Source organism: Ranitomeya variabilis, chromosome 5 (assembly GCF_051348905.1).
Source record: "Ranitomeya variabilis isolate aRanVar5 chromosome 5, aRanVar5.hap1, whole genome shotgun sequence".
Lineage (NCBI taxonomy): Eukaryota > Metazoa > Chordata > Amphibia > Anura > Dendrobatidae > Ranitomeya > Ranitomeya variabilis.
The window spans coordinates 652,896,908-652,957,855 of NC_135236.1; the positions used below are offsets into that span (position 1 = coordinate 652,896,908).

The 60,948-nt window shown below is 45.2% G+C and overlaps 1 protein-coding gene across 7 annotated transcripts; it reads left to right on the forward strand.

Annotated features, from left to right (window-relative positions):
- The first annotated feature begins 18,327 nt into the window (after nucleotides 1-18,327).
- LARP1 (La ribonucleoprotein 1, translational regulator) lies at nucleotides 18,328-60,054 on the forward strand. 7 transcript variants are annotated; one of them, XM_077266403.1, is made up of 19 exons: nucleotides 18,328-18,722; nucleotides 40,236-40,297; nucleotides 41,743-41,808; nucleotides 45,618-45,777; nucleotides 46,019-46,150; nucleotides 47,735-47,887; nucleotides 48,041-48,203; nucleotides 48,698-48,842; nucleotides 49,435-49,609; nucleotides 49,839-50,011; nucleotides 50,540-50,929; nucleotides 52,616-52,739; nucleotides 52,990-53,186; nucleotides 53,899-54,005; nucleotides 54,104-54,261; nucleotides 54,961-55,105; nucleotides 55,195-55,304; nucleotides 55,408-55,535; nucleotides 56,564-60,054. In XM_077266403.1, exons 1-19 carry the CDS (start codon nucleotides 18,524-18,526, stop codon nucleotides 56,759-56,761), a joined length of 2,985 nt encoding a protein of 994 aa, XP_077122518.1. In that variant the 5' UTR covers nucleotides 18,328-18,523; the 3' UTR covers nucleotides 56,762-60,054. The 7 variants fall into 7 exon arrangements, with proteins under 7 accessions (XP_077122518.1, XP_077122517.1, XP_077122519.1 ...); XM_077266402.1 differs by having other exon boundaries at nucleotides 50,543-50,929; nucleotides 52,981-53,186; XM_077266404.1 differs by having other exon boundaries at nucleotides 49,839-49,897; nucleotides 52,981-53,186.
- Nucleotides 60,055-60,948: the final 894 nt, after the last annotated feature.

Below are 60,948 nucleotides of genomic sequence, written 5' to 3' on the forward strand. Positions count from 1 at the left end.
GGGAGATCATATGGGGCAGGATGGATACTCGTTAGGGCAGGATGGGAGAACATATGGCTGACGCCAGGAATGAGACACACGGGGGCTAGGATGGCGAATATTATTACCATAGGGGCTAATTAAGGGATATTATTACTGCAGTGATGTATTTATTTTATTTTTTGAGTACACTGTTTTAAATGGAGGAGCGGTCCTATTACTGTGTAGAGTGACACTATGTCGCCTTCTTCATGTGGTGTAATGTAGAAGTTGGGAAAATTAAGTAATGTGTTCTACAAGTGGAACTCGAGATAACTGTGTTATTTTCTGCAGAAACGAGCCCTGGCTGGATGAAGTGATGGCGGTCTGTGCGGGATGAAAGATGAAGGACTTCACCTAGAGACGTCACTGGTGAGTCAGTGTGTTACCTATACACTGACACTATGCACTGTATACTATATACAGAGGTCCTGTGTATAATGTCACCGGTGATCACTGGATTACCTATACACTATATACAGAGCTCCTGTGTATAATATCACTGGTGATCACTGTATTACCTGTACACAGACACTGCATACTAAGTACAGATCTCCTGTGAATAATGGCACTTATGGTGATAGTATTGTGGTTTTTTTTTATTATTGATCAGTATTGTAGTATTCAGTCACTATGTGGTGGTAATATGTGGTCTGGTCATGATGTTGTGGTATTTGTTCCTTGTATTTGATATTATTCGATCACTGTGGTGGTAATATGTCATCTGGTCATGGTGTGGCGGTATTTGTGCCTTGTAGATAGTATTATAGGTCACTGTGGTGATAATATGGTGTCTGGTCATGGTGCTGTGGTATTTGCTCCTTGTATGTGGTATTATAGGTCATTTTAAAAATTGAAAAATAAATAAAAATATACCTAAATTGTATTGCATATTTTAACAAATATTTAATAGGTTACAGTAGAGTAGGGCCCGGCCAAAAGTGTCTACCTTGTCATTTTGGTGGCTTAAAAAATCTTTTGGCCAAAACAAAAGCTGCCGGCTATATGTGTGATCTGGTGATGGGAACTGTCAATGTGTGATAGGTGATAAGTGGAGATTTTCCAAGAGAGAGCTGTGGGACTGTGGACAGTTTGAGGGGTGGGGCGTGGAGGCGGGGCTGGGGTGGAGCCTGGGCGGAGTCTCAAGGGGGCCCCGGAAATTTTGTAAGTATGGGGCCCCGAAATTTCTAGTGGCAGCCCTGCATAGGGGCCTGTGTGTGGGTGCTCATATGGTATATAGGGGTGTCAGCATAATTAGATATACTCAATATTACGTGATGCAATTAATAATAATATAAAATAATAATTAGAATCAATATTAGTATTAATATTGAGCAGAACTGATTTCTGTCTATTGGTTCGACCCTCCACAGCAATCACGGTGTCTCATGTGGCCCCTAGAGAAAATGAATTGTCCACCGCTGGGCTACAACAAAAATACAGGAAGTACAAATCTAACCTCCTATATTCTGCTGTATTAGTGGAGGCTCCTCCTTCCTGTAGATGATGTAAACTATGTCCAACCAATCGTCATTTCGGCTCCTTCCTGCAGTGGGCTGTAGTTTGTGCACTGCCCGTGACATACGTGGCGCTGCACAGGCTCAGTCTGCAGCATCTCTTATGCATCTTCAAATTATTATTTTTTTAAACCATAGGTTTTCTTTATCAATTGCTTTTAATTTTTTATTTTTATACTAAATGTATTTAAATTAAAGTTGATCCTCCGGCCATGATCAAGCAGCCACATCAGTGATCTACAGCTTCTCAATGGGAGTGTTGAGGACCACCTCTTAACACTCAGAATCCGCGACTCTTCTTTCGATTGGCTGGCCTAGGGTAATGTCACAGATGCATCACGCCATAAGGATGACTTTGTGCCAGGCCGGCTAATCAAAAGAAGAATAACGGATGCTGGGAGGTAGGAGGATGTTCTCAGGGCTTCTGTCCAACAGCCAGAGATTACTGACATGGCCACAGGCCTGGGCCCTACGATTCAGTTGTTCACACCTCTAATTACAATCATGGATAAATACTGTACAGATTTGAGCAATACAAGCATCAGTTAATTATGACTGTGATAAATCTTGTAACGTCCTAAGAACATAAAAGTGACTGAGACATAAGGATTGTTCCCGGTCCTGAGATAAAAAGGGGATGATATCCTTAAAAGGAATCTGAGAGTAAAATCAGCCTTCCTAAGCCATCTACATGGGCATGTAGGTCATGGAAAATGGAATAAAATGATTTCATGATATCTACGATCCGATGTTCTGTTCCAGAGAAATCCATGTTTTTCTTAATATGTAAATGAGCTGGTGCGATCTATGGGCCGGACATAGATCTCCCCGAAAATCTGCCTCCAGAGATTATTCTAAATAAAAAGGGGAGTTACCAGCGTGACACATGTAGTTCAGGAGAGCAGTCATTACATGTCTCACACTGGTAACTCCCCTTTTTATTTACAATAATCTCTGGAGGCAGATTCTCGGGGAGATCTATGTCCGGCCCATAGATCTTAACAGCTAATTTACACATTAAGAAAAACCCAGATTTCTCTGGAATAAGACATCGGATCGCAGATCTCAAGGTATCATTTTATTTAACTTTTTATGACCTATATGTTCTTATAGAAGGCTTAGGTGGGTTGATCCTACTGTCAGATTCCCTTTAATATTAAAGGTGAAGAGTAAAGGCACATTAAGACAAGTAGAGTATTGAAATAAGCGACTAAAGCATAAATAAAATGTACTTAATTATCATTAAAAAAAAAAGCACCTGAAAACACAAATGGGTGTGTGCCGGTCTCAGACTGCTCTGTTATTGAGCTTCACAACGCACAGTATTCTCAGTGAGGGTCTGGTAGGTCAATAGGTGGACCGCCGCCCAGGTCGTGTTCAAAATACCACATTGTATGTTGGAAGTTTTCCTGGAGTTTACTTTGAATTCAGGTCGGTAACATAGTTATGAAACTTTCCTACGCTTGAAGAAATTCATGAACTTTCATCTCCTCTTAGTTAATCGTCTCTAACCAATGCACCTTAAAGGGGTTGTCCACTTTCAGGAAATATTAGTTCTCAAACGCAGTTTGCTATAAAAAGAAATAAACCTAGCTGTACTCACCGTCCTTGGGTCCAGTGCTCAGTTTCCTCCACTGTTCCCATTGAAAACACGGCATCTGATCAGTGAGTTCAGCGGTTCTGCCGGAGTAGACAGAAGGCCCTGCTCAGTCACGGAGATCACTGATTGGCTGCCATTGTCGAGGTGACTTTAGCGCCACAGTCAATGCCAGACACAGGGAGCAGAAGCATCAACAACTCAACACTGGACCCGGGGAAGGCGAGTAAAGTCAGGGTTTTTTTTAATGCCAAACTGCACCCAGGAATGAATATTTCTTAAGCAAGGAAAAACAATTTAAAGGGAATCTGACTGCAGGTTTTTAAATGTAGGGCCTCAGACTCTGATTCCAGAGATGTATCACTTGCTGGGCTACTGGTTGCCATTTTAATACAATCGCAGTGTTTTCTGCTGCAGATCTATCAGAGCTCGATTGCTGAGCTGTGCATAACCCCGCCCAAACCACTGATTGGCTGCTTTCTATGTACACTGTATATTTACAGAAAGCTGCCAATCAGTGGTGGAGGTGTGGCTCCACAGAACAGTTGACTAGGAGGCACTGGGCAGCTAGTCCTGTAGTGAAAATCTCCCGTTGACAAAACACTAATTTTATTGCAACAGCAACACACAGCCTAGTAAGTGACACATCGCTGGAATCAGGCTCTATGCCACTATATCATGCTACTCTCAGATTACATAGCAAAATTTTGGTGATAGATTCCCCTTAAATAAGAAGGAAAGCTTTCCAAGGAATAATCTGTGTTATATTTTCAGATTTCTTAACCCCATAACTGTGGATCTCCACTTTACTGCTGACAACTAGATCTACCGTATATAACTATACGTTTTTGATAAATGTGATCTGGCCACACTTACCTATGTGATTCCTGGGCAATGGATATGTGGATACCGAAGTTACTGACTATAGAGAAAGATTTTAGCAACCAAGAAGGTGGAATAAATCTCTTTTCTATAATCTTTAAAGAGGCGGTCCACTACACTGTGTAATGCGACCATCGATTTACACCTTTTAAATAAGTATTTTTGTAAATACATACTTTTGCCATATGCGGGTCTGCGTGCGATTGGATTATGCCTGGGTGAATCACGGAAGTCAGGAAGTTGATATGACATCAGCGGATGTCAGCGGGGGCTGCAGCCGGGGTCACATATTGTGGACTGAGCGAGCAGCGATAGCGCCGCTCACAGACGCATATCACAGAGTCACTGGTGAAGTGATGGAGGGGAGATACGTGTCACTGTGCATGATGGCGCCAGTGATGTGAAACCAGAGTAGTTTCCTCCAGCACACTACGTGTTGAGAGGATTAAATGAGAGTTATGCTATGGGCTGGTTTTTGTGGGCCTCCATAGAGCAGGTGGGAGGGGGTCCACCATATCTCCACCTGCAGTGTCCTGACAGGACCTATGTGATGTCGAGATCATGTGATCCATCACATGATGGAAGAGTCTGACTGCCAGAGCTTCCAGTGTTGAGTGGTTGCCTGGAGAGAGAGCACTCCAGGAAGTTGTGTGCTCAATCTGAACCGTGGACTTTGCTGCCTGTGAGCGGGCTGATCCCGGCTAGGAACAGGACTGTGGTTTTTTTTTTTTTGTTGTTTTGCTGTTTTGCCCAGAGGGCCATGTTTACTTTCCCAGTTTGGTTTATGCTGCTACAATAAACCAAGCCTTTTCTTAAAGAGACAGTGTTCCAGTTATACCTCTGGGTCCAGCTGAGTGAGCCGCTCTACCACAGTATTTACAAAAATACTTATTTAAAAGGTGTAAATCGATGGGGAATTATAAAATGTAGTAGACCGCTGCTTTAAAGTGGCTGTCTTGGACTTTAACATTGATAGCCTATCCTGCCAATCAGCTAGGCCGGAAATGATCAATTACGGATTTGCACAACTTCGTTGTCGGAATATGTTTTGCATAGACAAAGGTAACATGAAAGAGAACAGGAGAATTTCCATAACAATACAAGTAAAATTCCAGTACAAAAGAAAACAAAAGGCAATTGGAGGTGGCATGGGACCTGACATCTTGTAACAAAAGCTCCTAAGGAGACCTTGGTTTGAAGGAGGTCCCATTGAGCAGAACAGAATAAAACAAGCAAGGAAAGAAAGGTCAAAAGTAGGGAGGAAGAGAAGGGAAGGTGAGAGGATGAGGTCCACCAGACAGGGAGAAACTCAAACAGACAATTGCAGATATGAGATCCAACAAGATCAATATCCTGACATTTATCCTGTAGGTCTAGAAGACTGGGCGTAAGTTTTTCAATGATAATATTCCAAGAGAGTCGTCTTTTGACTGCTGCAAAATGGAAGACATTGTTCCTCCAACCATGAGCAATTCTCTGCTTAACTGCCGAGAAAACATAGGAAATGACTACAGATGAGTGAATCTCACGAAATTCTAATGGTGTGGATTTTATGGGAAATTCGAAGTTACGGTATTCCTATTATGCTCTGGAGATTCCAAAGCATAATAAATGTAAGAAGTAAAAACAAAGAAGAAAAAAAAATTGTACTCAGCTCACTGCTCACCTCTCCGACTGCCCATGCGGCTCCTTGCCCGCTGTCTGGTCCTCCACACCACAGTCTCACAGCAACCCCAGCCCGGTGTTCACTCTAGGCCATAAGCAGGGTCTAAAGATTTCTATGTATGAACAGTGATCTCTGGTGCCTGTTTGTAGGAAGCCCCCGGTCTAGAGTGAACACTTGTATGGCGGAGGAACACACAGCGGGCAGGGAGAAGCAGGAGTGGCTACCACCTAGTTAAGACTTTGAGGTTAGTTTCAATCTTTAAAGTATTGAGAATGCCTTTGGTGGAGGGTGTCCAATCTGGAACCATTGATCTTCAGTTAGGTCCTAAGTCTGATTATCACTTGGAAACGTAAATGAAGTGTGTACAGAAGGTTACTTTGTGACTCAAAATAAAAATTAGACCTGGGGAGTGATCAAGGACCTACATCTTTGTTCAATCATTGCTAAAGTAAGAGGTTTAGGGGCGGAAGCAATCAAGGATGAAACTAAGTATTTTAGCAGAAGATGATGGAAAATGTTCGATTGGGGAAGGGCATAGTTTAATATCCTCCATAGAAAGAAGTTGACCAACTTTAATTCCACCTACAAGGGACTATGTTCAAAACGTCGAAACATCATAATATCTCAGCAGAAATGGCAGATTACCAAAAAGGTGGTCCTAAGAAAGGAAGAGAGAAGTCCATAAAAATAAGTCGCACACTCTAAGGCCGACCATACACATTAGATGGCTGTTGGTCGAACAATGCTTTGTCCAATACTTGGACCGACAGCCGTCTCAGCCGACTTCCCTATACATTGTACGGCTCGTTCGGCCGAGCACTCCTACGTTCTCTATGAGATATCCACCAACTGACACATCAGATGGTGGCTTATCTCAATGAGAACAATTAGATCAGCAGTCTGAAATCGAACATGCGCCCTCGACATCTCTCCCAACCATCAGTGGGCCTGCTCCATCATACACATTAGACTGGTGGTTGAACCCATTGATATCGGTGGATACAGCCAACCTTAGTCTAATATGTATCTCCATACATATGCAAATGGACTAAAATCGGGTTATGAGTTGGATCCAAATGAGGTTATACAAAATTAAGGGATGGCATTCCGGGGCATCTATGAAGTGCCAAAGAGAAGAATTTGAGGAGGCATGATACAAGGCTAGTTGACAAATCTGAGCTGCTTAGTAATATTTAAATGGGTATTCTCAAGTTTGGAAGTTATCACATATCCATGCTAGGTTCCCCAATGATCTCAAACACCAGAGCTCTGAAGAGTCCCGTGTAAATGGAGCGGTGGTCTATCATGATCACTGTTGCTCCATTCGTTCTTAATGGGATCCCCAGAGATAGTCGAGTGGAGTGCTCAGCTGGTCATTGGCACTCCAATAAGAATGATTGGAGCGGCAGTAAGCATGATCAACCACCGCTTCATGGGGTTTTTCAGAGCAACGGTTTTCAGCATTTGTTGGTTTCTCAACGGTAGGACCTCCAGTATCGGGTAGTTATCCCCTATACAGTTGATAAGGGAGAACTTCAGAATTTGAGATTACTTCTTCTGAGGGATCTGTAGGCTTCCTTTAGATTTCCATCTAAATAGAGCAAATCTATTGACTCTAGGGATTGATCTTTGTCAAACAAAATTCACTGTCAAACGATGACTTGTTTGTAAATTGTCAGAGGGAACAGGGACCATCAGGACCCTAAAAAATACTAGTTCAGCTACATAGGAAACCATGAGAGCTTGGATTCTACCTAGCCATGATATATAGTATGTCCTCCCTCCCTTCAACAACCCGGGCAAATGTCTAAGAAGGGAGGAACTGTTTGCTTCTAAAAGAGAGGAATGAAAAGGAGTGAGCTTAATACTCAAATAATACAAATGGGCTGAAGCTTAAGCAAAGGAAAAAAGAAGGTGGAAGGAGGTTGAAGGAGGTCTACCATTGAGGGTGTTCAGGGCACCTTAACCTTGGGATTTAGATTGGTTAATGACCAACCAGAGATAGAAATGAAGGCAGGCAGAACCTTAAAGTAAATTGTATTTTTGCAATTTTTCAAATTAATCCTATTAAAAATATTGTATGATTATAAAGATATTTACTGTATGTTTTTACTATAAGGATGGTGCCCTATAGAATCAGTAATAATGCCTGACATTTGGCTCTTTGCATGTAAATGTTCTCAGGTGGCCGAATAAAGATGTTACTGCGCATGCTCGGCCACCTAAGAACAATTGCAAAGAGCCAGGAGACAGGCATTAATGCTAACTGCATAGAGCACCGTCTTTATAATAAAACACAAATATCTTTAGAACCGAACAATATTTTTAATAAAAATAAATTGATAAAAAAGTGACAAATTCAATTTTCTTCACAAATATAAATATGATGGTGGTGGTACATCCCCTTATCTCCTGTAAAGTCAGAGACGTCAATCAAGGAAGTGGTCGGCGGAGGATAGAAAACAACTAGATAAGAAGCTGCACTAAACTGCTGGGGCAAACCGAGGGTGCACGGAGCCTGGAGAGAGGCAGGTCCTTCACTCTGGAGGACTCATCACATTGCTTCATTTCACAGACAGGACAATTGATTTTGATGGCCACTGTGTAATATTTCTCCAGTTGGTGGCACCGTAAAGGAATTGAATACCCACACCTCTCTCACAGAGCATGCCCACGACACACTTCCACAGAGCATGCCCACAACACGCTGCCACAGAGCATGCCCACAACGCTCTCCCACACAGCATGCCCACAACACTCTCACAGAGTATGCCCACAACACTCTCCCATAAAGCATGCCCACAATACGCTCCCACAGAGCATGCGCACAACACTCTTCCACACAGCATGCCCACAACACTCTCTCACAGAGCATGCCCACGACACGCTCTCACAGAGCATGCCCACAACACTCTCCCACAGAGCGTGCCCACGACACTTTCCCACAGAGCATGCCCAGGACACTTTCCCACAGAGCATGCCCACGACACTCTTCCACAGAGCATGACCACAACACTCTCCCACAAAGCATGTCCACAACACTCTCCCACAGAGCATGACCACGACACTCTTCCACAGAGCATGACCACAACATTCTCCCGTAAAGCATGCCCACCATACTCTCCCACAGAGCATGCCCACGACACTCTCATAGAGCATGCAAATGACACTCCCACAGAGCATGCCCATGACACTCTCCCACAGAGCATGTCCACAACACTCTCCCACAGACCATGCCCATGTCACTTTTCCACAGAGCATGCCCATGACACTCTCCCACAAAGCATGCCCAAAACACTCTCCCAGAGAGCATGCCTACGACACTCTCCCACACAGGATGCCCACGACACTCTCCCAAAAAGCATGCCCACAACACTATCCCAGAGAGCATGCCCACAACACTCTCCCACAGAGTATGCCCACAACACTCTCCCACAGTGTATGCCCACAAGTCTCCCATAAAACATGCCCACAACACTCTCACAGAGCATGCCCACAACACTCTCCCACATGCTCTGTGGGAGAATGTTGTGGGCATGCTCTCTGGGTGAGTGTCATGGGCATATGACTCTCCCAGAGAGCATGCCCACAACATTCTCCCACAGGGGATGCCCACAACACTCTTCCACAGAGTATGCCCATGACACTCTTCCACAGAGTATGCCCATGACACTCTCCCAGAGAGCATGCCCACAACATTCTCTCATAGAGCAGAGCATGCCCGCGACACTCTCCCACAGAGTATGCCCACGATACTTTCGCACAAAGCATAAGCATAACATTCTCCCACATAGCATATCCACAACATTCTCCCACAGAGCATGCTCGCGACACTCTTTAGCAGGGCATTCCCACATGGGGACTGTGTAATACTTCATTTCTCCTGTTGGTGGTGCTGTAGAGGAACCAAATACTTCCTGACAGCTTCCCCAACAGAGGATGGATTTGATATTGCTTTTGAAAAACTGAGATTTTACACAAGTGGACCACCCCTAAAGAAATATATAGGTTAATTGAAGTGCGCCTGGCAATACATAAAAGCATGAGAAGGAAAGGTACAGCTGCATCTAGTGCTTATAGGATAAAGTTTGAAAAAAGAAAGTTGTAACCATGTGTATCCAGTGCTATGTAATATGGGACATGAAGAGATCCAAAACCCGTGTTCTACACCGCCCCCTTCTGAAAACACTGGCCTGGTGGGACCCATGCTGTGCAGGCATGCTATGGTCACACAGATCCTTTAATCCCAGTCCTGTGTTCCCTGTAGCTTGTACAATAGCTGCCTGGGGTCTGATGCTAGCATTGCATTTTCCTTGATAGTCGAGTCTTTTTTTTTTTTACACTCTGATTCGCTGACCAGTTGCTGACATTGTACTATGGGTGCTCTAGATACATTGCAATGCAACGGCAGGCGAGGGCAAGCGGGCGGGTGGGCGACCTGGGTACCTAGCGCCCATCCTACTGTATGCTGTGAGTCATTTAAAAGTTTACATCATATATAGCGGCCGGTCAGTAGTCTGGATCACAGGTGACTTGTCAGTGTGTAACCCAGTTTATTACTTGGGGAACATGTCATCAGAATCCAAATCACTTTATATATACAGTATATACATACATATATATATATATACCGTATATATCAAGTAAAATAAGTATTGAACACGTCACCAATTTTCAATCTTCTAAGTGAATCTATTTCTAAAGGTGCTATTAACATGAAATTCTCACCAGATGTCAGTAACAACCCATCCAATCCACACAGGCAAAGAAATTACCATAGATGTCCATAAATTAAAGGGAACCTGTCGCCCCCAAAATGGAAGATGAGCTAAGCCCACCGGCATCAGGGGCTTATCTACAGCATTCTGTAATGCTGTAGATAAGCCCCCGATGTATCCTGAAAGATGAGAAAAAGAGGTCAGATTATACTCACCCAGGGGCGGTCCCGCTGTGGTCCGGTCCGATGGGCGTCGCGGTCCGGGGCCTCCCATCTTCTTACGATGACGTCCTCTTCTTGCCTTCACGCTGCGGCTCCGGCGCAGGCGTACTTTGTCTGCCCTGTTGAGGGCAAAGCAAAGTACTGCAGTGCGCAGGCGCCAGGAAAGGTCAGAGAGGCCCAGTGCCTGCGCACTGCAGTACTTTGTTCTGCCCTCAACAGGGCAGACAAAGTACGCCTGCGCAGGAGCCGCAGCGTAAAAACAAGAAGAGGACGTCATCGTAAGAAGATGGGAGGCGCTGGACCTGGACCGCGACGCCCATTTGACCGGACCGCAGCGGGACCGCCCCTGGGTGAGTATAATCTAACCTCTTTTTCTCATCTTTCAGGATACATCGGGGGCTTATCTACAGCATTCCAGAATGCTGTAGATAAGCCCCTGATGCCGGTGGGCTTAGCTCATCTTCCATTTTGGGGGTGACAGGTTCCCTTTAAGTTATGAGTAACAATGAAAAATGACACAGGAAAAAAGTTTTGAACATGCTTTTTGACGTCTCCTGTATGGAAAAACTAGTCGCAGGCATTGCTCAAGTGTGATATTGGCCCATTCTTCCACACAAACACTCTTCAGATCCTGAAGATTCCGTGGGCGCCTTCTGTGAACTCTGAGCTTTAGTTCCTTCCGTAAATTTTCTAATGGATTCAGGTCCGGTGATTGGCTCGGCCATTCTAGCAGATATATTTTCTCTCTCTGTGAAGTAAATTGAGAGTTTCCTCGGCTGAGTGTTTGAAATCATTGTCTTCCTGAAAGGTCCACCCTCGTTTCATCTTCATCATCCTGGTTGATGGCAGCATATTTTAATCTAGAATGTCTCGGTACATTCATCCTTCTTTCAATCACATGATGTTTGCCAGTGCCGCATGCTGAAAAACAGCTCCACACCATGATGTTCCCACCACCAAACATAACTGTTGGTATGGTGTTTTTGGGGTGATATTCAGTGCCTTTTGGCCTCCAAACATGATATGCATTATGGCATCCAAAGACTTCAATTTTAGACTTGAAATATTGATCTATTAAATTGACTGAAGGTCATTGACCATGACTGAACACACACCTCACTGTGAAAAAAACAAACCGGTAGTACTGCTCGTAAGGAGGATTACTTTACCAATGCTGCAGCATAGAGGAAAGTACAGATGACTCATGTAGTGTGTCTAGTGTATATATCATAAATCAGCTCCCGACGGCACAAGGAGCGGGAGAGATTCATTGTCTCATTGACGTGTGGTATAAACACCAAGCACCGCCACTCTGCGACATGAAATAAAACATATACAGTAGCTTTACGTTGAATTGACAAAAGTAGGGCCCGTACGTACTGTCCTCCTCAATCCATGATATCAGTGTAAGGGCTTGTGATCATGACCGTATTATCAGTCCGAGTGACGCAGCAGAGTGCCAGATGCTGCTCTCTGTCAGGCTGCCAGTCCGTGCTGTCTGCTGATGCTGCGGAATGGCGTATGCAGATTTGTATATGCTATATTGTAGCAGACATGTATACAGCCAAAGCAAAGAAAAGCAGGGACTGGCACTGTGGACTGGCACTCACAGACTGGTGTGTCGTATCAGCAGGAAAAGAGATAAAAATGGAGCAGGGTGTTGTAGACTTTCGCACGTGGTTGACCGGATTGGCACTCCTAAGTGATAGGAACATACAAATATAGCAGACAACCTGCGAGGCCAAGAGCTAAAGCTGCCAATGAAGGGGGCTGGATGACTTCTCATTTGAATATATTAGTCAGCCCCCTTCTATGAGAAGCATTAATATAATCAGAAAGATACAAGCCAAACAGAAAAAACAAACCCCTTGATGAAGCATTTATTTGCGAAACGTGCATTGGAACAAAGGATCCCTGCTTGGTATTAATTTGGTTATCTGACATTATCAGGTGTTTTGACCACATCTAGCAGTGGAGTACTACAATACAGCTGCGTTTAATACGTATTCCATAGATTGTTTATACTTTTTATCAGTGACTTATTGATCTGTCCCACGCCATACTTCCCATAATTATTGACACTTTTTGCTCTACTTTGACTTTATCTCTAATTTGGATTTTATATGCTAGCATGCATTCTTAATTATTATTTATTGGCATATCCTTTGGGTATGCAACGAACATTCAGGATATCTAATTTATTTGTAAGGATTGTGCAGGGCACTCACTTACTTTTTTTCCCAGGTGTCCACACTTTTAGCCTCCCTTGGGCTGAGTCTCAATACTAACATGTTACCTAGATTTTATGACTTAAAGGGCTTGTCCGGGACTATTATATTGTTTTTAGTATAGGCCTAAAAACTAACAGGCAGATAGTTATTAACAGAGGCAACTAACTGCCTGCTCTGCCTGGTGCCGGCTCAAAGTGGTCACCGACCGCTCCTGCTGGCGATTCAGCTGCTCCATGTCAACAGAACAGTTTTACTTCTTTCGGGCTACTCTGTCAATGGGGCGTGACTACTGACGTCATGCTGATTATCAGTTGGCTCCCCACAGTAAGGCAGCGGGGAGCCGGCTGTCAATCAGCATGACGTCAGCGCTCACGCCCTGTCAACAGAGCAGAAGAGATGCTGCTGCTCTATCGACGTGATGTCAGCAGAAGCTGCTGCTCTATCGACGTGATGTCAGCAGAAGCTGCTGTTCTATTGACGTGATGTCAGCAGAAGCTGCTGAATCGTCGACAGGAGCAGTCCGAGACCGCTCTATGCCGGAAGAGATGAGGTATTTAGCAATTAGCTATCTTGTTTTTTCCTCCCTTTCTTTTTTTTTTTTTTTACTCTTCCATCTAAATAGTCGTACGAGGTCTTGTTTTTTTTACAAGACGACTTTTAGTTTTGAATTTTATGTTTAGATTGCACAACAAGAAACTGAAAAAAAAAAAGAGTTGGCAAATAATCTCTGAGCGCCAAGTTCTTTCTCAACAGTAGTTTTGAATGACAACATTTATTTTACCCTATAATAAACTGATAAATGGTAATAAAAAAATTCAAAGTGGGTTGAAATGATGAAAAAAAAGCAATTCTGCCAATGTTTTGGGGGTTTTGTTTTCACAGCATTCATTGTGCTGTAAAAAATTACCTGGCAACGTGATTCTCCGGGTCAGCGCGAAAAACGGCGATACCAAACTTAAAAGGCTTTTTTAAAAATATTTAAATATTTTAAAAAATTTCTGTACATTGCAAAGAAAAAAAATTTGGGTTGCTATGTTAAAAGGGTTTTCTAAAACCTAGAAGTTATTCCCTATTAATGGGATAAGGGATATCTTCCTGATCGCTGGGGTCGGACCCTGATCGCTGGGGGTCAGGCGGTGGGACTGCGACCAATCCTGAAAATTTGAATGGAGCAGTTGTCCATCATGCGCGCTGCCGAATTTAGAGCAATGGCCGAATTTTGGGCTGCAACATTAGGGCAGGTTCAGACGGCCGTAGATTTTCTCAACCGAAAGAATCGGGCCGATTATGGAACTGAAACTCTAATCAGAGTGTGATATAATCCTCTCGGATAATAAGACGGAGAAATAAATGTCTCCATCTTCTCCATTGTGACAGTGCGCCGAAATTGAACTGCACTCAGATGTCACCCGAGTGCAGTCCAATGTTTCTCATTCATTGACTTGCATGGACGAGTGCGATACGAATATGGATCAAACTCGGACATGCAATTTTTTTCATCGGAGAGACTTTGAGGAAAAAAATCAGACATGTGCGCTACTCAATAGAATAACATTGGTCCGAGTGCGATCTGATGTGTTGTCGGATCGCCTTTGGATTGAAAACACGCTTTGTATGAATGATCCCTTAGCCACAATGTGCGTCTGCATCCTACAACAATCTGCTCTGATTATTGTATTTTTTTAAAGGGGATCTGTCAGTAGGATCACCCCTCTTAAGACGTCTATATGGGCAATCTGAAACAAATGAAACCTTGATAGCTGTGATCTAGTGTCTTAAAATCCATGTTATTCTATGGGGCTGTGCTTATGTCCGTTTTTTTTCCTCGGACTAAGCGTAAAACAAATTGCAGCATGTACGATTTGCCTCCGAAAATCGTAAAGTAACTCGCCCATTCATGTCTATGGGTCCTTGAAAAAAATCGGATGACATCCGACTGCGATTTGAATTTTACCGAATGACATAATGGAGAAGGCGAGGAAACGTTTTTTTTCCACCTCTGAGAAAATCAGATCACACTTTGATCAGAGAGACTTTCTCTGCCGGAAAGAAAACGGTTGTCTGCTTGTAACATGACACATCTCCAGGTGTCTCTCAATGCCTCAGCTTCCGTCTCACAGGCAGACAGGGCCGCCATATTGTGGCTGTACAGCAGAGCTGTGAGAGTTGTGAACAACCCCTTTAATTTTCCTTATGTCGATTAGGACTTAATGGCAACTAGTTACTAGCTGCCTGTTGTGCTGTGTGACGATCTCCCCCAGCTCAGAGTGGTCACTGACCGCGTAATCATGGTTGCAGAGGTTGTTACCATGACCGGGCCCATGTGGGAAGAGGGCTCGCCGACGCCAGAGCATATTTCAGCTGGATGTGCGTCCGAGTATGCACATTCAGCTGAAATGCATTGCGGTGCAGAGACCAGTCAGGTCCCTTCACCGCAATACAAGCTGCGGACAATCAGAGCTGATGTCGGCGTGCAAGTCACTGCCCATCGCTTGGGCCCAGGATGCCGAGACATATATACCAGGATGGGCCCAGGATGCGAGACATATATACCAGGATGGGCCCAGGATGCGAGACATATATACCAGGATGGGTCCAGGATGCGAGACATATATACCAGGATGGGCCCAGGATATGAGACATATACACCAGGATGGGCCCAGGATGAGAGACATACAGTATGTACCAGGATGGGCCCAGGATGTGAGACATATACACCAGGATGCGAGACATATATACCAAGATGGGCCCAGGATACGAGACATATATACCAGGATGGGTCCAGGATGAGAGACATATATAACAGGATGGGTCCAAGATGTGAGACATATATACCAGGATGGGCCCAGGATGCGAGACATATATACCAGGATGGGCCCAGGATGCGAGACATATTTACCAGGATGGGCCCAGGATGCGAGACATATATACCAGGATGGGCCCAGGATGCGAGACATATATACCAGGATGGGCCCAGGATGCGAGACATATATACCAGGAAGGGCCCAGGATGTGAGACATATATACCAGGATGGGCCCAGGATGCAAGACATATATACCAGGATGGGTCCAGGATATGAGACATATATACCAGGATGGGTCCAGGATACGAGACATATATACCAGGATGGGGACAGGATATGAGACATATATACCAAGATGAGCCTAGGATATGAGACTTATATAACAGGATGGGCCCAAAATGCGAGACATATATAACAGGATTGGCCCAGGATACGAGACATATATAACAGGATGGGTCCAGGATACGATACATATATACCAGGATGGGTCCAAGATATGAGACATATATAACAGGATGGATCCAGGATACGATACACATATACCAGGATGGGTCCAAGATATGAGACATATACACCAGGATTGGCCCAGGATGTGAGACATATATACCAGGATGGGCCCAGGTTGTGAGACATATATACCAGGATGGGCCCAGGATACGAGCCATATACACCAGGATTGGCCCAGGATGTGAGACATATATACCAGGATGGGCCCAGGATACGAGACATATATACCAGGATGGGCCCAGGATATGAGACATATATACCAGGATTTCAAAAAAACTGACCGTCACATCCAAACATAAACTAAGGGTGAACAGGTGCTTACCTACAGTCACCACGTCATATACAATCAAACAAATAAAGCAGCACACTGTAGCGCCATAGCATGCAAATATGAAAATTGAATTGCATTACTACACTAGAAATATGTGGGCCAAAGATGCGAGACATATATACCAGGATGGGCCCAGGATACAAGACATATATACCAGGATGGGCCCAGGATGGGAGACATTTATACCAGGATGGGCCCAGGATGTGACACATATACACCAGGATGGGCCCAGGATGAGAGACATATATACTAGGATGGGCCCAGGATGCGAGACATATATACCAGGATGGGCCCAGGATGAGGGACATATATACCAGGATAGGGCCAGGATGCGAGACACATATACCAGGATGGGCCCAGGATATGAGACATATATACCAGGATGGGCCCAGGATGAGGGACATATATACCAGGATAGGACCAGGATGCGAGACACATATACCAGGATGGGCCCAGGATATGAGACATATATACCAGGATGGGCCCAGGATGAGGGACATATATACCAGGATAGGACCAGGATGCGAGACACATATACCAGGATGGGGCCAGGATGAGGGACATATATACCAGGATGGGCCCAGGATGTGAGACATATATACCAGGATGGGCCCAGAATGAGAGACATATATACCAGGATGGGCCCAGGATGCGAGACATATATACCAGGATGGGCCCAGGATGTGAGACATATATGCCAGGATGGGCCCAGGATGCGAGACATATATACCAGGATGGGCCCAGGATGCGAGACATATATGCCAGGATGGGCCCAGGATGCGAGACATATATACCAGGATGGGCCCAGGATGTGAGACATATATACCAGGATGGGCCCAGGATGCGAGACATATATACCAGGATGGGCCCAGGATGCGAGACATATATACCAGGATGGGCCCAGGATGCGAGACATATATACCAGGATGGGCCCAGGATGTGAGACATATATACCAGGATGGGCCCAGGATGCGAGACATATATACCAGGATGGGCCCAGGATGCGAGACATATATACCAGGATGGGCCCAGGATGTGAGACATATATGCCAGGATGGGCCCAGGATGCGAGACATATATACCAGGATGGGCCCAGGATGCGAGACATATATACCAGGATGGACCCAGGATGTCAGACATATATACCAGGATGGGCCCAGGATGCGAGACATATATACCAGGATGGGCCCAGGATGTGAGACATATATACCAGGATGGGCCCAGGATGTGAGACATATATACCAGGATGGGCCCAGGATGCGAGACATATATACCAGGATGGGCCCAGGATGCGAGACATATATACCAGGATGGGCCCAGGATGAGTTTTTTCTGCGTTTTTCACGGATCACACTCGTACCTGCGATAGTTTATGGGGACATTCATATCGATTAGTTTCCTCGGACCAAGTGGGCCACGGAAAATATCAGAGACTTGTCCGATTTTGATGCGAGGGTCGGATCGCACTCGGCCATGGGTCCGTTAAAAAAAATCGGATGACACACGCACTACCAGAAGGAGAAGGTGGAGGTGTTTTATTTTTTTTGTTCCACATAGGAGATAATCGGACCCCAGATCCGTATTTGACACGTGAATAGTTCACACTGAATATTCACTACTTTTTGCTGACAAGTCACGCTGGGAGTTGTAGTTTCGCAACAGCACACATTAATGGCCACAGCTTCAGGATTTCTATTAGTAGAACTACAAGTGGCAGCATTTTGCAGAGGAAGGAGCGTGTGCAGCATGACTGGGGCTCCAGCTGACCCTCAGCCCAGATCCCCGCCCCCCGCTCTCCTCCTCCCCCCCAGGACCGCCGGGGGCGCGCACGTCGGCGTGTCTCAGAGCGCGGCCCCGCACAGCCCATCGCGTGGTCTGCCTTGGCTTCCATATTGCAGCGGTAACCTCGGGATTCCGCCCGGTGATCAGGCGCCCGGTGTGCGGCCGTCTCCTCCACACGTGCCCGGTGCAGAGCGGTCTCCCCGGCTGGTCCGATCTCCGCCCGGGTGGTGGTGGTAGGGGGCACGGGACATGGCGACTCAGGTGGAAGCTCCGCTCATGCCACCGCCGCCCCTGCAGCAGCCGCCGGACACCGAGGTGGAGGGGGGCAAACCGGAGCAGGACGGCGAGGATGGACCGGGGCGCAGGGAGTTTGTGGAGGCTCCTCCGCCCAAGGTGAACCCCTGGATCAAAGGCGGCGGGGGCCCGGTGAATGGCCAGCTCTCCGCAGGTGGGTGCCGCTGTGTGTGCTGGGGGTCCCGCCATGTGCCGGTCAGTGTTTCCGGGGGGCTGCTCACTTTCTGCATTGATTATTGAGGTGCTCATAAGGTCACCTGCTCGTCCCCCCCTTGTGACACGGGAGATGTGGGGGGCGGTGACTCTGGTGGGGGGAGGAGGTGGGGTGTCCATTACACCCTGTGATGACACTGCAGTCTGGCCTGGGTGGAGGATCGCTGCCGGCTCGGTCCCAGCGCCCGCACATGGCGATGAGCAGGGGATCGTGCCGCCGATCGCCCCGTGCCGGACGATCCTTCACCTTCTCCATTCAGAGCGCTCAGAGTCCAACGTTCCATTTTAGAACGTTCACGGTCCAACGTTCCAAAGGCCCCGCCCACCGCCGCTACCCAGCATTCCACTGCAGACAGGCAACGTGGGTCTCTCCCTAGGCCTGAGCGCCTGTCCGCACCGTGCGCACGGCCCCGGGCGCGGATTCCCCGCAGGCTCGGGCTTTCCTGGCCGTGTGGGGGCGCTGGCCCCGGGCAGGCCTGGGATTGGCCCCGTAGGCCGCCTCTCTGCTATTTGGGGCTCATGGCTGACTGTGCTTCGCTGGCACTCTGCAGTGCGCTGGTATAAATAGCCCAGGCTATAAGTGGCAATTAGTGGGCATAAGTCTCCGGCCCCACGAGGGGCTTATTATGGCACCTCCTTGTCCCAGCTTAGACCTGCGGGACATGGCACCTCACACATACAAAAGTGGTAATTTCACTCCATTCTGGAAATATAATGTCCATCCATTAGAGTCAGAGCTGAAGGATCCACCATTGTAGCGTCTGCATTCATTAAAGGGGTTGTCTGGGACTTCTAGCCTTAGGATAGATCAGTGGGGTCCCCCAGCCGTATAGCCCAGACAGGGTCACAATGCTTCGACTGTCCGGTTGCTCTCCCGGCTCGAGCGTGACAGCTGCATAGAAATACTTGCTGTTATGCTCGAGGCGGGAGAGCGGCCGTCACTCTCTATTTTGTTGCCATCCCCATCCAAGTTATACTGCTGCTTGACTCTTCCCTAAGGATAGGCCATCAATGTTAGGGTCTTGGAAACCCCTTTAAAGGTGATCTGTTGCTAAATTATCCCCTGATGAGCAGATGTGCCGGGTGTTGCACCCCCACTGATCAGACATTGATGACCTAGCCTAAGCAAAGAGTCAGGCAGCCTTATAACCCAGACGGGGGTCACAATACTTCAACTGACCGGTGGCTCTCCCGGCTCGAGCATAGAAATACTTGCTGTTATGCTCGAGGTGGGAGAGCTGCCGGCCAGTCTGACCATTTCATTGTCATTCCCTTCCAGGGTATACTTCTGTCTGACTCTTCCCTAAGGATAGGTCGTCACTGTTAGTCTCGCACAACCCCTTTAACTTTAATCTGTCGGTAGAATTAACCCCTGATCTGCAGATGTAACGGTTGTCGCACCCCCAGCGATCAGACATTGATGACCTATCCTAAGCGAAGAGTCAGGCAGCCGTATAACCCAGACGGGGGTCACAATACTTCGACTGGCCGGCCGCTCTCCCAACTCGAGTGTGACAGCTGCATAGAAATACTTGCTGTTATGCTCGAGGCGGGAGAGCGGCCGGCCAGTCTGACCATTTCGTTGCCATCCCCGTCCAAGTTATACTTCTGCCTGACTCTTCCCTAAGGATAGGCCAACAATGTTAAAGTATCAGACAACCCCTTTAAAAGTCATCTGTCAGTAAGGCTAAGCCGTCTATATGGGCATGTAGGTCATAGGCAGCTGAATAAAATGATACCTTGATCTCTGCGATCTGATGTTTCATTCCTGAAGAAATCCACGTTTTTCTTATATGCAAACGAGCTGTTGGGATCTATAGGCCGGACGTAGATCTCTTGGAATCTGCCTCCAGAGCTTGCTTTTAAAGGGGTCCCCCGTGCTGTCCAAACCAAGAGGCTGTGTATATAAATACCAAGCCGCACTACTATTTTTAAGTTTCATTTTCAATATGCAAATAAGTTTGACTAGTCGATGGGGTGTAGGTTTCCCCAAACTTGTCCTCCCACTCATGAGGGTATCGAGCGCCTGTGGGCGTGCTAGCATGATTTGCAAGAGTTGTCGTCGTCTCTCTGGCAAATCATGGTCTTTCAAATCAATTGGAAGCTGGAGATGTCCGGTATAATCACACACAGCTCTGCAGGAGAGCAGCCACTGTCTCTGGAGGTAGATTCTCAGGGAGATCTATGTCCCGCCCATAGATCTTTACAGCTCATTTGCATATTAAGAAAAACATTGATTTCTCTGTGATAAGACATCGGATCGCAGATATCAAGGTATCATTTTGTTCAGCTTCCTATAGACTTCAGGACGGTTGATCCTACGGACAGATTGCAAGCATAGCCATTTTGGTTGTCACTTTTGAGTTTTGATTTGTTGCCACTTTGTTATTGAAAGAATGTGACAAATTGTGAGTTTTTGACAAGTGAAACAGAAAGTGACTACTGGACGGCTGCCCTTTTTTTTTTTTTTTTTCTTGCAAACATGGCCGCCCACAAACACTGAAAAACACTGCGATTTCTAGGAAAATGGGCTCTGTTACAGGAAAAATTTTAAGGGGTCGTCCACTACTCGGACAACTCCTTTCTCGGTCTGTTTTCGCCTTGAAAAATAACACCAATACTGGCCTCCGGGGTCGGACTTTTTCCAACTGTGTCGGGGAATCCTGTGACATTATGTCACGCAATCCCTGAGGCTCATCAGCGCTGGCTTCACTCAACAGCAGCAGCTCTCACTTCCTTCATATGTGTGTGATTTGGTGCTGATTGGCCGCAGGGATCACATGATATTATGTCACACAATCTCTGAGGCACATCGGCGCTGGCTTCACTCTCCAGCAGCAGCTCTCACTTCCTTCATACATGTGATTTGGTGCTGATTTGCTGCAGGGATCACATGACATTATGTCGCACAATCCCTGAGGCTCATCAGCGCTGGCTTCACTCCAGCAGCAGCTCTCACTTCCTTCATATGTGTGTGATTTGGTGCTGTTTGGCCGCAGGGATCACATGACATTATGTCACACAATCTCTGAGGCTCATCAGCAGCAGCTCTCACTTCCTTCATATGTGTGTGATTTGGTGCTGTTTGGCTGCAGGGATCACATGACATTATGTCACACAATCTCTGAGGCTCATCAGCGCTGGCTTCACTCTCCAGCAGCAGCTCTCACTTCCTTCATATGTGTGTGATTTGGTGCTGATTGGCTGCAGGGATCACATGACATTGTCACACAAACCCTGAGGCTCATCAGCGCTGGCTTCACTCTCCAGCAGCAGCTCTCACTTCCTTCATATGTGTGTGATTTGGTGCTGTTTGGCCGCAGGGATCACATGACATTGTTACGCAATCCCCTAGGATACCAGTGCCAACACTGCTGGAACAGCAGCGGAGGTGGGCATTAATGGTGTTAATTTACAAGGCAGAAACATGGATTGAGAAGGGGTTGTCTGAGTTTTGGACAACCCCTTTAAAGGTAGTCATAAAGAGGATAACAATTTATGCCACCATATAGTGCATTTGTATGGCTTGTTCACACGTAGCTTTTATTTTGGTTTTTTTTTTCTGCATGAAAAATGCAGCTTGTGGCTGGAAAACTACAACAGAATTTGCACGTCAGGCTTGGTTTTTTGGCGCTGAGCTTTTGCGATCTCATTAAAAGCTGGCGAAAATGCAACTTTTAAGGTTAATTGTAAGGGCCTGTTCGCACCTTGCAGATTTGTCGCATTTTTTTCTGCTCCGACTTGTTACAAAACTTCGTAATAATGAGTGGGGAAATAATCTGCACTTAAAAACGCACGTTTTTACCGCTGCATTTTTTTTTTCGCCTGACTATAGAATATAACAGTATTATGGATGCCTATGTAAAAACATTGCCTTCTAGGTTTTATAAATCAGAGCTGTATTCATAATTCTGCTGGTCATTGCTGGAAACATAAAATACATTTGCAAGAGCTGAGTTCCCACATTACCGGAACTTTATAATTTTTACAATGGAACTTTTACTGTCCTGGCTCCTTGAAGGCAACATCCCAGAATGCAAGTCAGCCATCAAGTCAGCAAGGAGACCTAGGAGATTTCCTGCTGAATTATAAATGCAGCTGTAAGGCTACGTTCACATTTGCGTTGTGCGCCGCAGCGTCGGCGCCGCAGCGCACAACGCAAACAAAAACGCGGCAAAACGCACGCTAAAACGCTGCGTTTTGCGCCGCATGCGTCCTTTTTGGCCGAAAGTTGGACGCAAAAAAAATGCAACTTGAAGCGTTTCTTGCGTCCAACGCTTGCGGCCATGCGGCGCAAAACGCAGCACAACGCATGTCCATGCGCCCCCATGTTAAATATAGGGGCGCATGACGCATGCGGCGCCCGACGCTGCGGCGCTGACCGCAAATGTGAACGTAGCCTAAGACAAGCAGTTAGTCAGGACTAGTACTGAATACATGCACTGACTTCATTGGCACAATAGTGAGTGCAGCTCTGGAGTATAATACAGGATGTAACTCAGGATCAGTAATGTAATGTATGTACACAGTGACTGCACCAGCAGAATAGGGAGTGCAGCTCTGGGGTATAATGCAGGATGTAACTCAGGATCAGTAATGTATGTACACAGTGACTGCACCAGCAGAATAGTGAGTGCAGCTCTGGGGTATAATGCAGTATGTAAGTCAGGATTAGAAATGTATGTACACAGTGATTGCAGTAGCACAATAGTGAGTGCAGCTCTGGGGTATGATACAGAATGTAACTCAGGATCAGTAATGTATGTACACAGTGACTGCACCAGCAGAATAGTGAGTGCAGCTCTGGGGTATAATGCAGTATGTAAGTTAGGATTAGTAATGTATGTACACAGTGACTCCAGCAGAATAGTGAGTGCAGCTCTGGAGAATAATACAGGATATAATGCAGAATCAATAGAGTGAGTAACTTAATGTATATACACAGTGATTGCACCAGCAGAATAGTGAGTGCAGCTCTGGAGTATAATGCAGGATTTAACTCAGGATCAGTACAGGATCTGTAATGTATATACACAATGACTCCACCAGCAGAATAGTGAGTGCAGGCGACTTGATGCAGGAAGCACAATCTTGTGTAAGCCTAGACAGGTCCACCAGGGTCTTCTCCACCCTTATCTTGATAGTATCCTGCCATCCGGTTGCTGCTCTTCCTCTTTGCCTGGATCCTTCTATCCTTGTGACCATGGTGAAGTATATTACAGGATCAGTAGATAAGTAATGGATGTACTCAGTGAGCACAGCTCTGGAGTATCATGTAGGAATGTAACCCAGAATAAGTAAAGTAATGTAATATATTTGCTATATTTTAGGATTGTCTGAGCTTAGAATGAGGATTCCCCCGCTCCCAGGAACATTACGTGCAAGCACTATTTGGCGCCTTGGATTTAGGGCAGTCCTCTCATTTGCTGCCTCTGGAGATGAGCCGCTCCTTCTCCCTATGGGGCCTTCACTTTTATTGTAATGTGGGTAGGGCGATTCTTATCTCCCTCAGCTTTGGGCCCTTAAGCCTCAGGCAATAATCCTCACTTGCCAAAGGAAATAGCGGGCCTGTGCAAGCAGCCGCACCTGGGGGGCACCTTTGTGTTAGCTCTGCAGGTGAGCGGAGCGTGTATGCACGTATATAGCACTTTTATTTTAAGGCGCTGATAACATTAGCATTTCCACATGGGTCACTGTCTTTGCACTGGTGTTTTATGGAGTATGTTAACCCAGCCCCCCCCCCCAGAAAAAAAAAACCTGTCCGCTATACTTTCATTTAGTTCTGTTGTGAACCCACTGTGGTTAAATTTTCAGACTTTTTTTTTTTCGGGTTTTTTTTTGTCCCCACTTCCCCACCCCCACGTTAGGGTTTGAAAATACTCTCCAATCAAAAGGCTTTAAAAAAAAAAAGCGCTTCGGAAAGAGCGTTTCCTCTTCCTCAAATAAACTGTGCTCATTCCCTTATATACCGTATGTAACATTGCATTACAAAGAGCTTGTTACAAAGAGTCCATTGTATTTACTTTATCCTCCATTTACACCTTTTTTTTTTTTTTTGCATTTTCCTTGGAAGTCTTGAAGCTGTCTCTATACAAAAGATAAACCCTTACTTACATGTTCCCCATTCCTTTTTGATGAGGCAACACCCGGGTGGAGATTAAACAGATAGGTGGTGTATGTCTGTTTTGTTCATTTTGGTGTTAAAGACGACCTGTCACCGGGTCAAGTGTCCAGTTTTTGCTCTTGTATTACTCCTACTGATCCCCCCTAGTATTCCGGTTTTTATTTTTCAAAAATCCGATATACGGTTCCAGAGATATTTACCTTTAGCTTTAATACTGGTTCCCAGGGGGCGGTGCCTACAGAGTAATTACAGAGAACAGTCTAGACACGCCCCCAGAGAACCCTGCGAGCACCGCCCTCTCGATGATTCTTACTGCCTTTAGCATTTAATAAAAAGGCCCATATCTCTGGGGCCGTATATCGGATTTGAAAAAAATAAAAAAAAAACTCTCCAGTGGAGCAGCGGGAATAAAATCATAGCAAAATCTGAGCACTTGTGACCTAGTGACAAGTCCCCTTTAAGCCCACTATACACGTTAAATACAATTTCGTCTGGATCAGCCGACCATATGTATATGGGGGCCTTACAAATGTCCCACTAGGAGATAAGCAGGTGTCAGCAGTTCTCTTAGAGCTCAGAGGAACGTTCGGCCAAAAAATTTTGTAGACTCAGACTGCAATACCATATTGTTCCTATGAGGCTAATAGTTCAGGGTCGGAGAGCAACTGATTGTCAGGAAACTGTGGCCTGTACAAGGACCATTAAATCTGGTCGTGTGAGTGCAGCCTAAGGGCTACATGTACCGTTACTACACTACAGTCTTATATTCCTGTAGAACCCATCGGATTCCAGAGATGGACCTAGCTCCTTGAGGGTCTACAGTCTGTGCCTAAAACATGGAGTACGTGTCTTTACCTCAAAATCAAATCTGTAAGGGTCCGACACCCCTGCTTGACTGAGGGTTGCTATGTCCACTTCATCGAGGCACCACTGTCGAATTCTGGTTACCGCAGTTCAGTCTCATTCACTTGAATAGGCTTGACCTGTAGTTAAGTTCTGTAATGGACACGGTCACTACCAAATGTACAGAGCTGGTTAACTGCGAAGTGGGCTTGGTTTTGCAGCCTCTTCATTCGGCAAGAGAATTTTCCAGGTCTTAACAAGAGAATGTGGCTCACAGGATCCTCGGGGGCGTGTCTTTAGCCTGCTCTGCATTATTATGCTTATGAGCAACGCCCCCTTGGGGTAAATATCATAAAAATGATCCCTAAATAAAAAGTCCCATAGCTCTGGAACCGTATGGCGGATTGGAAAAAAACAAAATACTCACGAGGGCTTTGGGAATTTTAACCTGGGGTAGGGTTAGTAATATGTCACAACAAAAAAAAAAATAGTATAAAAACAAGAAAACATGATTTACATAAGAGCAGCTTGTATGCATTTTCTAAGTGTTGGCATTCCATCCTGACAGGTGCTTCACGTAGAAGGAACCACGATTATGTGTATTTCGTTAATCACTTAATCTCTTCCAGTCCAGCTAAATACGGCTGCTGTATACCCGTGGCTCGGATCAGTCAGATGCTGTTGGCATATGTTAGTTTTGCCGTCATACTTGGGGGCTGGGGGGTGATCTACTTTTCTTTTTTTTCTTTTTTTTTTTTCTTTTTTTTTATATAGTGTGCTCATACATACAAATTTTTTTCTGACATGGATCGTGAAAAATGCGTACTTTTTTTTTTTTTTATGCATTCTATTGGGTAAAAAAGCCAAAAAACTAGAGTAACAGTGCGGTTAAAAACAAACAAACCTGTAAGTATCAAAATCACGTTCATTTTGCTGTTACTGTAAAACCCTGCATCACTTGAAAAAATATGTGGAGGGGGGAAAAAACGAAGCAAATGTCACCTGTTAAAAAGCCCTGATAAGCTACGGATTTTCTACCCGCAAGCTGGAAATTGTACAGTGTTATTTGCCCAGTGTGAACACTCCCTATAGTTGACGGTGCTTTTCTGACCCATAAATTTCTTCAGGCGGGAGGCGGCTGTGAAGGCGGCCATATTACTTGTTTGTTGATGGGCTGTTTGTTGATGGGCTGCAGCAGTGACATCATGTCGACAGCGCTGCAGCCAATTGGCCCTGCTGATGTAGACGTTACAAGTCTCTTCAATAAGTGATTGGCAGCAGCGCTGTCGACTTGATGACACCGCTGCAGCTGATAAAGCGTCGCTGCCAGAGTTTTATACTCCAGACTTAATGACGGGAGCGCCGGAGTATGTCGCCCCAAATTCATTAAGATGAGTGCGCCTCTAATGAATTTGGCGCATATTTCAAGCCGTCTTTACTCCGGAATTTTGGATGTATTGAACCTAAGGATAGATTCATAAACGAGTCCCTGTGTTTCCCACCAACAGCACAACTATTTGTTAGGCAATCCCTGCATGTGTTGCGGGTGTGGAACAGCCGCGAGACATGCAGCCGCGGGGACTCGAACATATTATTCGAGCACGCCAAAGACACTCGTTTGGCATTTGAGCATGCTGAGATAACGCCTCATCGCAGCACGTTCGCTCATCACTAGTATTTAGCCGTTGTCGTTCTACCTCCCTGGGACAGTAGGAAAGATTGAACCTTCGGGTTTGTATGGGCACCTTGGTAACGAATGTGTCTGACTCCCATGTTTTGTTTATTGATCCCTATGACACCTCGTGTTGAGGATCCTGAGGGTTGTAGTAACAATAATCCTGTTTGTGTACCCAGCGGCCTCTATAGCTGCTGTTGGTGCCATATGAACCAGTTCACGTGCTGATAGATGTTGGCAGGGTGTATAGTGGCTTTCAGGATGTGTGTGCTCATTGTACAGGTTCGGCCATTTGCTTGGGTGGGGGTTGCTTGTCCTCGGCTAGGTGTGGAGGAGGGGGAGACCTGTTTATCCTGCCAGCCCTCCTCAGAGAAAAATGCCTGAATCATAGTAGTGTGTGATATTTCTTAGCCTTTTCTCTTAAAAAAAAAAAATAAAATACGTTTTCTCATTGAAGAACATGGCTGAAAATGTTTAGAGTCTCGTGTGATGGTGATTTGGCAAAGCCTCTTCACTCTGCATCCAAGCCCAATGGCTTCCAGCCTTGCGGTAAACAGAGGAGCGGTTTCCCCTTACTCTTCCTGTATCTGAGCATAGTCCCATGTGTATGATTTGGCAGAGACTGGCAACAAGTGGAAGCAAGCTTAGAAATGCCAGTGGTAGATGGTGAACAAGGAATTTACTATTGGTCTCCTCACATAGGATTTATGAATAGTGTCATGGTGCACACTGAGGCGAGGCGGTCCTGGGTCGTGGAGGCCCCGCTCATTGAGGCGAGGTTACACTGGGTCGGCAGGCCCCACACGTGGAGGCGATGTTACACTGGGTCGGGGAGGCCCCGCTCGTTGAGGCGATGTTACACTGGGTCGGCAGGCCCCGCACGTTGAGGCAAGGCAGTCCTGGGTCGGCAGGCCCTGCACGTTGAAGCGAGGTTACACTGGGTCAGGGAGGCCCCGCACGTTGAAGCGATGTGGTCCTGGGTCGGGGAGACCCCGCTCGTTGAGGCGATGTTACACTGGGTCGGCAGGCCTCGCATTTTGAGGCGAGGGTACACTGGGTCGGGAGGCACCGCTCGTTGAGGTGATGTTACACTGGGTCGGCAGGCCCCACACGTGGAGGCGATGTTACACTGGGTCGGCAGGCCCCGCACGTTGAGGCAAGGCAGTCCTGGGTTGGCAGGCCCCGCACGTTGAGGCGATGTTACACTGGGTCGGGGAGGCCCCGCTCGTTGAGGCGATGTTACACTGGGTCGGTAGGCCCCGCACGTTGAGGCGAGGTTACACTGGGTCGAAGAGGCCCCTCTCGTTGAGGCGAGGTTACACTGGGTCGAAGAGGCCCCTCTCGTTGAGGCGAGGTTACACTGGGTCGGGGAGGCCTCGGGGGCAGGAGGTCCTGCGCGCAGCAGCAAGATTCTTGGCCTTGGAGCATATTTGTAGTGGTAGTAGTGTGCAAAATAAAAATCCCGTGGCTACCATAGTGTGGCCGTCTAGCCATGATGGCATCAGGTCCATTTGTTCCAGGGAACCTGTCAGCAGGATTGTGCACAGTAACCTACAGACCGTGTCAGGTCGGCGTCGTTATACTGATTACAATGATATCTTGGTTGATGAAATCCGTCTTGTGGTTCTTTATTTTCAGTTTTGAGTTATGATATGCCCATGCCCCGGGGCGGCCTGTGGGGGTCTTCATGTGGTGCTCTGGTTAGATATCATTGTAGTCAGTATAAGGACACCGACCTGACACTGTCTGTAGATTACTGTGCACAATCCTGCTGACAGGTTACCTTTAAGGCTTGTTCAAACATCGCAGTTTTTGGGTGCATTTATTCTGCTGTTTACAGTAACAGCAAAGTCAATGTGATTCTAAAATCTCATTCACACTGTACAAGTTTTTTTTTCCTTGCGTTTTTAGAACTGTGGTCCTTTAAGAAAGAAAAAAAAAAAAAGTTGTATGTCAATTCTGGACTTATTTTTTTGGCCAAGCCTACAATTTTCATGCAGTGAAAAAAAAATGCATAAAAAAGCTAGGTATGAACAGACCTTTAAAAAGTTTTTCTCCCTTCAATTCCAGTACTATGTGTACCCTATGGGCCCATGATGCTGAGCCACAGGGACGGTGTGTGCCACCATGTTCCTTTCAGACTGTAGGGTGGCACAGGTCACTGTTTTAGATCTAGTAGCCCTTTGGCACCTGTTTGGTTTTGGTGACCTCACGGTTGGGCTAGTGCCACACTCCCAGTTCGGGAGGTGAAACATTAGAAAGGCATTGTGAAATCTGCGATAACCAAAGCCACAGGGCAGAATTATAGAGCGCTGCTGGGGCCGGATTAACCAGTCGTGCTCCAGAGTGTAGAAATACTGATGCAACAGTTAGAGCGGAGAAGTCGGAGCTCCGAAAAGGTGGCACGGTCTGCCAAGTATTTGGCAAACGGTGATACTGCCTCATTTCTGTATTCGGCTCGGCTGCATATGTGAATTTTTTTTTTCCAAGGAGTCAGAGTACATTGTAGCTTAACCAATGGGTGGGGGTAATGGAGGGGTGGAGCGAACCCTTCCCAGCTTCTGGTTACAGTCTCTTCTATCAAGGGTTGAGCTGAGCTGGAGATCCCGGTGATGAGCCATTGATGATCTTGTGCTGTCGGTCATGGTAGGGTGGGGTACGTAGAGGTGGGGCTTTAATCTCCTGAAGGAGAGGGACTACTGTAGACATTAATTTTTGTTGTGTCCAAAAATAACTCCGAACTGTGTGTTCTTCGCTGTCAGATAGTTACGATGATCTGCATGGGTTTTGCTTTATTTCTAAAGTGTGGTGTGCGTGTCTGAAGTAGTGTTGGTAAAAAAATATCTTTACGGGACAGATGTCGTAATTAATACCAGAATTTTTATCCCGTAGGGGTGGTCAGAGCCATACTGTTTAGGTGACCTCACTAGTTCCCCTCAGAGTCCGGGGTCTTCTGTGTCCTCCTCCATACTTGTTTCTGATGGCACTTTCTCTCCTGGACACACAGGTTTTGATTTGGTCTTCTGGAACCATATTGTGCCATTGCTTTGTTATGGGTGTTCTCGAGATTGTCGCAGTTTTTGTGCCTTTTGTATTTGTACACTTTTATGTTTGCTTTTCTGCCTCATGACTTGGTAACCCTTTAGTGAGTTACTCAAGGCTGGCATCGTGCTACTTGTATCTGAAGGACCTGAAGATCATGGAAGATATAATAGAAGTGCGTAGTTTCCATTGCGCTCGTTCCCAGGAGTCCTGTAATTTTCACTGCAGAAAGTCCAGTGGGCTTTATACCTTTTTTCAGTTTGATCTTATGGGATTACCCAGGACAACCTTCCATGTGTTTAATGGGGTATGTCCATTGTAGACCTGGGTTCAGACACCTTTAGACGGTACTGCAAATTGTGGACCTGACTGGGTCCGTGTTCTTGTTCGGATCGCTATCTTTCGTTACATGCATTTTTCTGGTCTGTAAAACGGACAAAAGTAGTGCATGCTGTGATTTTTATTTTATTTTTTTTTCACCGTGGAAGATCAGCCATTTGCACTGGCATGCTGGCTATCGGACATGTCCTCTGGTGATGGATCGATTGGTCGCTCGTCTAAATGAGCCTTTATAAAGGGAAGGCCTTCAGGAAGTCCAACTGCTATCCTGAGCATGAAGGGACAGCAGCTTTGTGCCCTCGTCAGTGGTCTTCGCTTCACAGCAGGGGACCATAGCGTTTGCTCCCCCTTTCGATAATTGGGGTCCGCTGTCCAGTTGGGTGAGTGGCAGTGCCGCTCTGAAGAAAAACCTTAAAATCCACATTATCCTTCTACGAATATTGGCCGAACCTACTGGTATTGACCAATTAAGCTGACAGTATGTGTATGGGGGGCTTTCTTACTTCCTATAGGCGTTGGGGGATGGAATGAACCCACCATGTCCATTTTTGGACCAACGATTCTTTGTTCTTTACAAGCTAAGCTGCCACCGGCTCTCTAAGAGACCACCGGAACTCCTCTGTATGGATAAGTCTTGTCATATTACTGTCGGCTGTGCAGACAACTATCTAAAGTTTATGGTGTCCAGGACTAGATCAATGGTGACACCAAGGTTGGATCCCACCGGAAAGACGTTTCACATTCATCTATTCTTGGCGGTGCATGTTCCTGTGTTAACAGAACTCGCACTACCGAGAACTATGGCATCCTATGCTCGCTGAGCGATCTACTATAGATCTCTGTGCTCATCATTTGTTTTGGTCAGGCAATCAAACGACGGTTTGGAAGTTTACCGATTGGTGGTCGTGTCATGCTGTCGGTCGGTTCAATTAAACTTTTGTATAATGGGGTAGGGCAACCCAGCATAGTCACCAGTAGGGTTTTCGCAAAATATTTGCAGCAAGTGGTAGGCAACTTATTTATACTGGGGTCACATGGACCAGTCCAGAACTCCAAATTGACTTGTCAAGTTGCCAGGGAATAGAAGCCCTCAGGAATAGTGGGACAAAACTATGTAAAAAGTTTGGTTACAGCAAACTTTTAGATGTAATGTAGCAGACAATACACATTAAGCCTTACGTTGTGGTGTTAAGTCTCCTAAAGGTTGTAACTGGCCATTGACCCTCGCTATGGAATGGCTTGAACCGCGTGCATACTATTGACATGCTTGTTTATGTTGATACTGTTCTATTGCAATCTCGCGAGCAAGCCCCAAACTTATCAGATGTGAGGGCAGAGTGTGAGCTGTCTCAGAGCGATTGGCTTGGCACTCTGCGAGCAGGCTGTACCCTCCCAAACTATAGGGATTTGCTCCCAGAGGTCATCATGTGGCTCCTCCAGCACAAGTAAATCGTATTGCTTTATGTGTGTTTCGTATCCTTTATGAAAGGTTAAGAAAATGCTCAGGTTTCGTAGTTCGAAGGAAAGAAAAAAAAAAATATATATTTTTTAAATTTATAGCAAGACATGGTCCAGCAATTTAGGCAATTATCATAATTTTATTTGATAGTCTTGACATTTTAGGTCCACGGGAGCTGGTCCATGGAATGACACCTTTTGTAGCCACTGCTAATTGTGTTCATTTATGTGGTCTCTGGGGTTGTCAGAAGTTGAGATCTGGAAAAGGATCCGTTCTTTCCTTACTAGATTAGCGTCAAATGAAATATAATGGCTATTTACCTGATCCCTTTTTTTTTAATGGAATAATAAAATGACATAAGCATTTTTTGAACTAAAATAAAAATAATTGATCTATATATTTTTTTTTTTTCAAGAAGTGAGAAGTTATGCACCATTCATGGTCAAGGAAAGACTTGTTGGCTTTGGACCTTGGTAGTCGCCTTCGCTATTGTCCTAAAGTAGCTTCAGTCACCGCATGCAGAGATTGTTCTCATAAAAACAATGAACGCTTGGTGGAGGAACTAGTTAGACACTTACATTAAAGGGTTGGCCACTTTCTCTCGTTAAGGCCCCTTTCACACATCAGTTTTTTGCCGTCAGTCACAATCCGTTGGCTTGACAGATCCGTCGCAGATTGTAAAAAACTGATGCAACGGATCCGTTTTTTTGACGGATCCGACTAGTGGATCAGGCTAAATGGATCGGACCATGCTCAGTTAAAAAAAAAAAAAAAAACACGGAATCCGTCGGTGGATTCTGTCATTTGACGGATCCTGCGCCTTAGGCTTCCATTCTAGCAAACGACGGACGGCGAAAGATCCGTCGTCCGTTTTCTTGACGTACACCAAAGCGTTACTTTGTCTCCAGACGCCGGGCAAACAATTTTCGACGGAACCGGCGAACGACGGATGAAACGTGAGGCAATCCGTCGCTAATACAAGTCAATCAACGGATTGCGACTGATGGCAATAAACTGATGTGTGACAGGGGCCTTAATTTAGCCTTTCCTCACAAACAAGGGAAAGTGGCCAAGGCCTTTATGGCTAGACAACACTTGGCCAAAAATCACTGATTTTTCAAGCTGCCAAGAGATGCAGTTCACAGGAAATCGAAACCCACTTGAATTTTGCCAACTTGCATGGTTGCATTATCTTGTAGGTTGCGATGTTATACTGAGTATTCAGCCACGCATTGCCGAAACCTAAAGCTGGCAGTTTGCATTAGATAATGGTCAGATGACTAATTTCACGAATCCCCCTTATGGAAGAAAGTTTAGCTTGCCCGATGCTGATTGCCAGCTATCATTCGCTGGAGGACAATCCCGATCTCGCCAAAATGCACAGGTTCAGTATTTGCAACAGAAAAATTTGCTGCAAAAACTGATGTGGTCACAGTCAAAAACCGCTCCGTGGCTTTTATTTTATTCCTGTTTTATTAAAATAGGTGAAAAACACTGAAAAATAAATGCATCCGGAAATTAAACCTCCAAAAATGGAACATTTCTTGAAGCTGTTTTCACTTGAAAAGCTTGTCATCTTAATGAAAACGTTTTCAGGAAATGCTTCTCCTTTTGAGGAAATTTTCATACATTCCCTTATAAACGCAGCTTAAAATTTGCCTCAGAAAAACGCAACATGTAAACATAGCCTTCAAGAGTTTTTGGAGGCCTTTTTCTTTCCCTGAAGTTCGATATTTTTTTTTCCTCTCCCACCCATCACTTCAAAACCTTCAGGGGGTAAGGAAAGAAAAAAGGGTCAAGGTCTCACATGACCCGCAAAGTATTTGAGAGCCAATCCGCACCAAAAAATTGTCCTTAAAAAAACAATTGTGAACATAGCCTTCCTTTTTGGAACAGGAGATGAGTGGTCACCAGATATTTCTGTGGTGAAGTGTAGATTATTCAATTGCCGTCTTAAGTCGGCTTCTGATAATGTGGGCACTTGCTATTTTTCAGATGTTCGTAGCGTGCTCCCTGTCCTCGGAGAGGCCGGCTGCCTTGTGGCGCTGGGATGTCGCATCTCTCCAAGGTTTCAGTTGCTGTGTGTGTGTGTGTGTGTAACCTGCTTTCTCAGGAGAAGCGAGTGTTGGGGGCAGGGCGGTGTCTTTACCATGAAATTCCATTAATCTGTTCTTAAATATAGCTTAGACCTTGGCCAAAGTCGGCGCAAGAACGCATTAGCGTAATAAAAAAAAAAACTTACACCTAATCCATTTTTTCCCCCCTTTTTATTCTGTTCATAAGACTGAGGGGATCTTATATTGACGCAGGTGTCTGTTCTCATGGCGGCTGTCACTTTTACGTCTTAAAATAGCATTCCCCTTGAAACGCGTTTCGGTCTGTGCTGTTTCCAATGTGTGTGAGCCACGTCTCCTTTGATATATCGGTGACTCATGCCTGTTGCTGGCCGGTCAGGTGTAAACTCCGATGAAAGGACACATTACGGCTTGTTAATATTTTATCTCTTAATTACGGAGTCATGATAAGCCTCTGCGCAGCGGGTAAACAACATGGCGTTATTACAACTTCCTCACTACTTGTGAGAGGGACTAGAGATCTCCGGATTAGGGGGGGGGGAATTATTTGTGGCTCGATGGTTGCCCTTTTGGACAGGTTCTGGCAGCCATTTTTGAAACCCTTAAAGTGGTCATTCCTATCCCTGTAGGCGCAAATGAGTGAAGGAGATAATCCGTCTCAAGGAAAAATATTACGTCCGTGTCATGACAAGACATGACGAGTTGGTTTGTTGTTTTGGCAGCCATATTGGTTGTCCCTCAGCTTTTCCAGACACGTTTTGGTGAACACGCTGAAGAAAATTTTTACCAATTTGACAAAATCTGACACCTCCAGGGCCTGACGAGACTGTCTTCAAAATCCCTGAAAACTAGGATAGGGGATGACCGAATTGGGGTGTTTTTATTTTGAGGCTATCAAAAATGAATTTTTGAAGCAGAAAGCACCTCAGGAAATGCTCCATCCATGTTTTTTTTTTTTTGTAGTTTTTTTTTTTTTTCCCCTCAAGCTTTTTTTCTTCCGTTAAGACTTTAACATTTTCCTGACGTGTTCTTCTGTAATAGTTTTGGACATATTTTATTTTTACACATTTAAAATATTTTTTGGAAATGATTTTCTCCTAAATCTCTCTAATCCTTAAGCAATGAATAAAACTCAACACTTAAGGTACCGTTACACTAAACGACTTACCAAGGATCACGACCAGCGATACCACCTGGCCGTGATCGTTGGTAAGTCGTTGTGTGGTCGCTGGGGAGCTGTCACACAGACAGCTCTCTCCAGCGACCAACGATCAGGGGAACGACTTCGGCATCGTTGAAACTGTCTTCAACTATGCCGAAGTCCCCCTGCAGTACCCGGGCAACCAGGGTAAACATCGGGTTACTAAGCGCAGGGCCGCGCTTAGTAACCCGATATTTACCCTGGTTACCATTGTAAAAGTAAAAAAAAAAAAACAGTACATACTCACATTCTGATGTCTGTCACGTCCCCCGGCGTCCACAGGGTTACGCGCTGCTGCTCAGAGCTTCCTGCACTGAATGTGTCAGCGCCGGCAGTAAAGCAGAGCACAGCGGTGACGTCACCGCTGTGCTCTGCTTTGACACAGTCAGTGCAGGAAGCTCTCGGCAGCAGCGCGTAACCCTGTGGACGCCGGGGGACGTGACAGACATCAGAATGTGAGTATGTACTGTTTTGTTTTTTTTTATCTTTTACAATGGTAACCAGGGTAAATATCTGGTTACTAAGCGCGGCCCTGCGCTTAGTAACCCGATATTTACCCTGGTTACAAGTGAACACATCGCTGGATCAGCGTCACACACGCCGATCCAGCGATGACAGCGGGTGATCAGCGACTAAATAAAGTTCTGGACTTCTAGCTCCGACCAGCTATGGCACAGCAGGATCCAGATCACTGCTGCGTGTCAAACACAACGAGATTGCTATCCAGGACGCTGCAACGTCACGGATCGTTGTCGTTCTCGCTGCAAAGTCGCTTAGTGTGAAGGTACCTTTAGAGTTTTGAGATGAAAACTCTTCAAAAATATGTCTAGACATCTTTGTGGAGTCTTCGTAGTCTTCCAGTTCACTTTTTTTTAGGGTATGTGCACAGTGCGTCCTTTTCCGCCAGGTAAAAATAAAAAAGCACAACACACTCCGAAAACACTCCAAAGAAAAGTCCAATTATTTTAAGAAGTTCTTTAATTTCTTCAGGATTTCAAAAATGTAAAGAGCAGTGACGGCCAGTCTTGTGTTTTCCAATAGATTGATGCTCAGTACTTACAACCCAAGTCACTTGTAAAGCTAAAAAGATACCTGGCCTTGTTTTCTTTTTTTTTTTTTTTTTTTTTTTTTTTTTTCCATAGTTTGTGGCACACTCAAGCAATTTTTTCATTGCCTGATGAAGTTAAAAAGAAAAGCTCTAAAAAAAAATTAATAAATAAATAAAAAAAAGCTAGCAGAATACATTTCAGGAGAAAAAAAAATATTAAAAAAGGGCAATTCTTTTTGAATGCTGGGAATAAGTGTGAACACTATCCTTAATAAAAATTATGGAGTGGCTTCAGAGTTTTTTTTTTTTTTTTTAACTGCTTGTTTTTAGAAACCTGAAACAGTAAAAAAAAAAAAAAAACCGGAACCCCATGAGCTTTCTAGTGTTTTTTTTTTTTTTTTTTTTTAACGGTTTTTCAGGAATTTTTCGGAGCGTACCTGCTCCAAAAACACTTTGAATGTTCCCTTTTTTTTTTTTTTTTAAGTGTTTTTGGAGCAGGTACGCTCTGAAAAATTCCTGAAAAACCGTTAAAAAAAAAAAATAAAAAAGGGAACATTCAATGTTATATATAAAATGGATTAAGTAAGCATGTATTATATAGGCCTAGGGACGAGCGACACTCTGATCAGCGTTCACTGTGTGCGATCTTGTTCTGTTAAAGGCGCTCTCCACCTCCATGTTTTAGCTGCGGGGCATAGAAGAAGCGAGTGTGTAGATCACATGGGCGCTGATCCTGCTTCGCTCAACCCCCTCCTCGGCTGGATTTCTTCCTTATGTAAATGGACAATCTTTACTTCGTCTTATGAGAAGGAACACTTGATCCTTAACCGCTTGTGTTCTGTGTGCACGCTAGTGGATTGTTTGTGTATGGGGTTAATCCTATAGCACTCGCGGCAGTACAGTACAGTGCCACAGCAGTCGTGTGCTCCAGACCCACCCTGGCCACTGTCGCTCTGTCTGCGGGCCACGTCACTCTAAGGACTTGTTCCATATGTTTTCTGAAGGACACTTTATCAGTCACTGAATGCCTGTGCTCATGATACACTGCCCTAAATGTATGGATCTAGTCTACTTGTCCATATCTAGACCAAGAACATGAGGAGAATATGGCCGGCAGTAACAATAAATAGTATGTGTACGTGTGTGTATATGTATGTATGTATATATATATATATATATATATATATATATATATATATATATATATATATATATATATATATATATATATATATATATATATATATATATATATATATATATATATATATATATATATATATATATATATACATACACACATACACACATACACACACACACACATATATACATACACACACATATATACATACACACACACACACATATATACATACACACACACACACATATATACATACACACACACACACACATATATACATACACACACACACACATATATACATACACACACACACACATATATACATACACACACACACACACACACACACACACACACACACACACACACACATATATATACATACACACACACACACACACACACATTTATTTTGTACATATATCTACGGTGCAGACCAAAAGTTTGGACACACCTTCTCATTTAAAGATTTCTCTGTATTTTCATTCATGACTATGAAAATTGTACATTCACACTGAAGGCATCAAAACTATGAATTAACACATGTGGAATTATGTATTTAACAAAAAAGTGTGAAACGACTGAAAATATGTCTTAAATTCTAGGTTCTTCAAAGTAGCCACCTTTTGCTTTGATGACTGCTTTGCACACTCTTGGCATTCTCTTGATGAGCTTCAAGAGGTAGTCACCGGGAATGGTTTTCACTTCACAGGTGTGCCCTGTCAGGTTTAATAAGTGGGATTTCTTGCCTTATAAATGGGGTTGGGACCATCAGTTGTGTTGTGCAGAAGTCTGGTGGATACACAGCTGACAGTCCTACTGAATAGACTGTTAGCAGCTTTTTTCTTGTCATAATACAAATTCTAAGTAAAGAAAAACGAGTGGCCATCATTACTTTAAGAAATGAAGATCAGTCAGTCTGAATAATTGGGCAAACTTTGAAAGTGTCCCCAAGTGCAGTGACAAAAACCATCAAGCGCTATAAAGAAACTGTCTCACATGAGGACCGCACCAGGAAAGGAAGACCAAGAGTCACCTCTGCTTCTCAGGATAAGTTTATCCGAGTCACCAGCCTCAGAAATCGCAGGTTAACAGCAGCTCAGATTAGAGACCAGGTCAATGCCACACAGCGTTCTAGCAGCAGACACATCTCTACAACAACTGTTAAGAGGAGACTTTGTGCAGCAGGCCTTCATGGTAAAATAGCTGCTAGGAAACCACTGCTAAGGACAGGCAACAAGCAGCAGAGACTTGTTTGGGCTAAAGAACACAAGGAATGGACATTAGACCAGTGGAAATCTGTGCTTTGGTCTGATGAGTCCAAATTTGAGATCTTTGGTTCCAACCACCGTGTCTTTGTGTGACGCAGAAAAGGTGAACGGATGGACTCTACATGCCTGGTTCCCACCGTGAAGCATGGAGGAGGAGGTGTGATGTGGGGGTGCTTTGCTGGTGACTTATTTAAAATTGGAGGCGTACTGAACCAGCATGGCTACCACAGCATCTTGCAGCGGCATGCTATTCCATCCGGTTTGCGTTTAGTTGGACCATCATTTATTTTTCAACAGGACAATGACCCAAAACACACCTCCAGACTGTGTAAGGGCTATTTGACCAAGAAGGAGAGTAATGGGGTGCTACGCCAGATGACCTGGCCTCCAGTCACCAGACCTGAACCCAATCGAGATGGTTTGGGGTGAGCTGGACCGCAGAGTGAAGGCAAAAGGGCCAACAAGTGCTAAGCATCTCTGGGAACTCCTTCAAGATTGTTGGAAGACCATTCCCGGTGACTATCTCTTGACGCTCATCAACAGAATGCCAAGAGTGTGCAAAGCAGTCATCAAAGCAAAAGGTGGCTACTTTGAAGAACCTAGAATATAAGACATAATTTCAGTTGTTTCACACTTTAAGTATATAATTCCACATGTGTGTGTATGTATATATATATAATTTGTACTTTGTTTTGTTATCCAGCATTCCTCATGCTTTTTCTGGATGTTTGAGTTGTACACATTTCTAATCACTTTACATTTGGTTGAAAAAATAAAAAATAATTTTTTTTTTCCAGGCATAGGGGAAAAAAGTTTCTTCCTAAAACTATGCATCGGTTGCTGGTTTCTGCACGTCCCAGACTTGTTTAAGTTCAGTTTAGCTGGCCTGCTATGCCAGACACACCCTTTTGGCAAGAGTGGCGCTGTTTCTAGAAGAAGGCATACACATGTTTTTTTTTCTTTCTTTTTTAACCCTGAGCTACCCATTTAAAGTGACATTAGGGACTCCCTGAGAATTATTTGCACTGACAGATGTAGTATAAAGTTATTTAGCAATGTTGTTCCCGATATTTTTTTTTTTTTTTTTTTAAAGGGAGAAAACATATTGTAATGGCTTGATTTTTTTTTTTTTTTTTTAATTACAGAATTGACTGTTGTGTACTGCTCAGTCATTACTGATCACCGTAGGCAGCGCTTGTCCTAATAACTTGTCGTTCCTTTTTGCAGATCCTCCGGTGCCTGCCAAGGTGGTGAAAGCGGGTGCTAATCGGCCGAGGCGAGGCAGCAAGGTAACGGGGCTTTTTTCCTTTTTTTTGTTGGCACTGATTGTTTATTGTGAGTCCCGTCGGATTGTGCGTAGACAAACCTTGTACTGCTTCTACCGACAACTACCATGGAGTAGTCGTCGGTAGTAAAGCCAGAGCTGTCAATCAATCAAGAAGAAAGGCAGAGAAAGTTGGTGAACTTTTCCCCCCGAGAGAAGCTTTCGCGCAGTTAAACGCCTGATCATTTTGGCACACAATGATTGTGTTTGTTGCAAATCTCAACTCCGACCCCCGAACAGGATGACTCCGCTATTTCATTTTGTATGTGCCCCTTTAAAGGGGTTGTCAAACTAAGAATGACTCTACTGAGGTCCGACCAAACCTATTCCCAAATTTTTGAATATTTTTTTTCCTTTTATGGCGATTTTAATAGCCTGGAAATTTTTTAAAAATATTCTGAGCCTGCAGTTTTTGTCCAGTACAGAAGTCGTGTCAGCAAACTTCACTGTTCCTTTCTTGTGATAAAAGGTCACTATGTTGTCATGGTGCGCAAACATCTAAAAATGGTGCGACACTGTGCTACTCCAGCACTTAGCTGTCCACCTGCTGCCTCGTAACTTCTGCACTTTGACCCCCTCAGTACTGCTGTGTCGAGTTCTGTCCTCTCGACTTGTTTTTCTTGTGGGGGGGGGGCTATGACTTTAAGACTGGCGCAACGCGGCCCCTTTGGTAATGTGTGCCGCCTGTGTGTCCACCACTAGCCGCTGCATTAAATATAAAGTTTGCCTTCAGGGAAAAAAAGTTGCGACTTGCATGGCTAAGATTTTTCATGACCTTGGAATCACAGCGCATGTAGTAACGGGTAACGTTCAGTCATTACACAATCCGATCAAAGTCACCGTCTAGCCTTAATCTTACACGTTTGTGTCTGTCAGCACAAAATGACTGTTCAAACCAAGCACAGGTGCTCGGTGCACACTAGGTGTGACCAAACAGTCCAGTGCACCATCTTGGTTTTTTTTATCCATATCCGCCTTTAGACTTTAGTTACACCAGAGCCGCCAATGAAGAAGACTGCAGAGAATGTGGAAAACCAGTATGTGGGAAGTGTTTGGCTACACCAAGGGTGCACCAGTGCTTGGTTTGAACAGTCATTTTGTTCTGACAGATTTCAGATTCAGATGGTCGGTTTTCCCAGTTTGTATACGGACAGCAATACCCCAGAACTTGGTCTCAGACATATACGACGCTGTTAGTTCAGGTCGGACCTAGGGTTGTGGAGTTGGTAAGCCAAACCTCCGACTCCTCAATTTCCATGACTCCGACTCACAGCCGTGGTCGGACCGGCAGTGCTGTTTGTATACGAACCATGAAATACGTCCAGTTTAATACTAGAATCCATGTATGTGTGCTAGTCTATATGCAAAGACCTTTGAAATTACTTATTTATTCTCATTTTTGTTTTGCAGGTCGGAGACTTTGGTGATGCCACCAATTGGCCGACGCCTGGAGAGATTGCCCATAAGAGCACACCGGTAAGAAGCTGCCGTATGTGCCACTTCACAACATATATTGTTGCTTGGTAGTTCTACTATTGGATTGGAGACAGGTTGCAGATGAGTACAAGCTGGTTTGGTGGCAGTTTTTTGAATTGTTTGCACTATATTACTTTAAAGGGGTTGTCTGGCTTGGGGAAGAAAAAAGCTAATAGTAAGTGCAGGCCTTCCTGGTGGTTTCTGATAAAGAGAGATGTAGCTCCCTGCGGCAGGTGACCGAATAATGGGATGTCATTACTTCTTCACCCAGTAGAGACCACTTAATTAAAAGTGGTGAGTAGAACTCATCATATTAAGGGAATCTGTCACCAGATTTTTGCTATTTTATTCTGAAAGTAGCATAATGTAGGTGCAAAGACCACGATTCCAAGGATATGTCAATTGCTCAGGAGTTTCCTGTAGTTTCAATGCAATCAGTGTTTTATCAGCAGGAGATTATCACTAGAGGACTTGGTGTCATGTGCACAGCAGTCCAGCTAGTCTGTGTAACCGCGCCCCCATCCCCGATTGGCAGTTTGCTGACAATACAGTGCTCTGGGCGGGGTTATACAGAGCTCAGCAGTCATAGCATTGCTACAGCAGCAAAAACGGGGATTTTATCAAAACTACACCAAGCAGCCCAGTAAGTGACACATCGCTGGATTCAGGGGCTCAGCCCCTACATCATGCTGCTATCAGATTCCCTTTTAAGGAAATTATATATTGTCATAATACATTGTCAGGATAGGGACATGGCGACCAAGGTGTGACGTTACAGGACTGAAAATGTGTCGACTTCTATGGTGAGCGAAGATGAGATACAGAACACGAAGTACCCTTTTAATTGTGAGTTTCACGGTGCACGGAGCCCCACGTTCCGTAAACTTGTAGGAGGGTTTTTCTAAAGCAGAATCATGTGACGGTGGAGCATTATTTGCCGTCCATCATACCCCCCAAAAACGTTGATGTGGAATGTGTGTTTATTGGCATGAATGGCGGCTATCGTTCCCCCCAGCTCTGTCCTGCAGTTACATGTCAAGCGAAGAGCTTGGACGTGGCCGTACGACACCAGGAATAGCACACACCGGTCCCCCCGAGCAGGATTTCCATCTAGGGGGCTTCCCTCCTTCCAAGTCCTCCCACCAGGTCCGCCGCTGGTCGTCTCTATTCTGGGACTGGAGGCCTCCGGTGCAGCATGCGCCGCTGTCTGGGTGAAGGCTTCAATCCCAGATATATTTTTAGGATCCTGGGTAGAGTAACTTGGCTTGGGAGCATGTGGAGGTTTCGGGTTTCATTAGCTCTTTGAGGACACAGGTAAGGGAGATCTGCGGTCACTTGTTTGGGAAGAGAAAACGTCTAATTTTTGGGTGGGCGTGGAGGACTATTGGATTGGGTTTAGAATAGAAATGTCGTAGCGTCGTGCGGTAACGGTGCCAACAATTTCGGCTACAGCTAGACACCGCATTGCGTTACTTAATCTATTGTCATCTCTTACTTAAGTGGTCATCACCTAAAGCTTTGATGACACTGCCTTTTTTTTATCCTCTGGTTAATCTGCAGATTATGCCTCTTCTCACCTCCCGGGCTGGTGGATTACTGGTCAAGGCTGCAGTGCAGATTCCTGTACGTTTAGGAAGGAGTTAATCTGTGTCGGTATGCCCAGTGGCTAATGTTTTATTAGTCGTGTGCCCGTAGTGGGTAGTTGAGGCTTCGATCACTAGAGATCTGTCTGCCAGCTTCTGGCTTTCTTCTGTGGGAGTGAAGGTTTTGAGTTCCGTGTTCTTAAAACGAATTCTTGTCCGTTCCCTACGTTGTGTGATTGATCAGAAGACGAGATTTCCTCTGTCTTGTGTAATGGGCGAGCGACTTCTTAGTAACACTTACCCATTGTCGGCATGAACATGTATGCCCGACTATAGGTGAAAATGCAACGTGCACTTGGCTTGAGGACACTTTCACTTGTCCAACTTTAGAATCCTAGAGTTGGAAGGGACCTCCTGGGTCATCTGGTCCAACCCCATGCTCATAACTTTCATGGTCAAGAGTCCAGACCTCTCGCGAGTTTCCTGACCTGAACCCTACAACTTTATATATGAGGCTGTTGGGTTCAGATCAGGAGACCCCTGTCCGGTCCGTACTCTTGACTCAGAGTGTCGGACACGAGAAACCCAATCTAAGGGTACCGTCACACATTGAAATTTCCATCGCTACGACGTTACGATTCGTGACGTTCTAGCGATATCGTTACGATATCGCTGTGTCTGACACGCTACTGCGATCAGACACCCTGCTGAGAATCGTACGTCGTAGCAGATCGTTTGGAACTTTCTTTCGTCGCTTGATCACCCGCTGACATCGCTGGATCGTTGTGTGTGACAGCGATCCAGCGATGTGTTCGCTTGTAACCAGGGTAAACATCGGGTAACTAAGCGCAGGGCCGCGCTTAGTAACCCGATGTTTGCCCTGGTTACCAGCGTAAACGTAAAAAAACAAACAGTACATACTCACCCGTCGGTGTCCTTCAGGTCCCTTGCCGTCTGCTTCCTGCTCTGAGTGCCGGCCGGAAAGTGAGAGCAGAGCGCAGCGGTGCTGTGATCTGCTCTCACTGTACGGCTGCACTCAGAGCAGGAAGCAGACGGCAAGGGACCTGAAGGACACCGACGGGTGAGTATGTACGGTTTGTTTTTTTACGTTTACGCTGGTAACCAGGGTAAACATCGGGTTACTAAGCGCGGCCCTGCGCTTAGTTACCCGATGTTTACCCTGGTTACCCGGGGACTTCGGCATCGCTCCAGCGCCGTGATTGCAACGTGTGACCGCAGTCTACGACGCTGGAGCGATGATTATACGACGCTGCGACGTCACAAATCGTGCCGTCGCAGCGATGAAAATTTCAATGTGTGACGGTACCCTTAGGCCTGGATTTTCTGTCCCTCGTGGTCCTTTTTTTTTAAAATTATTTTTTTATTTTTTTATGTAAGCCGTGTAATGATGGATGACAGACTAGGCTAATTTGGGACCTTCTCTTTGCTGATTTTTCTGCATCATGAGTTTTCACGGCCGGAGACAATCGGCAATTGTGACTGTGTCCTATATAATACGGGTGACTGGTCAGATGATTGGATGTTGGCGTCACCTGAGGCAAAGTCTGATAACCAGTTCCTGATAAATGGTTAAGTAAACAAATGTTACTCATATCTGCAGATAAAGCTGGTGTCCCCCTTTCAGAAAAATTTCCTTGGGGGAAAAAATGCTTTGCTCACCCTCCCTGGGTCCAGCACATAGTCTTTCCTGCTGCTTAATCTGTGAGCCTCCAGTTAACGACACAAGACGGCTGAACTCACTGTTTGGCTGCAACGCTTTCGACTTGAAGTCAGCGCTGCAAGCAGAGATCAGGAGCAGCGGCGGAGACTCCGTTCTGGACCTGATGAGAGTGAGTAAAGCACAGTTTTTGTGTTTTGCTTCAAGAGTTTATAGGAAAAACTTTTTGCCTTTGATTTACTACCTGCATTGACTGCAATATATGCAGTATCCATGACAGGAGCCCCAAAGTATTAACTGGCGGTGTGGTGGGGATCCATGTCTAGGACAGATCATGGAATACCTTGTCTCGGCCTCATACAATATAGCGATTCCATGGTGCGGTTTCATGACCTTCTCATTTGGACCTTTCCTAAAGAACAGCTTGGCCAGTAAATAAAGTTGGGTTGTACCACCTAAAACACCAAATTATGAAGTTTGCCTACACTACTTTGTACTACGATATGTAAGAGTTTATATATATTTTTTTCTCTTTATCTTTCCTATAGCCTCCTCCGAAACTGCAGCCGGCCAGGAAGTCATTTGGGAAGAAGGAGATGAAAGAAGAGAGTGCAGACGGGAAGGAGAACCAAAGAGTGAAATCCGATGAGTCCAGTGAGGAGAAGAATGGAGATGACGATGGCCAAAGATCATCTCACAAAAAGAAAGGTGCCATTATATTGTCTCAATGTATTTTGGACCCCCATCCATGAGAAATAGTCCCTCAACCCCTTCTATAAACTGATATTGTAATGAGGGGGTCGGTTCCCATCTTGGAGTTATGACCCTGCAGGGGAAATGAGACCATACCGTTTAAGACATTGATTCCAATAAGATTTGCTGATTTCACCTTTGTGAGATTGCGACTTGTTTTTTATATGTATATATTATATAATTTATACTTTACCAGGAAATAAGCACAAGTGGGTCCCCCTGCAGATCGAAATGAAACCAGAGGGACCGCGAGAGAAAACTGCTTCGAGGAACAATCGTCAAAATGAGCAGCAGCCCCGTCCTGCCCTAAACAGGAGCGAACCAAAAGGTACCATTGCTGCCCCGTTGTTCTGACAGTGTGTACCTGGCATTATTGACACAGTAACAGGTTACGGCTTTATGGGTGGTGACTTCAGACAGGATAAGCCACTGTCACATTCACCATTTATATTTTAATTGCTTCAGCAAATATTGATTTTTTTCTTTTTTTTTCTTTTTCCCCTCAAGATATGTATGTACAGTTAAAGGATATGCCTTTTTCTCTCCCAGATGTCCTCTGTTAAAGTGAGGTGTCATTAAAATATCCAAAATTATTCCTCATTGAACCAAATGAGTAGTTAAGTTGACACTTAAACTCAGCAATATGCTGTTTAGTAAACTAAATGGATTTATCGTCTGGCATCAGTTTCACATTTGGTGGAAGATGCGGGCACAGTCATAACTGCAGTTACTTTTTCTTACTTTTTATCACAATAAATGGACAATGAATCGTTTCCTTTTAAAAGTGCACGAGTATGAAGTTAAATTGTTGAAAACCCAAACTTCATCGGGATATAGGGCTTCCAAACTTTAAAAAAAGATAGTGAAATAAGACACAAAAAGGGAAGCGTAAATGGATACTGCAGGCAGATAACTGATTGCATTTCTATCTAAAAGGTTATTTGGAGCCGAAGCAAAGGGAATGTGACTATTCTGCGTCGCCCAAGGAGTCTCGACACGTCCAAACCTGTCTAAAGGATCTAAGGTTTTTTTTTTCCCATAGACAGCGCTACTCTGTGGGCGGCTTCTACTATTGCGGCACGGCCACTTTTAAGTGAATTAGGCTGAGCTGCAGTAGCAAATACATTACATTAATACAAGGGATACGTTTTTGAAATAGAGGGGTTTTTTTTGCCGATAGGCCAAACCAGCTTTCATTCTCGTCCATTGCACAATTAAAACAACAAACCATTGACAGCTCATCCCTTGTAAACTGGATTGGGAGCGACCGATCATTTTTCTGCACGTACTGCCGATGTTGGGTCCATTTAGATTAAATAATTGAGCGCCGTGATGCTTGTTCAAACTCGCCAGTGGCAAGTAACAGGTGTGGGCAATATGAAAAGCGCACCTGAAACCAGATAAAAAGGGGAGAAGTTCACTCAATCTTTGCATTCTGTGTGCCACACTAAGCTTGAAGAACAGAAAGAGGAGAAGAGAACTGTCTGAGGACTTGAGAACCAACGTTGTTGAACAATATCAACCATCTCAAGATTACAAGTCCATCTAATTGCAATAATTTTCTTGGAGAAATACTTAATTTTCTGGAGCAATTTCAAGGATGCCAACACTTTCGGCCATGACTGTTATCGGGTGCTCCTTTCCTATAGCCATTGGACAGTGTCTTGTGATTCTCACTATCTCTACCGATCAGTAGACGTTCTGGTCAAATCTGCCTGCGTAGATCTGCCTTCTCTCCGAGATTCCTCTCTGAAGAATTTTTCACACCTTGAGGTGGAATACGTCTTAAAGTTGTGACTCGTATATCTCGGCTACACTTGCAAATGTTTTAGGAATTCTTCTGCCAGGTCTGAAAATGTATATTGCTTGACTAAGATTGTAGTCTTATCAATGTTTTATTTTATCCTTATAGCTTGGTATCCTGATAACAAGCAGGAGAGGGACTGGCCTGATTATGAAGACGCTTCCAGTGTGAAAAGTGAAGGTACAGTCCGAGGTGGCTTCAGAGGAAGGGGCCGAGGACGGGGAAGAGGGAGAGGACGTGGTGGACGTGGTGGCACTCGGTGTAAGTCCTACCTTCATGTTTGACTTGCCACCAAAAGACTCTATGCTAACCCTACAAACCTGTACAAGTCCATGGGACTTATAGGTTTCGGGTTGGCTGCTTTCTCGTGTCTAGTCTTGTTTCATAGACCCACTTCTTTATATTCCCCCACAGCTCATTTTGAGTACCAGTATGGGTACAGGAAATTTGAAGGTACAGATGGGCCCCGTGGTCCGAAATATTCCAGTAATATCACCTACTACTATGACAACATGAGCAGTTCAGAGCTGTACAGTGTTGACCAGGAGCTGCTGAAGGATTACATCAAGCGACAGATGTAAGTGGTGTCTTTGGATCGATTTCTTCTTGGTTGAGACCATATCTCTCTCTTTAATAAAGGTATTTTTTGGCATGGTGCAAAGTATCTTTATGACTTTGGTGCACTTGGTGGTGAGAGGGCGGTTATGTAACCCTACTCCATAGACTGACCGTGTATCAGTCAACAAAATGGAGCAGTGACCACTCTGGTGCTATTTGATGATCTACATCCGTCCCATACAAGACAGGTGCCAGCCCGGTTATACAGCCAGCATCTGCCTTTGACATTATTGATCGGAGCTCATTTACATGCTGCTGTCACATTCAGAATTTATTTAAGCCACTAAAATAATGAGAAAAAAACTGTTTGCTTCAGCGGTGATCGTACAGACCTGAAGAATCGTGATGCCAGCGGAAGAGTGTCAGAACTGCAACACGTCGCGCAAAAAAGAAGCCCTCATACAGCTCTGCTTACCGAAAAATAAGCATCCTTTCTGCCCTTTTGTTTTTCAGAGAATATTACTTTAGTGTGGACAATCTACAGCGAGATTTCTTCCTGCGCAGAAAGATGGATTCTGAAGGGTTCTTGCCTATTGGTCTAATAGCGAGCTTTCATAGGGTGCAGGCTCTCACCATGGACATTGGGCTCATAGTGAAGGTAACAGTCGTTCTTTGTGTTGCTGGTGCCCTTCTGTCTCCTCTGTCACCGGTGCCCTTGTGCCGCCGCCCTTCTGTCTCCCCTGGCGCCGCCGCCGCCCTTCTGTCTCCCCTGGCGCCACCGCCGCCCTTCTGTCTCCCCTGGCGCCGCCGCCGCCCTTCTGTCTCCCCTGGCGCCGCCGCCGCCCTTCTGTCTCCCCTGGCCCCGCCGCCGGTGCCCTTCTGTCTCCTCTGCCCTTCTGTCTCCTCTGCCCTTCTGTCTCCTCTGCCCTTCGGTCTCCTCTGCCCCTCTGTCGCCTCTGCCCCTCTGTCGCCTCTGCCCTTCTGTCGCCTCTGCCCTTCTGTCGCCTCTGCCCCTCTGTCGCCTCTGCCCCTCTGTCGCCTCTGCCCTTCTGTCGCCTCTGCCCCTCTGTCGCCTCTGCCCCTCTGTCGCCTCTGCCCTTCTGTCGCCTCTGCCCCTCTGTCGTCGCTTCCCCCTCTTGTCTCCTCTGCCCCATCCGCTCTTCTGGCGCCGGGCCCCCTTACTGCTGCTGCTGTTCCTCCTCTCTCCCCTCCCCCCGGTTTTATCATGCATATCTTGCTTTCTTTTTTAGGCACTAAAAGATAGTAAAGTTGTTGAAATAATTGATGAGAAAATCAGGCGAAAAGAGGATCCCGATGCCTGGCCTCTGCCTGGTCCTTCCTCGGCCGATGCTTCTCAGACTGACTTCTCCCAGCTCGTCAACTGCCCGGAGTTTGTACCGCGGCAGGGATACCAGAAGGAGACGGGTGAGCACCTCTGTGTACACATTCGGCCTCATTTGGTCTTGTTGCCCATGGAAACCAATCAGCATTTAGCTTTAATTCCTGAAACTCCTCTGAAACGATGAAAGCGGCTCTGTGATTGGTTGCTATAGGCAACGAGGCCTTGTTAGACTGGTACGATAAATGAGGCCTGTACTAAATGGAGGAGCACCGCTATGAACTACTGCTCTACATCGCCCATTTCTATTTGCAGAATCTGCACCTGGCTCTCCCCGCACCTCCAGCCCCACTATGGCTACCAAAACCGAGGAAGTAAGTAACTTAAAGACTATGCCAAAGGGGCTTTCTGCCAGTTTACCAGACCTGGACTCTGAGAGCTGGATAGAGGTGAAGAAGAGGCCTCGGCCATCACCTGCCAGAGCAAAGGTTAGAAATTCTGGAGGGAAAAACAAAACAAAAAAAACACCTCCCCTGGTACGGTAGATGATCACATTGAAGTTTAGGCTGGAGGTACTACAACTCCCAGCATGTCCTAAAATTAAGGTTTATGACTTTTAGCGATCTGTTCACAGCCGCACTGATATTGGTGTTGTCCCGCTTCGTTATAGAAGCACAACAGTGAAAATGGCGGTGCTGGATTGGCCGTGTGACTGACACCCGGTGTGAATCCCGTTAACTTTAATGGGCTCAATCTTTTTGCCAGATGGAGGGGTTTTGTTTTTTTTGGACACTCTGGTTTTGTAATCTCATGGGAGGTCTCTACTGTTCGCTGCTTACTACAGCAGCTACAGGCTTGTATAGCTGTGTGACCGCTGCAGACGATCAGAATGTCTCACTAGTGCAGCCTCAGGCTTTGGGCCTGACGCATTCATCGGTGCCCGTTGAGATGAAGGGCTGTGCGTTCTTTCCATTACCCTCCGTCCCAGCACTAACGCTTCTTTCACATTGACCTAGAAGCCAGAGGACGTGAAGCAGCCGACACCGCAGACGTCTCCCGCCCCGGTGACCATTCCAAAACCACCCAAAGAGCAAGACGAGCCCGAAGAGTTGGACTTTATGTTTGACGAGGAGATGGAACAGATAGACGGCAGGAAGAACACCTTCACCGACTGGTCGGATGAGGACTCTGATTACGAGATCGACGATCGGGACGTGAACAAAATCCTAATAGTAACTCAGACCCCACCGTCGCTGCGCAAACATCCCGGGGGCGACCGCACCGGCAACCACACGTCCCGGGCGAAGATGAGCTCCGAATGGGCAAAGGTGATCAACGACGGTCTCTACTACTACGAGCAGGACCTGTGGACGGAGCAGTTCGAGCCGGAGTATTCACAGATCAAGGTGAGTGAGGGGGCCGCCATCCATGTACCCAGTACCAAATTGTGTAGGGTCTCCTTGAAGATGTTCTTTAGTACAAAGCTTCCTGTATTACCCATCAGGGCTGTGGAGTCGGTAAGCCAAGCCTCCAGCTCCTCAATTTCCATGACTCTGACTCCACCAAAATGGGCTCCAACTCCACAGCCCTCAGTTAGAAATGTAGTATAGTTCTTCTGATTCGCTATGTTGCATACCCCATGTGCAGGGCATTGAAGTAGCTTAGGTATCCATGGTTACGACCACTCATATAGTAGTAATAGTTTCTAGTGTAAGTTACTGCAATGCCCTGCTCATGGGGTAACTGACATAGCGAATCTGAAGAACTATACTACATTCCTACTGTGTATTGGGATAGGGTCTTGGAGATGGGAATACCCCTTTAAGTAGTAACCCAATAACTTGTTGCCAGACCTACTTACATTGGGGTGTAGCAGAATAAAACAATCATTCCCCTCAGAGCTGTCAACAAACTACTGGAATTAGTAGTTAAGCAATTTTCTATTCCAATTTTCGGTTTTGGCTCCAGGGTTGGCGTTTTACTTTAAATGCCCCGGCCTAGTAGCTGTTTGCTATGGCCAGTGCACGGTGTAGCAGAGCTGTGATTGCTGTGTCTAGTGTTCTTGTCGGCGGTCCGTGCACTCAGCACTTTGTGGGTCCGGGTGTCGTGTGACTTGTCAATGGGCACATTCTAGTGAGTGTTGGTCATGATCAGATAGGTGATGGTGGGTTGGCACACGGGACGTTGTCCTCTTCAGGATGAATTTCCGGAGCACTTTTCACAAAGGATATAACGTGTCTGTGCCTCAGTGGGAATCCTCTTACCGGTGATGGTCTCAGCACTTGATCTCGGACATTGTGAAGGTACTGTCCAGGCTGTTGCCCGTTAGGTTCCCGGCTGTTGCCCGTTAGGTTCCCGGCTGTTGCCCGTTAGGTTCCCGGCTGTTGCCCGTTAGGTTCCCGGCTGTTGGACGTTAGGTTCCCGGCTGTTGGACGTTAGGTTCCCGGCTGTTGCCCGTTAGGTTCCCGGCTGTTGGACGTTAGGTTCCCGGCTGTTGGACGTTAGGTTCCCGGCTGTTGGACGTTAGGTTCCCGGCTGTTGCCCGTTAGGTTCCCGGCTGTTGCCCGTTAGGTTCCCGGCTGTTGCCCGTTAGGTTCCCGGCTGTTGCCCGTTAGGTTCCCGGCTGTTGCCCGTTAGGTTCCCGGCTGTTGCCCGTTAGGTTCCCGGCTGTTGCCCGTTAGGTTCCCGGCTGTTGCCCGTTAGGTTCCCGGCTGTTGCCCGTTAGGTTCCCGGCTGTTGCCCGTTAGGTTCCCGGCTGTTGCCCGTTAGGTTCCCGGCTGTTGCCCGTTAGGTTCCCGGCTGTTGCCCATTAGGTTCCCGGCTGTTGCCCTTTAGTCTAGTCTAGGCATACTATGCCAAAAAGAATAGTAATCTTTCTATGGACTAGCACTGCAGACTGAAAGTTGTATTAATGCATAATGGCCCAGCAGAGGCCTTAAGGACAATTTTTGACCTCTCTGGTAAGTGTGGGGGCTTGTGGCCACATTTTAAACATGCAGGGGAACCTTAAAAAGTGCAATGTGCTGATTTCCTTGGTGTAGTACAAGCCACTCTGTGCCCCCAATATGACCCTACATCTTTTCTCATTGCAGCAAGAGGTGGAGAACTTCAAAAAAGTGAATATGATCAGTCGGGAGCAGTTTGACACATTAACCCCAGAACCCCCTGTCGATCCAAATCAGGAAGTTCCACCTGGACCTCCAAGATTCCAGCAAGGTATTCATTAACCCATTGCTAAAAATGTAAGAAATGTTATAAGTATGGGGTGAGATAATGCGTCATGCAGTGCATTTCTCTATTTTCTCCACTGGAGGGCAGCAGACTTGTATAAATCTACCCTGCAATGCTGGTAATGGCCAGCAGGTGGGGTGAGAGGGATTTAAAAAAAAAAAGTTTAATGAATTGTTTAAAGGGGAACGTCGACATTTTATTTTTTGCTTTTGTTATTAACCTACAGTTCCCACAGATGCCTTGGCTAACAAGCTGTTTGGTGCACCTGAACCCTCTACAATTGCCCGTTCCCTACCGACCACAGTCCCTGAATCTCCAAATTACCGCAATGCACGGACGCCACGCACCCCACGGACGCCCCGGTTGAAAGATCCCACACTTACTCCTCGGTTTTACCCGGTTGTGAAGGAGGGCAGGACAATCGATGCAAAGGTGAGGATTTGGCTGGTTTTTAAATGCATTTAATAACTTGGATTCATTGCGGTGTTATTCCCAGACTGAGTGATCCCATTTATGACCTATCCGTGGGTGATAAATGTGGGATTGCTGGGACCCCACGTTTCCTGCGTGAATCAAGTGGTAGTGTGCATGCATGACCACCACTCCATTCACTTCTATGGGAGTGTTGATCACATGTGTAGTACTATGCCCATGGAAGCAAATGGAGCTTTGGTCACGGATGCACACTAGGGTCCTCCATGTGAATTAATCAGTAATGTGCATGCCTACCACTCCATTCACTTCCATTGTGACCATTGCTCCCATAGAAGTTAATGGTCATGCATGCGCACAGATGTAAAGACCGGCCAGACCAGGACAATTGAAATCGAATTGTTCCAACTCTATGGGGAACACAGGAACCCTGTTTCTTTTAGCAATGGGGGGGTCCCATCAAGAGATCACACATTTAGCACGTATGTGTAGATGATAAACGTTCGTGGATCACCCCTTTAAGGGCCACGTTCACTTTTCTCTTTGCGCCATTTAATTTTTCACAGTACTTGAGCGCACGCTTGGCATGAGGCAGAGGAAATTTTACTGGGGTCTTCATGATGAATGAGGGGTTCCTAAATATCCTATTAAACCAGACCCCCTAATATGAGGAGCAGAGGATTGTCCGTTAATACTTCTGAAATGTTTTTAGACGCCACGGAAAAGAAAAACGCGCCACAGCTCTAACCCACCCATGGAATGCCACGTTGGGTGGGTAATGGATTCAAGGGAACATCGACCACGAACTGCCTCTGTCAGGTAAGCTACGATCTCGCGGAAGACCCCAGCAGTTGTATGGAGGTAGCAAGCCGACTAGTTCATCGGTCTATACATTAATTTTTATTTTTCTCCCGTAGCTCCAACGCCAGTCCCTCTGAGGTTGCTCCAGCTTTGAGCAACTTTGGATGTACACCTCAGTCTTTGCCAAAGTTCCAGCATCCTTCTCACGAGCTGTTGAAAGAGAACGGATTCACACAACACGTTTACCACAAGTACCGCCGACGTTGCCTTAATGGTGAGGAGGGCGCCAACAAAATTTAGATATCTCTATATTAGGCTTGAGCGGACACGTGGCTGTTGAGGTTCGGCCAAACTTTAGTCCAAAGTTCGGTTCAGGTACCAGAACTTGACCCCGAACCACTTATAAGTCAATGGGAATCTGAACTTTGGTGCTCTAAGGTGGTCTTAGTATCACTATGGGGTGGCAAAAGGAAGCAAAATGTGGGGGTAAGGGTAGGACAATTGCCCCGCAAACAAATGTGGATTGGAAAATTTACTTAAAATAACATAGAATACAAAAATAATAAACTTTAAGCAGTGCTTTTGCGTGTGTAGCTAACTGTACAGGTTAATAAATGAAAAAAGACGTATTTTTAATAACCAGCCAAGGGAAGGCTGACAGCTGTGAGCTGGTCTTAATATGCTGGGAAGATCCATGGATATTGGCCCCTTCCCAGCATAAAGAAACCAGCTCACAGCTATCTGCTTTCCCCTTGGCTGGTTATTAAAAATGAGGTATATATATATATATATATATATTTTTTTTACTCTGTCTCTACACTAACCGGAGCACGATGGCGGCGCCACACATGATCTGGCGTTCATACAGGCCGGGTCACATGTTGCGCCAACCGATCACAGCCATGCCAATAATGAGACTGTCATTTATTATTATTTTTTTTTTATTATTATTTTTTTTTACTTTCTCACCCAGAGAGGAAAAGGCTAGGCATTGGCCAGTCCCAGGAGATGAACACGCTCTTCCGTTTCTGGTCTTTCTTCCTTCGGGATCACTTCAACAAGAAGATGTATGAAGAATTCCGGCAGCTTTCTGTGGAGGATGGAAAGGAAGGCTACAGGTCAGAGGCGTCTTCTTGGGCGCAGTTGCCGTTTTTTTTTTTTTTTTTTTTTGGCTTTTCCCACATTAACCTTTTGTCTTGGCGTTCAGGTATGGCTTGGAGTGCCTTTTCCGATATTACAGCTATGGCCTGGAGAAGAAGTTCCGAGTGGACATATTCCGGGACTTCCAGGAAGAGACCAGGAGGGACTATGAGACCGGTGCGTAATATGACATTCTGCTACTGCTGCCGCCTTGATCTTGGCGCTGGGGTAATCTGTTTGTGTTTTTTCTTGTTTTTGTTTTTTTTTTTTTCCTTCAAAGGTCAATTGTACGGACTTGAGAAATTTTGGGCCTTTTTGAAATATTCCAAAGCCAAAAACCTGGATATCGATCCAAAGTTGCAGGAATACCTGAGCAAATTCCGCCGGCTTGAGGATTTCCGAGTAGATGTAAGTCATCCTGGCTGTAAGACGAGATTGATTTTTTTAAGAGTACATTCCCACACAATGGGAGGGGGGGGGGGGATTCAATGGGCTCAGCTGCAGTAACGTGCGCCACCAGTCAGCAGGAGAGAGCTGCTCTTGCACAGCCACCCCTCCATTCCCAATGGCAGGTAGTTTTGTTTGTTTTGCTTTTTTTCAGTCATTAAAGTAATTAAAAAAAGAAAAATCTCCGCAGTTTGGTATCCACGTAATCAAATTGACATGCAGAATCGCGTCAGTTCATTTTTACCGCTCAAAGAATGCCGAAAATACGAAACCCCAAAACAATGGAGGAAATAGTCTTTTTACTTTCATCAATCATTTCATAACACGTTTGGATTTTTTTTTCCTCCTTTTTCAGAACATTATATGTAGTAAAGTGAATGGTGTCCTTAAAAAAATAAAAAACAAACAAAACCGACTCATCCTGTAAAAATTAAAGGGAATCTGTCATCAGGTTTGTTATGTAATCTGAGAACCGGTTGATGTAGTGGAAGAGAGCCTGATTCCAGCGATGTGTCACTTACTAGACTGTGTTTCTGTTTCAATTAACATCAAAGTTTTGTCAGCAGGAGATTATCACTACAGGACTAGGTGTCTTGTGCCTCCTAGTCAACTGCTCTGTAACCACGCCCCCACCATGGATTGGTAGTTTTCTGTCAGCTGGCTGTGTACACTGCCAATGAGTGATGTGGGCGGGGTTATACAGGGCTCAGAATTCTGAGCACTGCAGCAGAGAAAACTCTTAATTGTATCAAAATGACAGCAAGCAGACCAGCAAGTGATATATTACTGGAATCAGGGTCTCAGTCTCTACATCATGCTGCCTTTTCCCTTTTACTCTCTGACAGTAGAATTTATTTATTTTTTTTTTTTTAAAAAAAAGACTGCTTTTAGAAGAAGGGCAGGGAAAAAAGCGAAAATTGGTTGTAATGGCTTAAATTTTATCAGAATCCTTCTTTAATGTGACTCTTTTTTCACCAATTCATTTCCAGCCTCCAATGGAGGATGCGGGCTCCAGGAGGCGCCCCTCGCTGTCAGCGGGTGAAGGTAGGAGAAGGTATCCCTCACAGTCTTCCAGCAAAGGATCAGGTCACCAGTCATCCAATAACACGACCCGGGAGGAAGCCAAAGGCCAAAGCCAACCCTCATCCGCCACCATGGATTCCGGCACATCAGGAGGAGGAAATTAGGAAAGAAGCTCGGAAAGAATGATTTTTTTTTTTTTATTATTTTTTTTTTTTTTTTTGAGGGGTGAGGTTGAACCTGTGGGAGATTTCCTGGCGGTGTGTAGGAATGTATGGGCCTCCACTTCCTACAGTAATCAGAGACTCCACGTTCTGGAGATAACAGACTGTTCCCGTGGCTTTCCTGCAAGGGTGGCGGATGCTTATCCCAAAAGAAGAAAAGTTTTTAGTTTGCTTAGGGATATAAATTTTTTTTTTTATTTTTTAAAAAGCAGGAACCTGGAGGAAGAAGAAGAGGCTTGTGTTGGGAGGGAAAGAATTTTTATTATTATTTTTTTTTTTTCTTCTAAATTATTGAAATGCTGCCCTCCTTGTGACTGCCTGGGTGGCAAAAATGAGCGCAGGCCTCATCTCGGCTCTTGATTGCTACATGGGCTACCAGAAGTTTGCTGTTACGGGCTTCGAAAAGGACACGAAAAAAAAAACATACCGTTGCTTTGAAGCCCAACCCGGGAGGCGATTCCTCTTCCTGTTGACGCGGAGGATCTGACCTACATCCTCCAGGTGATGCTGTATCTCTCGGCTTCACTTCATCCTACAGCAAAAATCGTTCTAAGAAAACTCATCTGCGCACAGCTCATCGCTTTCACGACAGCCCTGCTTTTTCTTTTGTTTTGTTTTTTTTTTTCTTTTCAAAGATATATATATATATTTTTATTTGTTTTTTTTTTTGTTTTGTTTTGTTTTATTGTTACTTCAGACTGTGAAAGAGAAAAAAAAAGACTGAAAACTTTACTAGCAAATGGCTGCATAAGAAAAATGGAAAAAAAAAACTTAGAAAAAAAACTTTATAAAACAAAAAAAAAACACCTGCCTTCACTTTTTCCCTTTAAAAATAATTCTAAGCGATTTGATTTAATGGAGTACAAAAAAAAGTTGCCTTATTGTAACCTTGAAACTTGCAGTGAGCTGCCATTTTTTTTTTTTTTTGGGGTCCCACCACCCCCCCCCCCCCTTTCTACGTAAGAATTGGCAGCAGCCAAGCAAGAAGCAAAAGACTGCAGAGTGGTTCGACGACGCGTGGCAACTATTTCACCCCTCTCATCACTGCCGCCTGTCCACCGTAGACGTACCCACAGGGTTGTTAGTGGGTATTTTATGGGACTGTTTGTCACTCAGTGCAGAGAATGACTGTCATCCTTCTTTCCCCCTTCCTGGCAAGTATTGTATTATGGTAATTGATGTGTGTACATACATGTGTATATACATTTCCTATATACCCATGTATACAGGCATACGCACTGCGAGGGTTGGCTGTTGTGCATCTGCTGTGTCTTTTAGGCTTAGAATTTTACCAAATGTTGGGAGAAAAAGTCCTGGTCCTCAATGTCCACGATGATCCTACAGCAAAAAAAAAAAATTTTTTTTTTTTTTTTTTTTACCATATCACTGCCGAATCGTCGTCATCTTGGCTTTCTAAAAAAAAAAAATGTTTAGATTTCTTGGTTCTTCAAATTTGACGGCTGCCTCTCGAAAGGGGATTGACGTAGAGCAGCCCAAAATATGGTGCGGGATCTCCTTTTTGTATTTTTTTTTTTTTTTCGGCTCGGCCTAAACTGCCGTTCCAAACAATGTGAACTGACATTTCATGCAATATGGGTCAGGGTGGAAGGTCCTGGTAACCTCAAGAAAAGGGCGTACGTGACGCCACGCGACGACGTGGTCCCCGCATTACTGTATCACTCATGGTCCCTAGGCATCAATCTTTAGATTTCAACGGATGGAGGGGTCGGGAAGCAATTTTTTTTGGGTTGAATCGTTGACCCCGGCCGTGGTGTTTTCTTGGTATTCATTGCAACTCATTTATGGATTTCGGCACACCGCCTCTCCCCCCACTTCCTTTCCAATTGAGTAGCCGATTCACCGAGATGACATCATTTCCTTACCTTAATTTTTGTTTTTTTTGTACTCCCCACCGAGTACGGGTTTCTCGCTGCACACTGTCGGTAATTATGCAACAGGGTTTCATTGCATAAAATAATAATTTAGGGCTGGATCCTTAAGGAAATATGTAATTGCTGGCGACTTAAAGGAAAGAGAATGGTTCCCATTGTAAAAACCTGGAAAAAAAAAAACACTTTGCCAGGGTACCAGTAAAGAGTGGTCGTCTTTTTTTCTTCTGTAGAGTATGGGTGACGGGCTCATAACCCCCTTAAAGACATCTTGATGGTGCTTTAAGACAACTTCTCAATACCTCCTCCTCCTTTTCATATTTATGCTGCGGAAACGGGAAAATCGTAGCTTTTTTTTTTTCTTCGGAGGGGGTATTTGTGCTAAGGAAATCTATATCTTCTATTATGTATAGATATATACAGTTATCGGTCATGACTACATGGTTACATCCTTACCTACCTGACTAGATATCCAGGTTTTTATTTTTATTTTTTGTAGGGTGGTGGTGGTGGTGGGGGGGTTGTTAATTTTTTTTTTTTTCCTTGTTAAAATTGTTATTTACTATTCAAAAAAACCTAAAAGAAAACACCATTTCCAAATTTGTTGCACCTTCTGCAAGTTATTTGATGATTCTAGTGCCCGGTTGAAGCTTACCGGTAGCGAGCTACCTAGTGCCAGCACAGGGAAGTCTTTTATGATCATTGCCCACTTTCCCACTTTTGAGCTGCTTCCACAAAGCACCAATTGGTGCATTATTAGTATTCTTGTGGCATTTTGGACCTTGGTAATGGGCTTTACTCCCCAACTTTTCTTTTGTAGGGAGCACATACTACTGTGTTCTAGATTTCACAAGTGTTTAGATCCTTAAAGCATCAATCACTTGACTGTCCAGAACCCTCTAATCATGTTGTGGCAGGGTCATAATCTCCCAATTTACCATTTCCTCCACCTCCCCCGCCCCCTGCGCAATCATATGCCCACCTCCCAAAATTCCAGAACCCCTTTTTTTTTTTTTTTTTTTTCAAAGATTTGACTTAACTCCATGCAAGCTGCTTTCCCCTCAACATGGAATGCTACAAGTACATAATCTTGCCCTCCCCTCCCGTTATACTCCAATAAATCATTAAAGGACAGACAAATTTAAAACACAAAAAAAGGAAAAAAAAAATTGTAAAATACTTGAATGAGCGCTTGTATTATAACATTAATATTATTCAGAGTATCCATTCTTATTGCGTTTATGATTTGCTTATAGCTGTGCTTTAGTCATGGTAATTTGTGGTAATTCTTTTTCCTTTTTAATACAAAAAAAAATGTATAAAAATAAAAACCTTTAAAAGACCAAATTATGAGTGTTAATTATTTTTTGGCTTTTTGGCATTCATACATCAGCGATGGACCATAACGTTACAACCAGAGCGGTGGGCACCGAATAGCTTACATTGTCATCCATGATTCTCCCCGCAACTGCCCCTAGCGGAGCTCACATATTTTTACATGGTTAAAAAAAAAAAAAATCCTTAGGGTATGTTTCCACGTTCTAGAATCCCTGCGCTTTGGACGTAGTGGATTGTACGCGCGGTGATTCCAGATGTGATCACATGCAGAATCACCGCATTGTATTCATACACTGGGTTATTTATTTAGACATGCTGCGGTCTATAACTGGTTACGCAGGGCTGCCGGATGCGGCCCTGCACGCATAGTGGAGACGGGATTTCATAAAATTCCCTCCACTATGCTGTAACATCTGGACGCTGCGGACTGGACGTTTCCCGAACGTGGAAACATACCCTTATACTCATCAAGAATGTACATCGAAGTCATGGGGGACCCATAGCAGAAGTATAATGCACTCACCATGGTCCTCAATAAAATATAGTGAACAGGCTATAGTTCTCCCTATAGTATAATGCACCCCCATAGTCCTTCCTATAGTATAATGCTCCCCATAGTCCTCTATACAGTAGAATACCCCCTCCATAGTTCTCCATATAGTATAATGCACCACAAAGTTCTCCATATAATATAATGCACCGCATAGTCCATATAGTATATTGACTTCCCATAGTCCTCCATGTATAATGCACAGCCCATAGTCCTCCATATTAGTATAATGTACAGCCCATAGTCCTCCATATTAGTATAATGTACAGCCCATAGTCCTCCAGTCTTCCATATTAGTATACTGCACAGCCCATAGTCCTCCATGTTCGTATACTGCACAGCCCATAGTCCTC

Bases quoted from the DNA above. Each gene is read 5' to 3' on its own strand.
- LARP1 (XM_077266401.1), top strand. From the start codon at position 18,524: ATGGCGACTCAGGTGGAAGCTCCGCTCATGCCACCGCCGCCCCTGCAG. The intron at 45,778-46,018 runs GTGCCATTATAT...ATACTTTACCAG, and splicing joins ATCATCTCACAAAAAGAAAG to GAAATAAGCACAAGTGGGTC. The intron at 54,006-54,103 runs GTAAGCTACGAT...TTTCTCCCGTAG, and splicing joins CCACGAACTGCCTCTGTCAG to CTCCAACGCCAGTCCCTCTG.